This window comes from Zea mays, chromosome 1 (assembly GCF_902167145.1).
Source record: "Zea mays cultivar B73 chromosome 1, Zm-B73-REFERENCE-NAM-5.0, whole genome shotgun sequence".
Taxonomy (NCBI): Eukaryota; Viridiplantae; Streptophyta; class Magnoliopsida; order Poales; family Poaceae; genus Zea; species Zea mays.
The window spans coordinates 49,031,163-49,101,631 of NC_050096.1; the positions used below are offsets into that span (position 1 = coordinate 49,031,163).

The following is a 70,469-nucleotide window of genomic DNA, read 5'->3' on the forward strand; positions in this document are numbered from 1 at the left end:
TGAATATCTGTTTGCTGTCTTCTGTTATTATTATGTCAATCCAATTGATACATATAATTGCTAAATAAATTGTTTCTTATTTGCAGGACGACATGTCACACTTTAGGAAAAAATTGGCTGCTATATTACTATCCTCAGATATAAACAAGAGAAAGGGGTGTCCGTTATACAAGTATGACAAAGAAGTCGATGCTGGATGCTCCTCTGATGTTCAGATATTAGATAGTCCCACAAATCCTAAGAAGAGGAAACTACCTTGTGTATCTGAAGAAAACAAAGTATTGATGGAAGATGGTGATGGCCCCATCACTCAAGCAGACTTAGAAAGGTGGTTTGTTCATGATTGGGATAAAAGAACTCCTATAAAAATCCCGACCGATGAGTGCACTAATGAGTTTTTACTGAGTGGCCTTTCCACAAAGGATATGCCAGTGACCAAAGCCGATTTAATAGATGTTCTATGTGATTACATCATGACAATCCAAGATGATACGACATTAGAGTAAGTGCTCATTGTTTTATCTATTTTATATGTACCAACTACGTAAAGTTTTGATATATACTTTTGTCATGTTGCATTACAGGATGACATGGGTGCGAAGTTTCAACCCTTTTAAGATAGAAATATCTGTCAAAGACCTGCAAAACGTATTAAGGGTAAATCTAGATATGACTCTAAAATGTTTTGACATGGCTGTTCGATTGTTGGCCATTAAAGAGTCACATATGTCGAAAGATGAAATGATAAAGGATAAAAAACATTATATGGACATGCGCTTCTGGGTAAGTTTGTTTCCAATCAATAATGTAGTAATATATTGTATCTATACATATAATCCTAATGTGGACATGTATATATATTTATCTAGAGAATGGTTGGTTTTGGTAAACTTGCAAAGTACCATCAGGATCCTACAACAGAAGAGTTAGCCAAAACACTCGACTGTTGGCCTTCATTGAACTATTATATCACTGGTTGTAAATATGTAAGTATGTGTTCATTTCGAATGTATTTATAAAAGGCACTTCGTTGCAATCCTAATGACTGGTATTTTGTAGGTTCTTATGCCATGGAAATTCAACGGATGCTACGCACTTTTCATAATCGATCATGGTAAAAAGCACGTAACTTTTATGGACTTTACACCCACTGAAGATTGGTGTAAACACATGCCATACAAGAGGTTTGCAGAAGCAATTATCATGGCCTCTAAGAAATATAAGATTGCCTACAATAAGAAACGTTCTGGATGGGCACATGATATTTTTAAGTGGGAACATACAATTCGGTCTGGTCTTCCATTGGACTTAAAAGGGTATTTTCTTAATACCATATTCTCAACAGTTTAAATTTTTTCTATGATAACCATTGTATATAATATAGTTGGCCAAACATTATTCTGTAGGGTTAATACAAGCTACTTCGTTCTACAAGCTATGGTCATGTGGGGGAGTGGTAGACGAATGGAATTTAATAGGGTGAGTGGAGTACGTTTGGTTCATGTTTAAACATACATTTCAGTTACATAATATAAATTTGACGTATTGTTCTCTTATGTCTTTGTGTGTAGGATACAAAGATTCTTCGAAGGAACTTTGTAATTGATCTATTAAGTTACGAGGAGAATTCATGCCGCTATGCTATCCCTCCAAACATACAACAACGACTTATCAGTATCGCTAAAAAAGATTAGATTAATGTACGGTTGTCGACATATTTGACTATTATTAGAAATTGTAAGACAAGTTGATTCCTGCAATACCGATGGTGCATCAACAATATGCGTGTAGAACTACATATTTTCCATGTCTTCTTTTTCTCGTGTATTATTTTTCAAGTCCGAAGAACATCTGCCATGATATACACTTTCTTGTGCAGACCACTTTTTTGTGTGCTTGCAATTGCAACTATATTGCCTTTTCGTCCTGTGGAGAGGTTAGTCCACCTAATGTTTTCAGGTCCCAGTGAATGCACAGGCAGTGGCTTTGTTTTCTTTCCTAAACATTATAACACATTTGTAACCTTTTTCTATAATATTATAACACATTTGTACATGAGTTATTGTGATATTTTATCTTCCCGTTGCAACGCACGGGCATCCACCTAGTAAGAAAATAGGAAGGCAACGCGGATCAGGGATCACGCTCAACACGTGGCGGCAGCGAAGAGAACGGTGCGACCATTTCTCTTCTCTTCTCTTCCCTGGACTTGTCTCTCTCTTTATTCCTCCCTCACTTCCGGCCTTCCCCTTTTCCTCCGGTCGACGCGAGGGAGCGGGAGGTTGGCCTCTAGGCAGGGTGGCGGGCGAAGATGTTGGACATACAGAAGCGGCGCGTGCGGCTGCTGCTCTTCATCACGGCCGTCCTCGCGCTCAGCATCACCGGTTAGTTTTCCGGTGGCAGAATCCTTTCCTTCCTGTGCAATTTCACGTGTTAGTTTCCGACGGAGATCTGTAGGTACTGTTTTTTCCAGCCTCTACTGTTGGGGAATGATTTTTTTCTTTGTGAAACGCAAATTTGACTGGTCCTTGTTGTGAGTAGTGATGCGTTTAAGCTAAACCTAGGGATAATTTCTTCTGCCAGAGTTTGACTGGTTTAGATTGATCATATCGATGGTGGGACTTAGATTCCCTTTTGCTAAGTTTTTCGCTGCCGTACTTGTAATTGTGGGGCTGCTATTCTGCAAAGAAGTCCTGTGTAGAGTTGTTCAGAAAGGCATAAATTTGTCAGAAAGATCTGACTATGTTTGCTCATAATACATTTTTGCTGCAATTTATCAGAATTACTTAAATTCGGAAGCTTACTAGTTACTACAAGTGTCAACAGCTCAGTGTCGGTTTGAATATCTGTTAGCATTGGCTAGTGTGCGCTAATAAGATGGCAAACACAAGGTATCTGCCTAGTAATACAAGCAGTTGGTCACCTCATCCAGGTAGTAGCAATGCAAGCAATTACTCAAAAGGCCTCATGCAAGTCCCAGGCCTTAGGTTTGAACTCGCCGTGGGAGCGAAGGCTAGAATTGGGGTTAAAAAGGGCAGCGGTGCCACTGTTTATGGATAGGGCAGGGATTCAAGGAATTTTTTCCTGGCCTACATAAGAAGTCTAACTTCTATCTTATCTTAAGCAGAATGGCCGGGGGCTGTCTTACCCTTGTTGGTCGAGTTTTTTTACAGGATTTTCTTTGGTGATGTTCCATCCTGTGCAGGAGCACAGCTTCAAATGCTTTTGTCATAGGCTAAGAATCAGTTGGGAAAATAGCTGTGCTCAGGTTTTGGGCTTCTCCAGAGACTAAGCTATTTTCAGCCGCAACAAAAGTTCAGAGGACCATTTCATTGCTGTATTCAGTTGCTCTAAACAGCAAATTTAATAGATGGATTTGAGACCTCAGGACTACAGCAGATCTGAGACATATCACCTCTATAAGTTTATAGCAACAGATGATATAATTTTTATATGTCTAGGATAAATATAAAATCAGAAAACAACAAGAACTATGAAAGTGCAGAAGTTGTAGGCTGTAGCTATAGGAGAAAGTATGAAACACCCCACTAGCTTTGCTATTGATTATTCTTCAGGACTAGGGCCAACTGCCGCCTGTTCAAATAGGGGTTCCATACCGAAATAACTAGGCGGCTTATAAGTTCTGTAGAAAACCAGTTTTACAAGTTTTCCTAATATCAGCTTCTTACTCAGCATTGTGCACTTTACATTGACTAGCCTTAAGTATGGATTCACAAGCAAACATTTCGTATGCATATGCGAAACAACACAACCAGAAGTCTTAGTATTTGTGGTAGCATAGGTACACTTCACTGAAGAACTAGGAGTGAGTGACAATGCATTGTGTTTCAACTGGGTCAGCAATGACTGATAATTTGCTAGATTGTAAATTTTGTTGGATATTTTCTCTCTCGAATGCGCAGGATTGTTGGATATGACAAATGGTTAATTGCACAAGTTTACCAATTTGCTTTTATGTGGTCTCAAGTTTTAACAAGTGGGTCTATTTAAAGGGGTACCCTAATCAAAGACAACTCTTGCTTAGTAGCCACCGTTGAATATAAAAGATTGATAATTCAAATATTCAATATTGAAAGCCATTATTGATTGATATTGGTTCCTTTTTCAGTCCCCAAATTAACTGCTTCTAGATATCCATGATTTCAGATTAAAGCAAACCTTATTATATCCTTGGAATGACCCCCATTTGCTTCTACTTTACAGCTGAGAAGTTCAGGGAACTTGTTGGAAAGGAGGCTGCATCAAAGAGTGGTCAATTCACATTCATGAACTGCTTTGACATGGGCTCTGGCAGCCTTGCGTGCACTGCAAAGGAGGGTGTCAAGTTGTACGTCAACAACATCCGAAGTGCACACTTGGAAATGGTGCGGCAACGAGCCATGGAGAAAGCTTTAGCTGATGCTGTGACGGAAGGCCTAACACCTAGTGAAGCAGCCAAACAAGCTCAGAAGATTAGTGCAAAAGCGACTAAACTTGCTGCTCGTCAAGCCAAAAGGATATTGGGACCAATAATTTCTTGTGGTTGGGACTTCTTCGAAGCAATGTACTTTGGTGGAAGCATGACGGAAGGTTTTCTCCGGGGCACTGGCACCTTGTTTGGAACTTATATGGGTGGTTTCCATGGTGAGGAGCGCTTTGGGAAGCTGGGATATCTTGCAGGAAGCCATCTAGGAAGCTGGGGTGGAGGAAGAATTGGATTGATGATTTATGATATCATAAGCGGCCTGAAATTTATGTTCCAGTCTATCCAACCTGAGTATGAATCATCTTCATATGCTGAAGATGGTCCAGAATACGCAGAAAGTTACACAAACCAAGAGGACTCAACATACTATGAAACATCAGAGGAAAAGCAGGAAGAATCAAAATGGTTTGGTTTGTTCTGAAACTGCGAACCGAATTGTTCTGTCTTGTACTTAGGGGCGAAGCTAGGTAGTAGCTGGAGTGTTGCACCCCCTGAAAATGTGAAAACAGTGCTTTCCACTGAAATTTCACCATATATGTATCCACAAGGCAAGTGTACTCACTAATTTGCTCTAGCTTCGCCACAGTTATACTGGAGCAGGGGAACAGTTAGCTGTTTTATTATACCTTTCTGAATGTTTAGCTTCATTTTGTATGCTTACATAGGTTAGGTATGATTCTTCTCTGTAATTCTTGTTTTGGCTACTGTGTACATAAAACATATGGATCAACTCTGGAGATTGGGCAGGCAGAATGCACCATAAATAACAGCAACAGTGAACACTTACGGAAAGTTATGACGAGTATCTTGTTTAAAAAATGCTGGGGAGGCGGTCTCTAATGTTTGATTCGTTCTTTGTCTGCCAATAGTTTTTTTGACAACTTGATGCTACGTATATTGTATCGTATATGCAACTTGACATATGGTCAGCTTTTCGGTTACTGAAGACTGTTCTGAAGGGTATGTTAACTGAAGTTCTTGGCTTGTGCAAATTTTGCCCCCATAAGGTGCAATTTGTACCTGATACATTGATCAAATTTGAAAGATTTCATGTACCCGTGGCCCTGAAATCTTCACGTCGCTGGGAGCATGAACGGGCACTTGGGATTTTGCAGGACGAGAATAAACCGGTGAATGACCAACCGATCATTCGGTCGCTGCTCATACCGGTGCTCGGCACATCCTTTGCCAGTAAAGGCATCGCACTACCTGGGAGGCTGGGAGAAACGGGGTGCCCGCTCTGCCGCTCATTCATAAAGGCACAGACCATAGATGATGATGACTCAGGACAGTGCCAAAGGTACCAAAGTAAAAGGTACCTGGAACTACGAGAGAGAAAACAAAAAACATGTGTTCAGATGATAATTGACCTTAATATAAGAAGCGCAGAAAATAGACATATTTCAAAACGGGTACCTTTTTTGTGGTGCTTAACAAGACACCATATTGAAATGCAAGATTTACATGACACGTATGATATTTTTTTTATGCAAGTCACATATTTTCTTGCTGCAGAAATATCTTCCTGCCTCTCTTCACTGCCTGAACGCAAAGCAGCATCAGCAAGTCTAAAAGCTAATCCCCTACGCTATCTGTATATACAAGACGGAAGCGCGACCCCGAAAAAAAAATGTCCTCCATCTCCATCCTGCACAGATCCTGCCTCCGCCTAGGTCTGCTGCCGTTCTCACCACTGCGTGCTCGCGCCACCACTCTACGCCTTCCCCTTCCTCTTCCTCAGCCGCGGCGGCATCTCCACCTGCCCCGCCGGAGCGCCATGAGCTCTGCCGCGTCCAGGCTGTCGCACATCGCGGCTGCCACCGGCGGCGGGGGCGGCGCGGCCGGGGAGTCGAATGAGTCGCCGCCGGCCGCATCCGCCGCGACCCAGGAAGACGATGGTACGTCACGCTACCTCGGAGCGATCGTTGCGTTGAGCTGTTGATCGCAACGTGGCGTATCTGTGGGTTTTAGTGGATTGGTGGGTGGGTCGATGGTGGCGAGATTGGAGCTCTGGTTGACTTTATGCTCCGTGATTGGTCGATTTGGTAGACTAAGGAGGTGTTTGAATGCACTAGAGCTAATAGTTAGTAGCTAAAATTAGCCGGAGAGATCCAAACGCCCTAGCTAGTGCATTCAAAGTTCAAACACCCTCTAATGCATCTTACTGGTGAAGACCATGCACAAGTCGCTTTGTTTATCTTTTTACCACTAACCTAAGCTTGTGGTTTATGGTTAAGTTGTGTATGAAGCTTAACTTACTTTGCTTGGTCTCTATGCGGAGGGATCATATCTTTAGTTGCCAAGGTAAGGATGTGACTGGTTCTGTCTATTTCTAAACTGCAGCTGGCCTTAAGTCTTGTTTTACGGTTCTATCCTATAATTATTTTGTGAACCGAGTAACGTTCTAAGAATAGTGAACTTAACGGCTTAACCTGGGAGTGTCTTAACTAATTTTGGACGCTGATGTTTTTAATTGATAGAAACAATATTAGCTCTAACACAGTGGGGAGTTGAATGAAGCCACTTTTGGATCAGGGCCAGTGTGACAAATAACTGAAGTATTGTGTTGCTCATCATGAGAGCAAATAGTCTACTAGATTTTTCTCTCTCGAATGTGCAGTGCAGGTGAGCTGAATCATTGCATTAGAAAGAAGAGTACTTAAAAGCACACACCCAGCCACTGACACCATCAAGGCATCAACTTACACCACTGTCTCATGTCTATTTCCATGCACACCACAAAGAAAAACCAAAACGACAAACACTTATAATCCAATGGTCAGATGATGACCCAAAGCTGGATCTCATCTCTAGTGAGCTGCATGACCCACTTGATGCCAGGCAGGATGATGAGATACCATTAAAACACAATTATTTCGATGTTTTCCAAATTATTATCCAAGCACCAAGAGTGATCAAAGAATTTAGTCCAGCCTCCATAGAGCTCGTCACCATGTTAATCGTCTTGAGTCACCAATCGTCAAATTGTATAGTGGGCGGATCACTGGAAAATCTGGGAGGCCAAAATGTATAAGTAGCAATGGACATTGAGAAGATGCAAGAGGCCAAGATGCGGTGGATCATCTCACTTTTCTGATCACATAGCAGACAGCACTCCAGATGTGCCAACTCCTGTAGAGCTAAGCGATCTGCTGTACAGAATTGTTATGGGCTACTATTAACCAATGGAAGAACTGGCATTTCTTGGGGGTCCATGAATTCCATATCAATTTCCATGGCTCAAAGGGGATGTATCCTATGTAGGAATCCATGAAGTTGACTATGGGGGTGGTTACTGGTCACACCGCAGGTGAGGCGCAGAAATTAGCCGCCACAATCTGTGGCGAGAATAATACCCATTTGAAATGCAGTTTTTTGTGGTGGCCAATGATCAGTTGTCAATCAAACTTCTACGTGATTTTTTTGTGGCTCTCCACAACTGTGGCATGACTTTTGGTGGCTGGGAACCAAACTACCTCTTTGTCTAAAACTGTACATTCCCATAGCAATTTCTAATGGTGCTCATCCTGTACACCATGTTGTATCTCCACCTCAGCTGCTAGGTTCCATTGTTATGACCGATAACTCCTATGCGCGCCAGAAAATGGTCCACACAGACATTGGGTCAAAACTACACTCGACGCGAACAATACCCGTTTAGGAAATATAATTAATTTGTTAGGAAAGGAAAGTACAAATCTATAAGGATTTCTCATTAGAAAAGGAGTCCTCTTGGTCAGGGTGCCGTCCATGGAGTTTTAAGCATCCCTCTGGTTGAACCTTTTGTTTTATTTTTGTGGCGCATCTGTTTAGGCGCTATATTAGGGGTGTGTGGTGTTCTTGTACTCTAGTTGGGTCCATCCCGACTCTTATGTTTTTTTCTACCTTAAATAAAATGAAACTCAACTCTCCTGCGTAGTTCGAGAAAAAAATTCTATAAGGATCCCTTCTCTAGTTTGCTTGGAAACCAAGTCCTCTAGGGATCATGTAACTAGCAGTGTTATTAAAAGTACGTTAAACGACGTTTAAACTACGTTTAAACCCTAAACTACGTTAAACGACATTTAAATTATGTTAAACTACGTTCAAACGTCAAAACTCTAATTAGAGTTTGAAACCAATGTTTTCAGAACATTGGCATGAGATGGAGCCTCCCCACCCCTCCCCGCCCCTCCCCATCTCCCGCTCTCACGGCGTCTCCAACAGCCCTCTGCCGGTGTCCACTCCGGAGCCGGTGTCCACTCCAGCAGCAGCTCCCTCAGGTGGGGCGTCACTCTACCTTCCTCAGGCGGGACGTCCGAAGCTTCGGCGGTGGACTGACACCTCCCCTGCCTCGTCGTCGGGGGGGGGGGGGTCCTGTCAGGGAGGCCTTGGCACTCACTGCTCCTCATCACCTACCCAGGCTCCGACAACCTTTCTTGAGGCGGTTATCAAGGGACCCATCAAGGCAACCTGTCCCCCGGCGGTGCAGAAATTCCCGGAGGTTCACGGCTTAAAGCTAGAGGCTTTACGTCAGTCCTCTGCTCCAGAAGCTGAGCGCTGTCCTGCTACTCAATACAGCAGGGACGAAGAAGGGTGGCAGCTCGTGGAACGCAGGCGGTCTCGGCAGGTTGAGCGTGAGCCTCGTCGTAGGCCCCCTGTGGATCTCCGAGGCAAGTGCTATAAGTGCCTGTCGACCTCTCACTTCGTGGCGGCGTGCCGTAGACCCCCTCGCTGTTTTGGGTGCCTACATCTTGGCCATCGCGTGGCACAGTGTCCTACACACTTCAAGAAAGAGAAGAAGCCGCTCAAGGAGAGACTGGGTTCGCGGGCGCCTCGCACCTCGGTTTGGCAGCGTATTGCCATGGAAGACGGTGGCCAGGCCTTGGCTCCAACTCAGGCGAATCCAACTCAGTTGAATCCAACGAAGCTTCCGGTCTGGCGTCGTCTCTCCCCTCCAGTGTCTTCAGAGGTACCCCCTCCTCTGGCCATGGCGGATGGCAGTGACATACCCCATAAGAGAAAAAGGCGTCGCGGAAAAGGGGGTCGGGCAGACCCGCAAGTGAAGCATCCCTCAGGATCAGTTGGAGAAGACGACGTTCGTCCGGCAACGGCCACTCACAACATGGTTGCCAGGCCTTCTTGTGTATTGGATTTTTCCTCCGACATGGCACGAGAAGAGGCGGCGCTTCGCCGCGCTTTGTTTGTCACGATCATTGGTACAAGGCCAGAGGTGTTAGGCTCTGAAGTCATTGAAGAAGTGGCACGAAGTTTTGAGATCGAGGCAGATTCCATGTCCATTCATCAGACCTACCCGGAGGACTTCATCCTGATTCTTTCGGATGAGGATGCTGCAACAAAGGTGCTCAATGGAGGAAGAGTTCTTAGAGGGCCTCAGTTTCATATTCAGTTCAAGCGCTGGACAAGACTGGCTCATGCAACGGCAGCTGCATTGCCGTCGCTGGTCGACATCGAGATACAAGGGATTCCGTTGCACGCTTGGGGGCAGTCCACAGCTGAACAGCTACTTGGTAATTCCTGTTGGATCACAGATGTGCACCCGGATACTTCCCTGAAAAGAGATTTTTCATCCTTCAGGCTTCGGGCTTGGTGTTGCGAGTTAGAGAAGCTTCAATGTGCCATGAATCTGGTCATTGTTGAGCCAACGCCAGCGGATCATGTGAAACGGTGTTTATCCTACAGTATTGAAGTGACTGTCACCCCAGTCGAGAAGCCACTGTCAGATGGGACCCCTCCACCTCCTCCTCCTGGCAACGACAACAGGCATGAAGATGGCGATCGTCGCCGTCCTGAGGCTCCACCCCCTCGACGCCGACGAGAAGACCTTCGGGAGGGGACCCATCCACCAACGTCTGGGCCCTCTTGCTCCTGGGAATGACTGTGGTAGGGGCTCTGCCAATCACAGCACAAGCGTTGCACCCGAGGCGCCAAGATCTGCTGAGACAGAGACGGTTCAGGTCCCAAGGGCAACAAGATCCGAAGAGGCAGCGACGGTCCAGGTTCCTGCTTTGGACGATGAAGTCTTTTCAGCGCCCCTTCCTGTTCTTGAGTTGTCGGCTCTCTCGGGGGACGTGTTCCGGCCGGCGGCTGTTGGGGTAAAGAGCCATGGGGGTGAAGCCGAAGCAAAAAACTGTTTCCATCCCGAGGTTGCCTCGGGCCTCACGTCTGGGGCACGCGTACAGCCGCCCAACAGTAATGAGGCACTCCTGGCAGTTGAAGTGGTTGGGCCGCTGGAATGGGCCAGGCAAACCTTGCCCCAGCCGTCTGGGCCGCTGATGGTTCCTGGGCCGGTTTCGCCCCACTCCTGCGTAATAATCTGCTGGGCAGTTCTGTTTTGGATGGGCCGCTGGAATCTGGTGCGTTGGTTTGGCCCCAGCATACCTTTGCTGGGTCGCTGGAACTGAGCGTCCAAATTTCGCCCCCTCCAGAGCCTGCTTGGGCCCTCAGTTTAGTTGCAGCCCAGAATAAAAATTTAACTGGCCAGGGCAGTACGTCCCTAAAAGTTTATACTAGGAGGACAGCTGATAACAGGAGGCAAAAGTATGATTCTCAGGATTCCCCACTCATTCAAACCCTTCAGCCAAATCAAGCCTCTTCTCCTCAAGAACAGAATGGTATTGGAAATGCAGTCCAAGCTTTTGTTGACAAAGTAACCAGGAAGGTGGATGGTCTGCTCCCTCCACCACTCCCCCACAGAAGACGATCCAAGCAACTTCCATCTGACTTCATCCCACGCAGAAGCAGTCGCCTGGCAAAGCGAGATAATAAAACAAATGCTGCACGCAGACAGATTCAAGCTGACCTGATAAGAAGCCTGGATGTGCCTTGCGATGGAGAGTTGTTAAGTCCTAAAGCCCTTGAAGCTTATGGCAACTTGTTCAAAAACTCACTCTCTGAAGCTCATATCAAAGCACTGTCAGCCCTCTTTGGATGGACAGTCCCAGATGTTTTTGAACCTGTTAATGTGTTGTGTATCGCCGGGCAAGGCCCAGAAGACCTTGAGTAAGGTTGCTGTTCTAGCAGCACCTAGTGGTTTTATTTGGTTTTTCCGATGGATCCTTCAAAGGTTTTGTTTTGGAATGTAAGGGGTCTGAACAACAAGGCAAGAAGAGACTCAGTGCGTGTTGTGATTGATAACACTAAGCCTGATATTGTCTGTTTGCAAGAAACAAAGAAAGCATCCATTTCTCGGCATATGATTCTCTCTCTGTTAGGTTCTGATTTTGAAGAGTATGTTGTTTTTCCGGCGGCTGGTACGCGGGGGGGGGGGGGGAATTATTTTGGCTTGGAGGATTTCGGTCTGCAAGATGCTCCAAACTAGAATAGACAATTTTTCAGTCTCTGCTCAATTCCAGCAGCAGGATGGTGTGGCTTGGTGGTTTACGGGTGTTTATGGTCCCCAACTCGATGAGCATAAAATTCAATTTCTTAATGAGCTGCGCCTGATTCGATCACAGTGCCTCAGTTCGTGGATGATTGGTGGGGACTTCAACCTAATATATAGAGCTGAGGACAAGAGCAATGACAATCTTGATAGAGCTATGATGGGAAGGTTTAGGCGGCTGCTTAATGACTTGCTTCTAAAGGAACTGCCCCTTTCAGGTAGGAAGTTCACCTGGTCCAATGAACGGGCCTCACCTACTTTGGTTCGCCTGGATCGGATTTTCTGTACAGCAGATTGGGAGGACATGTTTCCAAATTGTCTCTTGCAGAGCTCTGCATCCCAGATTTCTGATCATTGTCCATTACTATTGGGGCTACATGATCTCGTCCAAGGAAAAAGAAGATTTCATTTTGAAAGTTTCTGGATCAGATTAGAGGGGTTCATGGAAGAGGTGGAAAACTCTTGGTCACAACCTCTGGAAGTCTGCTGCCCCTTGCAGCGGTTCCATGACAAGCTAAAAAGGCTTGCAAGGCACCTTCAAGCCTGGAGTCAGAAAAAAGTGGGCAACATTAAGCAGCAGATTCTGATGGCAAATGAGATCCTTCACAGGCTGGAAATCGCTCGTGACGTAAGGAATTTGTCTCCCTCTGAGGAATGGCTACGTCGCTCCCTTAAGCACCACTCTTTGGCTTTAGCCTCCTTGGAAAGAACTGTTGCCCAAGTAAGAAGTGGACTGCACTGGCTGAAAGAAGGAGATGCCAACACTGCCTATTTTCATCACCACGCCAGACACAGGAAAAAGGAAAACTTCATTGGAAAACTGATGGTCGATAACAGAGTAATTTCTGAGCAGCAGGAAAAGAAAGAGGTAATCTGGGATTTCTATATCAAGTTACTTGGGACAACAGCCCCCAGGGAGTAAACTTTAAATCTGGAAGAATTTCATTGTCCTGCCCTGGACCTTTCTGCTCTTGATCAAAATTTCTCTATGGAGGAGGTCTGGGCAGCAATTAAAACTCTCCCTGCTGACAAAGCTCCAGGGCCGGATGGATACACTGGAAAATTTTATAAAATATCTTGGCCAATCATCAAAGAGGATGTTATGGAGGCGTTAAATAGGGTGCTACAAGGTGATGTATACAAACTTCATCTCCTTAACTCAGCTTATGTGACTCTACTGCCCAAGAAAGCTGAAGCATTGGAAGTCAAAGATTTCAGGCCCATCAGTTTAATTCACAGCTTTGCAAAAATTGTTACAAAGATTCTGGCTAACAGATTGGCCTCCAGACTTCCTGAGATAGTGTCAGCAAATCAAAGCGCTTTTATAAAAGGAAGATGCATCCATGACAATTTCATTTTGGTCCAGCAGACGGCCAAGGCTATTCAGAAGCAGCGGGTTCCTAGAATTCTTCTGAAATTGGATATTGGTAAAGCCTTTGATTCGGTTTCGTGGCCTTTCCTTCTTGAGGTGTTAACGCACCTTGGTTTTGGTTCTGTATGGTGTAATATCATTTCCAAGATGCTCCTTTCTTCCTCAACTAGGGTGCTGGTTAATGGAGAGCCAGGGGAAATCATTCACCACCATAGGGGGCTAAGGCAGGGGGATCCTCTATCCCCAATGTTATTTATTATTGTTATGGATGTGCTGAATTCTCTTGTTTTAAGAGCCCAAGAATTTAGTCTTTTACAACCAGTGTTAAGAAGAGGAAATGGGCAACGTATCTCTCTATATGCTGACGATGTGGTGATGTTCTTGTAGCCAAGTAGAGAAGAACTCAGTGTGGTCAAAGAAATTCTGAGAATCTTTGGAGATGCTTCAGGACTTGTTACAAATGTGAGCAAATGCAGTATGACGCCCATTCATTGTGAGAACAAGACATGGTGGCTGCGCAGGAGTTTTTTCCTTGTACTGAGGTGGCTTTTCCATTCAAATACCTGGGTTTACCCCTTTCAGTCAAGAAACTCCCCAAAAATACTTTTCTAGAACTCATTGACAAGATAGCTGATAAACTAACCGGATGGAAATCTGCCCTCATTCACACAGCAGGCCGGTTGACCTTGGTTAAATCAGTGCTCACAGCCATTCCTATCCATCACCTTATAGTGCTTCAATGCCCTAAATGGGTGATCAAGGCTATTGACAAAATTCGGAGGGGCTTCTTGTGGAAAGGCAGAAAAGATATCAGAGGTGGTCACTGCTCTGTTGGTTGGGCAAGAGTTTGCAGACCACTTAGCATGGGTGGCCTGGGTATCCATAACCTTGAAGTTCTTGGATGGGCTTTAAATCTAAGATGGCTTTGGCTCAAAAAAACTCAACCAGAAAGGCCCTGGGCAGATTTCTTGTTCAAGGTTCATTCCAATGTCAAAGCTCTTTTCTCTGCCTCGGTCCACACTACTGTAGGTGATGGCTCTCGAACCCTGTTCTGGACTGATCGCTGGATTCATGGGCAATCAATATCTGCCCTTGCCCCCACTTTGGTCAGCCATATTACAGTGAGAATCAAGAAAAGCAGATCTGTGCAAGAAGCCTTGGTAAACAATAGATGGGTTAATGACATATCTGGCAGCCTGTCAGCCCAGATTATCATCGACTTCTTAGTAATTTGGGACCTAGTGCAAGGTTTTCAGTTACATCCGGGGATTCCTGATGTGCATAGATGGTCCCCGTCTGCATCTGGAGATTATTCCACTAAATCGGCATATGATCGTTTTATGGCTGGTTCAGTCTCTTTTGAGCCGGCTACTAGAATTTGGAAAAGTTGGGCCCCCCCAAGGTGTAAATTCTTCATTTGGCTGGCTTCTCTAAATCGTTGCTGGACAGCGAATAGATTAAGTAGACGAGGTCTTGAGCATCCTGTAAGGTGCCCCCTTTGTGACCAGCAGGAGGAAACAGTTCAGCATATCTTAGTGGCTTGTGTGTTTGCCAGAGACACTTGGTGGCAGACTTTGCACAAGGTAGGGCTGCATCGCCTGACTCCAGGATTGGCAACAACGACCTTCCAAGACTGGTGGAGAGAAGCTGAGTGCCAGGTGCCAAAAAACCAGAAAAGAGGATTTAATTCCTTAGTGATTCTGGTGGCTTGGTGGCTATGGAAGCATAGAAATGAATGTGTGTTTGATGGTGCATCCCCCAACATCAGCATCATCATGCAGCATATTCATGAGGATGCTGTTCGGTGGGGCTTGGCAGGGGCAAGAGATCTTAGGAGATTGTGGCCTTAGGTGCTGGTGTGGCTGGGGGTTGTTTGGATACCCACCCCCCTTTTTTTTACTTCTTCTTTTTTCTGTCTTGATCTATTTTTTGGCAGCTTGTACTGGGTCTATTTTAGACCTCTTTCTTCTTTTTCTTAATATATAAGATGCGCAGTTCTCCTGCGCGTTCGATAAAAAGAGTTTGAAACCACGTTTTAGTGTTTTGGGGTGCTAAACTGTTTAGGGTTCAGGGTTTCATGCGTTTTAGACCATTAGCTACTTTGGGGCCCAGTTTGTTAGTTACTTTTGGGGTCCAATCCGGCTCATGGGTGAAGTTTTGGTAAGCCACTAACCTCTCTGTTTTGGTATTTAACTTCATGTTATTGTCTAAAATTATGATATATTGGTATTTTTCCTATGTTGTTTAAGTTTAAACGTTTAAAAGTCAAAATTTTACCCATGAGCGTTTCACTGTTTTATCGTTTTAATAACCTTGGTAACTAGATGAAGTCAAGCAAGGCAAACAACTTGTCGGGTCTCACGGACTTCCCCTATGTGTTCTCTCTGACCCTCGTCGTTGTCGTGCAATCGCTCTACACCCAAGCCACCACGTCGCCTTCCCGGAGTTAGAAATTGCGATCTCGACCCCCAATCTGGCAATCTCACATCCATATGTACTTTGCAACCGGATAGGAACAAGGAGCCTATCAATCTGGTATCGGCGATGTTAGGTTTCAACGCTACTGCCAAGTTTGACGCCAAAACTTTATCTTTGTTAGCACAACAGGTTGTTCAGCCGACGCCGCAGGGAGTGCCACCATCCACTGACAAAGGCCCTTTTCTGAGGTCGCCTAGCAAACGACCAACCACAACCCGCATCAGGTCGCCGTCCTTTCGCGGCTGGCCACCGTGGGGAGCCATTATACGTCCTCATCGACAGGCGCTCGGCTCTACCCTAGGGCTTTCCCTGGCAGTGTACAACACAACAACACTTTTGACTTACTCATCCACCACCGTCCTTTCAATACGCAGCCCCCTTTTAGGTGTTGGAGTGTGTTGGGCAGGTGGCCTACCGCCTTAAGCTTCTAGCCGATGCCTGTCTCCATGATGTGTTCCACATAGTGCTGATCAAGCCGTTCTGCGTGGACCCTCCAATGACTCCGCCATAAGTGCCGCCCGTTCAAGATGGCTGATTGTTGCCTGCTCCAGAGTGTGTGTTGCGTGCCCAGTTACATCGTGGCACCTAGCATGTGCTCGTACAGTGGCAGGGCCTGACCACCGATGCTGCTGCTTGGGAGCCACTGCACGACTTCAAGTACCTACTCGGACGTTCACCTCGAGGATGAGCTGTTTGAAGAGATGGGGAGAGATGTTATGATCGACATCTTCTATGCGCGCCGGAAAACGAGCCACGCAGGTGTTGAGCCCAAACTACACTTGGTTGAACAGTACCCGTTTAGGAAATAGAATTAGTTTGTTAGGAAAGGAGAGTCAAAATCTATACGGATTTATTGTTAGGAAAGAAGAGTCCAAACCTATAAGGATTCCACCTCTAGTTTGTTTGGGAACCAAGTCCTGTAGGGACTATAAATCTAGGGGCCATATAACCAGATGAAGGCAAGCAAGGCAAACATCTTACCTGGCTTCAAGGGTTTTCCCTACATGTTCTCTCTCTCCCTCGTTCGCTGTCGTGCCACCACTATATACTCAAGCCACCATGGTGTCTTTCTGAAGTCAGGAATTCTGACCCCCAACCCCAATCTCACATTCCTACACACTTCGCAACCGCGATAAGCTCAAGGAGTCTATCACTCATATTTTAAGGTATCGCGACAATGGTATCACCAAGAGAGCTCTTTGGATGTCTTGTACCTAGGGATCAATCAATGCTTCACTGGCATCATGTCTATTTGCTCAACGCTTAGAAACGAGGGCAAACAGGAGCGCAGAATAGTCTACTCAATTGTCACTATATTTTCTCTTGCGAATCACATGGTTTCTTTTTTGAATGCTTTGTGAACATTATAGATGCTATATATTTCTTCTTGCGAGTCATATATAGACATATAATTTCTTTTTTGAATGCTATGTGAACATCATATTTGTTACTGGTTGAGCATGTTTTGTCCTGAATTTAATTCCACAGTACACTACAATATAGAAGTGAACAGCTGTTGTATTTGCATACCAATGCCATGCAGGTCTTTCATCTGGGGATATGGGCTACCGCCTTCCTCCAAAAGAAATACAGGACATTGTTGATGCACCACCACTTCCTGTCTTGTCATTCTCTCCAAACAAAGATAAAATTCTGTTTCTGAAGCGTCGAGCACTGCCACCACTATCAGACATTGCAAAGCCTGAGGAGAAGCTTGCTGGTCTAAGGATTGATGGAAATTCTAATACTAGGAGCCGAATGTAAGTAGCGCTTAAGATTTGGCCAAATTTTAGGCACTTCCCCCCTTTTTCCTTTCATTCATGACAAGTTTATAGCTACATTGCATAGCATGTCACTACTCACTACCATATATCTGATAGATCTAATTTGTAGGTCTTTCTACACTGGAATAAGTATCCATAAGCTGTTAGACGATGGGACTTTGGGCCCAGAGAAAGAGGTGCATGGATATCCAGTAGGTGCAAGGATTAATTTTGTCACCTGGTAATTTTTCTCTATTTCCCATTAAGTATTTTTTCGCTATTTCTTTTCATTTTTTACTTTGCTTTCCACCATTTCAAAAGTAATATTCTGTTTCTATTGTGGATTGCATAACGATATTATGCCCTGAACTGGGTGAATAGGTCACAAGACGGCCGTCATATATCCTTCAGTATTCGAGTCGATGAGGTGATCGGTTGTCTTTAAGACAGACAGCAGACAGTTTTTATGTATTTTTTTAATAATTGTTAAGATTTTTGATTTTTTACAATAGGAAGACAGCAAAAGTGGAAAGCTGAGAGTGTGGATTGCTGATGTGGAGTCTGGAGAAGCAAGGCCACTTTTTAAATCGCCTGAAATATACCTAAATGCTATTTTTGACAGGTGAAGATGAATCTCTATGCATGGTATATTTTCTAGTTATTGCTTGTAACTAACATTGTTTCTGCCGTTGTTGCAGCTTTGTATGGGTTAATGATTGTACACTGCTAGTCTGCACTATTCCTGCGACACGTGGAGATCCACCACATAAGCCATCAGTTCCATCTGGCCCGAAAATTCAATCTAATGAGTCAAAGAATGTAGTCCAAGCGAGAACTTTCCAAGATCTTCTGAAAGATGAATATGATGCAAAACTATTTGATTACTATGCAACCTCACAGCTTGTGTTGGCCTCTTTGGATGGAACAGTGAAGCCAATTGGCCCTCCAGCTATATATACATCTGTTGATCCATCACCGGATGATAAATACATAATGCTTTCTTCTATCCACCGCCCATATTCCTACATTGTACCTTGTGGGAGGTTTCCAAAGAAAGTTGAGTTGTGGACTGTAGATGGAAAGTTTATTAGGGAACTTTGTGATTTGCCCCTGGCTGAGGACATTCCAATTACGATGAGCAGTGTACGCAAGGGTAAGCGCTCAATTAATTGGAGGCCAGACAAACCTTCGATGCTGTACTGGTATGTAGAGCACCATTCTAAGCCTAACTTGCTAAAATTTGCATTGGTACTTTTTCTGTTTATTTAAAGATGAACTCCTCCTGCAACATCTACTGCGCCTCAAGCCCTCAACATAAGCTTACAAACCGATAATAGAAAAATATAGTTCACTTTAGTAGCTGTGTGGAAATAGAAAGACTTAAAGCCATCCAAGTTAGTTAAATCTCAATTTTAATGCTAGAAATGTAATACCGTACAGGAACATTGTAATGGGACTAGAATGACAATCCTCCTTTTATGTTTATTTATGGTTATGGTCTCAACTTGGATGATTTGAACTAAAATATTTTAGCGCCCATCCATTCAAACGTATCCTCATGGTTTACCTTCCAAATTAAACATTTTTTGAAACTTAAGCGCCAAATTTAGCGACCCAGAAACAAAACATCAATGCCAATGCTATCGATTTTTCTATAAAAGATCTTTTCCTTGTCCAAAATATGGGTAAGTGCCCATATTAGTATCGGATATGTTTATGTGCAAACAAAATATGTGTTCGTTAAAAATTGATAGAATCTACCATCTATGACTTTGAGATTGACTATCTTAAAGAAAATTGGTTTGATGGAACAGTTTATGTTCTTTTGTTGGTTCCACGAAGCCTGACCTAGTGACCTTACATCAAAGAATAGTGCCAGGTGTCACTAAGCAAAAAAGAATAGTTTCAATATAGTAAGTTCTATTTCTATAGCAGTATAATTTCAAACAGTAACATCTGCATTCTGCAGTAGTATAGTTGCATTTTCATAGCCCTTGATGGGACACTTCTTGATTGAAACTTGGGCACTCCTCTTCAGGGGTCTGAACTGCCGGTTGAAAGTGAAACATAATGGTAGTTTCATAGTTTGCCTATCAGCATATGAGATGAAAATGTTTGCTTTCTTGGTAACCATAACTTTTCCTTTATCCTTTTTACTTAGTTCTGACTATATTTGATTAGCTCCATATATTAACCAATTTCACATAAAACGGAGTTATGATAAATATGACTTGATGCCAATGCATGTTTTTCTTTTTGCAACATTCCAATTGTACCACTAGTCTCTCTGATTCCAAATTTAGACCGTTTTTAGATTTGTCCTAAGTCAACATATTTAGCTTTGACCACCAATAGCTAAAAATCTAAATAGATTTACAGCATAAGAGCATCTTTAAGTGTCTTTCTAAATTTCACTCTCTAAATTGTCATTTGGAGAGTCATTTGCATAAAAGTCGCTTTCTATATCTTTTCACTCTCCAATAGCTTTTCTATATCTTATTGTACTCTAGAGCTATTCTCGTTTTCTAACTTTGGCTAGCAAGAAATCCTGAATAGGAGATGGCTATATTTGGATAATCATTTAAAGAAGCTGTTGGAGGATATTTTTTTTACCAAAATCTCTATTCCTAGCAATTAGGAAGGATATAGACTCTCTTGGAGTTGCTTGAAGGTATGCCTCACCAAACATTCTGGGTCTCTTGAAAACAGTGGCTGATGAATGTAGTCTTTGGTGCATGGGTGCCTCTAATCTTCAGGAGCTTCTCATTAGGTCGCCCTACCCAGACCTGTAGGCTGTGGTTGGTAGGTTGCTACCCCCTTGGTCATGCTTTCATCTAGTTCCAGGAGAGCTTATTTCTTGTTTCTAGCTGGTGTGTGTGTTGTGTTTCTGGCTGGGGCTGTTTTACCCTCACCCCTTGACCTCTTTTTCTCTCTTAATGAAAGGACACACAGCTCTCCTGTATTGTTTGAGGAAAAAAAGGTTGATGCTACTAGATTCATCATGGCGATGCACAGTAGCTCAAGCCATGGTTTTGGGTGTCTGATATAAAAGGAGCACTGACTGTTCCTGTCCTAGGAGAGTATCTATTTATTTGGGAATTGATTGATGATCGAACCCTGCAACTAGGAGTAATGGACCAGCACTGTTGGATGCTTACATATTCAGGAACATACGGCAGTAAATCTGCATATAATGTCATCCTCATCCGGCTGCCTGCCCCGTTTGCCCCCTTCGCGATCAAGCTGGAGAATCCATCCAACAACTCCTTGTGTCCTGTGTCTGTGCTTGGCAGGTTTTGAGTGAGGTCCTTCAGAAGCTGGGGCTGATCCTCCTTGTGCCTCTGACCATCACCAAGTGTTTCTCACATTGGTGGTATCGGAACTTGCCTGGGGAAATCAGGAAAGGGCTAAACTCAGTCATCATTCTAGTGGCATGGGAAATATGGAAACACCAAAATGACTGTTTAATGGGGCAAGGACAAATGTCAGGACAACCTTAGAGGCAGTTCCTGATGAGTGTGTCTTCTGGTGCTCAGTCGGTGTGAAAGATCTTCAAGAAATTTGGTCAGGACGCTTAATGTGGCCATGTGATTTTTAGTCCTGGGTCACTGGTTGCCTTTTGTGTTTTTTGGTGCAGTTTCTTCCTTTGTTCTTGTGTGTGTTTGGATGTGTTTATGTGTAGTATGTGTTTGGGTGTGCCTTTTTGGTGGGAGAGTTTCTTACTTTCTTTACCACCCTTGTTCTGTTTTCCCCTCATCTCGTATTAATGAAATGATACACATATCTCCTGCGTGTTCGAGAATTCATGACAAGTAATTTCATAATATACAAGTATCTCTATCAGGTTATAAACCTATGCATTTTTTATAGCAACCTTCTTTTATCTCCTAGTGGAAGTAAGTGGGTTGCCTTGTACAGGATTTTGTTTGCCCCCTCCTTTGTCTATTTAATATAAGGATGCTCAGCTCTCTTCCATGTTCGAGGGAAAAAAGAATTCGCAAGTGAAAGTTTAGTCTTGTAGACCGTGTCAAACTGTCAATGTCCTAACTCTTGAATGACTTACATTAAGAATTAGAGGAGTGCTATTTTGTTTTGTTGTTTTTAGTGGTACTAACATATTTTAAAAAACATCCTTTGAAATCAATATAAAATCACTAATCGTCGGTCCAGTACAATTAAGCATACTCATGTTAGAATTGAATTGACATTTGTTTTTTCTTTTTTAATTTGATTAGAGATGCTCAAAGTATTGATACTGCCTCGATGAAGTGTGATATGGACTAACAGTTCATTCGGGTCTTTTTAATCATCAGATCTCTTATGCATAAACCATGTTATTAGGGTATCTGCTGTATCTTTAGATGCTCTATGATATTTGTGAAGAACATTTACTTGCGAATTAAGTATAACTTTCACTTATCAAAGCTGTAAGTGTTTCCATGAGCTACTCCTTTGTTCTAGCTCATCTTTACTTTATTCTTCTGATCAGGGTGGAGACACAAGATGGTGGAGATGCAAAAGTAGAAGTCTCCCCTCGTGACATAGTTTACATGGAAAATGCTGAGCCTATAAATGGTGAACACCCAGAGATTCTGCATAAACTTGACCTTCGCTATGCGTATGTCCCTCAAATTATCCATTAGCTACTTTAGATGGATCATTGAGCTTTTCTTCATTGCAGATGTTACAATATTTCTACTTTCTAGCATGAAACCTAAACAAATAAGAATACCAATAAAGTTTCAATTCTAAAAATAATAAGGACAGGCCTGGTGCAGTGGTGAAAAAGCTGTCTCACCGAGTCACCAGGTCTGGGTTCGAAGCAGCCTCTCTACATGGGGCAAGGCTTGCCTCCGTTTATCCGTTCCCTAGACCCCATAACGTGGGACCATATGGCACTGGGCCTGCCCCCCTATCTATCTAAAAACAACAAGGAGTCCAGTACTTCAAGTTGCTTGTGTCTCTGGTGCCTGGATGTAAACAAGATTGCATGTTCTTTACACTGTCCATTTGCTACACTTTGTTAAAAGCTAACTCTTCTGATCTTCTTGTCTTCTGGATTTTCATTCTGTCGGAACAGTGGCACCTCTTGGTGTGATGAATCTCTTGCTTTAGTGTATGAATCTTGGTTTAAAACTCGGAAAATCAGAACATGGGTGCTCTCTCCTGATAAAAAAGATGTCAGCCCACGCGTTTTATTCGACCGGTCTTCAGAAGATGTATACTCTGACCCTGGCTCACCAATGATGCGAAGAACTGTGATGGGAACATATGTCATCGCAAAGATCAAGAAAGAAGACGGAAATATTTATGTCTTGTTGAATGGGATGGGTGCCACACCAGAAGGAAATATTCCATTCCTCGATTTGTTTGATATGTATGTTTAGACCCACTAATCGATGTCTATATTTTTACTAGAATATAACAGTACCAATATATGACATGGGTAATGGGTTGATTGATGCAATTGCTTGTCCCTCCCTTTTTTTGCAGAAATACTGGGAGTAAAGAGCGTATATGGGAGAGCGACAGGGAAAAGTACTATGAAACTGTTGTTGCACTGATGTCAGACAAAACTGACGGGGAACTGCTCCTTGATCAGTTAAAGATACTTACGTCGAAAGAATCAAAAACAGAAAACACACAATATTACTTGCAGACTTGGCCAGAAAAGAATCAAGTTAAGATAACAAATTTCCCCCACCCATATCCTCAGCTTGCTTCATTGTATAAGGAAATGATAAGATACCAGCGAAAGGATGGAGTTCAACTTACAGCAAACTTATACCTGCCCCCAGGGTATGATTCATCAAAAGATGGACCTTTGCCATGTCTAGTTTGGTCCTACCCTGGTGAATTTAAAAGCAAAGATGCTGCTGGTCAAGTTCGTGGTTCCCCTAATGAATTTCCAGGGATTGGTGCTACATCTCCTCTTCTTTGGTTAGCTAGAGGGTATTTTCTCTTGTTACTCATTAATAATATAATATGCATACAACATGTGTTCCCATTACTGTGATTCAAATTGTGGAAGAACCCTCTGCACACCTTTCCTTTTAATAAAAAAGTTGAAGGGACTTTTTCCAATCCATCATATGCAAATATGTTTTTCTGGTGCATGCACACACACTCAATGCTATCATTTGCAGGTTTGTGATTCTGTCTGGTCCGACAATCCCAATTATCGGTGAAGGCGATGAAGAGGCCAATGACAGGTATATTGTCTACTTTTGATCTATTCTATACTCTTCTGCAGGACTGAATAATTTTGAACTATGCCATTACACCGTAGTATATTTACTATTTCAGTATTACAAACTATTGCAGATATGTGGAACAACTAGTAACGAGTGCAGAGGCTGCAGTTGAGGAAGTTGTCAAAAGAGGGGTAAGCCTTTTCTACCTTTTCATTCACAAATATGTTCACAAAATGTGTTTTTGCAATCACAGCCACTTTTATGAGTGCTATTTATGGTGCACTTTGTAAAGTTCATTCATATGTTGAGCCTCCAATTTTGCAAATATACTTAAAACATTCTTCTATCTTGAGCGATACCTTTTGAGAGTTGACATGATCCCTTTTCTTGTATTTCCTTAGGTGGCTCACCCTGATAAAATTGCTGTCGGTGGTCATTCATATGGTGCATTCATGACAGCTAATCTGCTGGCTCACGCTCCTCATCTTTTCTGCTGTGGAATCGCTCGCTCTGGAGCTTACAACAGGACTCTAACTCCATTTGGTTTTCAGGTACAGACAAATGCTGTTTCTATACATGGAATAGATTTTGAGTCTTTAGTAACAACCTGCTTTTTCTACAGAACGAGGATAGAACACTCTGGGAGGCAACAAACACATATGTCGAGATGAGCCCTTTCATGTCTGCAAACAAAATCAAGAAACCAATTTTACTTATCCATGGAGAGCAGGACAACAATTCTGGGACATTGACAATGCAGGTCAAGTCTTATGCTACAAGCCTGCTCATAGCCTATGAAATCTATCAATCTCTCTGGAAAAGTGTTTGAACTTTGTTGCTGCTTCCTACTGCATATGATGCTTGAATCTTAGCAAACAATAACAAGAGTAATATTCCATACACAAGTAGTCCAAGTGACCCAAACTTCTTCAGTGAGAGGTAGATTCGTAAGAAGTATAATCACGCATGCTACCAAGGACTACACTTTTAATTGTTGTACCAGGATAGCAATTTTAATTTTGCATATGTGATATTAGACCTGCTTGATTTGGAGTGTCTTTACCATTAAACTGACTTGTTTGCTTCTGGTTGTTTTATGCAAGTCTTCATTATTTTCTGTGGAAATATTCTCTATGTTCTCATGATTTGATTTTCTGCTTATTTTTGTTACTGGTTAGTGACTTTTACTAATCTGCGTTATTGATCTTATGGTTTGTCCTTTTTCTTTTTGCAGTCAGACCGATTCTTCAATGCCTTGAAAGGTCATGGTGCACTGTCTCGTTTGGTAATACTTCCTTTTGAGAGCCATGGGTACTCTGCCAGGGAGAGTATCATGCACGTCCTCTGGGAGACCGATAGGTGGTTGCAGAACTACTGTGTAAATGGTACTAGCAAGGTTGACTCAGTGTCAGAGGCTGACAGTAAAAACAAAACATTGTCAGCTAGTGGTGGCAGTGCAGCCCGTGAAGGTCTAAACCCTGAGGAACTCTCATCATTACCAAGATCGCTTCTGTGGTAAGTTTTTTCCTTGGTTGCTGCTTCTCAAGAAGAAAAAAGATACACTTGTTTGTTTGTTTGTCTGTTGGGTTAATTGGCGCTCCTGATATTGTCTTACGTAGTATTTGCGATACCTGCTTTAAAGCTCACTGTACAGACTGAAAAAAAAATCTCATCTGCTTAATTATCTTATATCAAAGTTCCCACACGGAGCAGGCTGCTTACAATGATGTCTTAAGTCGCTTACTGTGCAAATGCATGCAATCGCGTAGACAAATATCTATTGTGATGCATTTTAAAAATTAAGCATGTCAATACCAAATGATAATAAAACAAATGGTTTCAGTTTCGGTAACTTATTAGTTTTATTTTGTGCAGCTTATAGAGTCGTGTTTAATGGTTGAATTGTGCATCCATCTGCATGGACTTGTATACTTTTCTCAATTCTTCATAAGAAAAGATGATAACATACTTGATTTCGTACAGATCAACTTCAGTTGGTGTTCATGAAACATTCCCTGGACAGCAAGCCTAAAGGGAAAAAATAGTGTATCGTTGCACTTCTACCTTAACCGACTACCAGGGATGCCTTGATTGGCCTCATATTTGTTTCGATTGCTGCAGGTGATCATGTTACTGGCATGCAGGAGCCCCCTACCCCCCCCCCCCCCCCCCACCCCCACCCCACAAATATAAGAAAGGCCTAGTCTCTGGTGGCCACTGCACTCAGATATATTTGGGTCAATTTGTATTCTATTGGTAATGGCCAATGGAAGTCATTCTTGCGATTAATATCATGTACAGAAATATAGCCTTTTGCAGTTTTGATCCCAACTCTTGCACTTGGCAGCGAACTGATACGTTGGTTTTCTTTGACAGCAATCTAAAATAAAATAATAACTAATGAGATTATCATATGCTCCAATGTCTCGCATCGTCACATTTTACCTGTTACCATTATTTACTGCAGCTGTTGTACTGACATTCGTTGCCCATTTGAGAGGCGCGGGTTTGCCTGGATAGCTGGGTAGCTGGGTAGCTACCGGTAGCCTGGGTGGGCTTGGCCTGTTTACTGCAATACAGTGCGGGTCTGTTGGGTAGGTTGTATTGGGTTAGCTGAGTTTGGCTCGGTTTTTGTTTGGTTGCCCGCTTTAGCGTAACTTTTTCGTTTTTATATTTAAAATATTTGAAGTTTCATTTCATATCGCGGTTCTTAAAAGTACAAGTCTAGGTGCCTGTCGTCCTAGGAGGAGCGGCCGACACCTAGATGTAAAATTTATTTGAACTTTTTTTTTGCACCCGGGCCTTTTGGGATTTGTAGCTTCAGCTAGGGATACCAACGAGTATATACCCATCGAGTAGTATCATTTTATTTTATACATGTACTCGTCAATAAAAATTATACTTGTCAGGTTACTCATCTGCTCTTGTGGGTATAAAAACTTACTCGTTGGCTAATAAAAATTATACCTATACGGGTAATTTTACCTGTTGGCTAACCCGTACCTGTAAGGTCTCAAATTCTAATATTTGTATCACTTAGAATGTTAAATAAACACACAAATATAAGTTCAACTTAAACCATGAGATTACATAATAGTTAAACAAATAATAGTTGAGAAGGATTTTTTAGCTAAGATCTGCTTTATTATTGATAATAATAATATGACGTCGGTATATTTTACATATGGGTACATGAGTATGGATAGTATCCATCTATACCTGTATCTGTCTACCCAACAGGTAGAGATTCTTGACCATTAACATACCCGCGGATAGAGAAACCATCTCATACTCGTCTACATATCGGGTAAAATTCATCGGTTTTTGGGTTTCAGGTATCCATTGTCATCTCTATCTCTAGGAGACCCCGTATCTCATCTCCTATCACATCTCCTATTTTAAACCTTACTCTGTAAACAGTGTCATCTATAGTTTTTGCTTTCCTATATTTTATACTACCCCCTGAGACAATTTTAGGAGAGGTGGCAAGCCTCACTCTCATTCGGTCGGGGGGACAATAGGTACCTACCGCTTAGACGCTTAGGCTGTCTCTAGCACACTCCTATCATATTCTCTTTTAAATATTACTATGTAAATAGTGTCATTTAAGTTTCGCGTTCCCTATTTTACACTACCTACTGGAGACAATCTTAGTGGAGGGGTGGCAGGTCCCCCTTCCCTATATCTCTACTATTATATAAGACGTTAGTGTAGACGTCCACATTTTTTTGGTGCACGGTTCTGCCGTCGCCCGCTCTCCTCTCACTGTCTCGCCCTCGCCCCCGCCCCCGCTGTCCTATCTCGAGCATCCGATCTCTCGCCCGCCATTATGGAAGGAGAATCAACACATCGAGGGAAGGTCCGTGTGGTTCTTGAAGGTCCGACTCCGCTCTCCTCTCTGATGTCTCTCTCGCCCGCCATCTGCGCCAAGAATCACCGCCATCTCCGCGCTCCTCTCTGCAATCCACCGCCATCCATGGCAGCTCTATCCGCGCCCACAAATCGCGCACAGATTCATGGCAGCCGCGCCCTGCTCTCCTCTCTGCAGTCCGCCACGATTCTTGGCGCCCACACCTCTGCAGTCTGCCCTGCTCCGTGCTCCTCTCTGCAATCCACCGCCATCCATGGCAGCTCTGTCCGCGCCCACAAATCGCGCGCAGATTCATGGCAGTCGCCTTTCCGCTCGAGCACTCACGCAATCATCACCGCCGCCATCCATGGCAGCTCTGTCCGCGCCCACAAATCGCGCGCAGATTCATGCTTCCCGCTATCACATTCTCACTGACTGCCCCGGTCGCGCTTCCTTCTCCTGCAGCCATCAGAAAAGGGGGCAAAAAGGCCACCGAATTCTCCTCGCCCGGGCACAACCTCGCTCCAGAGTCCAGGCCAAACCAGCAGGTCGCCTTTCCGCTCGAGCACCCACGCAATCATCACCGTCGTCTTCCTGTCGCTCTTCTCTCCCCCTTCCATTCCTCGGCACCACGCCCTCGGGAACGTCGCATGCCCTCCGCACAAGGCGCCGCCTGTTCCCGGTGACCGCGGGGCCGAGATCGGCGCGCCATGGCCGCGCCCGAAGGCCTGGACCAGGACTGTGCATAGGACGCCGCCATTAAGCTCTTCGGCCGCAGCATCCCGGTTCTCCACTCCTCCGTCTTCGCCGCCACCGCCGTGGCCGCATCTGAGGTGAGCAGCAACAGTCTCAGTTCTCGGATTCATTCCCTGACGAGGGACGGGGATCTTTCATGGTCGACGGGTTCTCGCGGGGGAGCAGGATGGTCATTGTCGGCCATTTCTGAGGAAAAGGGAGAGGACGGGAAAGCGGAATCCGATACGCTTTTTCTTCCCCCTGCTTTTGCGCTGTCAAATGCGTGCTGGTGGATCATGGTTCCTGCTGGGATTCTGGTCGCTGTTGCTGCGAAAAGATTCTTCCTTTTGGAGCCCTGTTTGATTTCATACCTCATTAAAAAAAGCTGTGGGTTTATGTGTTTGCTCCTTCAGTGTTTGTACGGGAATTTTCTTCCAATACGTGTTTCTTCACCAAGTCACTCTCCGTATTTATGGCCGTATTTACGGTGAGATTTATGTTGGTTTATCCCTTACTCAGATTCTAATCATGTGAGCCTTCGGCCTGCCTATAATCGTTTCGTGCTGACTGCTTAGGGATTACTTCTGTTCATGCTTGATGTGATAGCTTGGAATCGAAATGTTCAATATGTACGATAAGAAGATTGGTTGCCTTTTCGTAGCGTCCACGTACGATTTTGTTTCCTTTTTTCTTTAGAAAGATACATTGCCTTTGTCTGTGGAGAAATCGCTGAGAATTTTCTTGTTTTCGTGGGGGTAATTAGTAATGCCATGGAAAAGCTAACGAACATTCAGGTTACATAAGTTAACAGACTATTAATCAGGTTCCTTGAGTTCCTTTGGATGTCTTTCTTTTTTAGAGGGGGGTCCTTGGCTACCTTTCAGTGTACTAAATATGAAAGCATGTTGTGTGTGTGTGACAAGGGACTTGTTGTTTCTGCTGTGCTTATGAACAGAAACAGAATCTTATTAATATTTACTCTTTGATGGTGGAGGAATCAGGGGTGGCCTTTTTGGTTTGCTAGAACACCCCTGTTGCACATGTACTATTTCATCCTTGACCACGCTGAGAAGAAACGAACCAACAAATGGGAAATAGGAACCAGAGGCAATACAGACAATTTAGGAGGTGGGATAAAAATAAAGGAAAAATACTTGTCCTTGTTCTTGTTCTTTTTTCAGATTGTAGAGCAGCTCTCCCTGTGTTTGTCACCTTGGAACACAGAATCCCTACTACTCTCCCCCCATAAGATGTATGAACTCCCTAAGCACAATCTATTGTGAATAATATAATACAAATGTTCTACCTTGACAACCATACAGATTTTGCATATTAAAGTTCTACCTGATGTGTCTGCCTAAACTATGTAAGCTTGTCTTTATTGGAATTATTCATACTTTGTAATCAGGCACTTTAATGTACTCTAGAGATGCAAGGAGAATGTTTTCAAGTGATTAGTGATGTTTGTCGATCTGTATCTATTTTTTACTCCCGTTGCAACGTACGGGCATGGACCTAGTATATATATATAGTTATAGTATTAGAAGCCCTAGGCTCTCAACTACTAGAGAAAGCCCCAGTCTAATATCTTTAGTTCAGTCGTGCCACCACAAGCCATTTAACCCATCCGCAAACCGGCGCCCACGTCCCATCTTTGGTCCAGTAAATTCACCTTTCTACCCCGATCAATTCACACCATGTCGACCACAACCCTAACCCTATCCCTTTCGACGGTTCCACTTGCACCCTACCCCAACCCCATCCATCGTAACCCGCCGCCGCCGCGATAGATGCCAATCCTGCCGCCGCATCCAACCCCGCCCGACGTGGACGCCAGAGAGGTGCACGACTGCCGCAACTCGTGGCACTCAGTGTGGTGGTCGTCCAAGCTCGTCCTCTAGCTCAGCCTCAACGCCTTCAGCTTCCTCGTGCCGTCGCCGCTCGCCTAGATCTACGATGCAATGGTGAGTGGCTCTGTGAGGAGGCACACAAGCTCACATTGACGGCAGCAAGAACGGTGTCGCCTCCTTGGTGGCAGCCACCGCGTCCACGACGACGACGGATGCTGGCGTCGCCTGCTTCGACCTGTTGCCTCTCGTCGTCCTCTCCCCTGGCTGTATTTGCCCCGTCCCCGGTATATCCGCCGCCGCCGAGCAGGCCGAGCTCTGAAGCACTGTCGTCCGCGGCCATCACCACCCCACCCAGGTCCATTGTAACCCAGCCTCTCGCCCACGCTAATCACCCGTAATTTCTGCCCCTGCTTCCACTCCCTTACTGCCGGTCCTTTTTTCCTCTTAGCAGGAGGTGAGGAAAGGGGCAGGAAGCATGCATACCCGATCGACGGCCTCTTCGTTTTGGTGTATTAATTATTTGTTGTGGTAGCTAATTCGTTCTGCCGATGCTGATGTTTGTGCTTGACCAGGGTGGGCTGAACAAGTTCCATGGCCAGCATGCGCTCAGGGAGCGAGCGAGGAAGCTCGACCAGGGCATCCTGATTATAAGGTTTCTTTCTTCTGAAACATTGCTTTGTTTTCTTGTTTGATCATACACAAGGATGTTATGTTAGTTATGTAGACCAGTGGACGATCCAGGATTCAATACCTGACTACCTGTGGAACCAAGCACATTAGTTTTAAATGAATTAACACAAATATTACATGATTAGCATATATATAATTGTGTATTCTGTGAACCCCCTAGGCTTTACATGGATCCACTGCGACCTCTCTGTGTATGTCCATGTGTTTGTTTGTATGTTTTTGGGGTGGGGCATTGGAGGGAGGGGTTCCATAAATAACAAATAGAGAGTAGAGGATTGGTATGTATGGATGAAACATATATGCCAACAAGTTCAGGAATGTTCTTCCTAATCCTTTCCTATTAGCTTGTTGTGGTTGATTACCTTTCGAAGCATTAAACATCCTTAAACAACAGTTTGGCAGATGGATCCTACTCCCTTATGTGTTTGCACCTTGAATTGACGTGGTTCATTGGGTTGCCTTTTTGGCTGAAAGGCAGGGTACTGTTGAATGATGTATCAACTTTACCGTTAATATGTTTATTGGATGAGTACTTATATTGGACTAATAAAAGTGGCTGGTAGGTAGTTAAAGTAAACAGCTGCATGTTTCTATTGAGTTTGCCTATTTGCATAGGATTATATATTTCTTTTGCAAAACCGTTATTCTAGTTTTCTTCATCCGCTGGTTTATTATACACTTGGGTTGATCTTGCAGGTTTGACATGCCTTTTAACATTTGGTTTTGTGATACACTGCCCATGTATCCAGAAGGCAAACTAGATTCTGATGTATGCATATTAAAATTGCCGATATCAAATAAATCGTCCATGAGTTGTCCTAGAGTTTCCAGTGTTAAGGATATGCATTGAATCAATTTTCTATGTTTTTCAGAATGATGGACAAGGTACACCACCACAACAATAGGATTTTTTTACACCCTGGTTATCTTGTTTTAATTCATCCTTTCTGCGCTCCAATTATTTTGGTGAATCTTAGCATAGAATTTGACCTTCTATTATTTTGTATGTTTGGTTAGCATGGGATGTATTTATGAACATTGATATCGTTTTTTATGCTTACTGACAGAATGCATATGGTCTGCAAATGGAGAATTTGCTATTGCTCAATGAAGTGGCGGCATGCTCCAAAATCCTAGTGAGACCTCTGCACCTTTGGTCAGATCCCAGGCCTAGGATGTCCATGTTGTGTGTATGTACCAACAGCTAAAATGTAAACACGACATTATCATAGTTGAGTACATGAATAATTATCTATTATATCTTATTGCAAAATTTGAAACAGTTCTTCTGTAGATGGTTACCTTGCATCTTACGCTACAATTAGCTCAGATCACTTCTTGTTGTATCTTACACCAATTTACGAAATTTCTTGATGCGTTTTATGACAACCTCGTGCGCTGAGAGATACATTCAGTCTACATTCGTTATTATAAAACAGATGGACGATTTACGGTAAAATTCGTACTCATTTATGTTGTTTTGGTTCACGATTTACGCTTAAATCTGTCCGAGCCAGAACTCGCGCTCAATCGGCTGCACGCGATTTTCACGCCGTAATTCGGGCCTCATTTGCTGTTACGAAACATATATACGATTTACGCTAAATTGTGTACTTATTTATGTTGTTTTAGCTCATGTTTTACGCTAAAATCTATTCGATCCAAATCCCGCGCACGATCGGACGCACGCGATTATTACGACGTAATTTGGGATCCAATTGCGGTTACGAAACATATATACGATTTACGCTAAATTTCGTACCCATTTACGCTGTTTTGGTTCATGTTTTACGTTAAAATCTGTCCGAGTCAGAACCCGATCACGATGGGACGCGCAAGATTTTTACGCCGCAATTTTCGGGCCGCATTCGCCGTTTCAAAACAGATCTATGATTTACGTTAAAATTCGTAATCATTTACGCTGTTTTTGTTCACGTTTTACGCTAAAATATGTCCGAGTAAGAACCCGTGCCCGATGGGACGCATGCTGGTACGAGACGTGACTATACCTGGCTGGGGCTTCCTGGTACTAATGGAAGCCCAGGGCTTCCATTACTTCGTCCCTATATATATATATAATATATAATATATAGATGTAGTATTTAGAGCCCTGGGCTCTATTTAACTACAGGAAGCCTCGACCAGGTGTGCAGACCGCACCGGACCCTTTTTGGCTTATTGTACCTACCTGTGCTTACGCTAAATCATAATACGAGTTATGCTGATGTGTGTATCAGTTTATGCAAATATAGTCTGCGCAAATTACGTGAATCGGGCCCACGATCCTGCCCACGCGCTCACGATTATCCAGTCCCACGCCGTCACTATAAAAACACCCCCACGCTGCCAGGGATTAGGTTTTAGCGGCGGCGACGGTTCCCTCGGGCGTGCGAGCACGCGCCCGTGAGCAGGAGAGCCCCGGCCGCCGCGGCGCTCTCCAGCCGGCGGATTGGCGGACGTGGAGGGGGCGCGAGGAGGAGCCTCAGCGTCCGCGGCGGTACAGCTTCAGGAGGCACCGGTCGGGCGCGGCGGAGTGGGCGGCGGTGGTGTTGTTCATGGTGCTGGCGGTCGTGGTGCTGCTGGGGGTCGTGGCCGTCCTTGTGGTGGTGCTGCTGCTGCAGCCCCGCGCGCCGTACGTGGCGGTGCGGGCGGCGAGCCTGTACGCGCTGGTGTACGGGCAGATGGGGGCGCTGGACGACGTGCAGGTCACGGTCCTACCCGTTCTGCGTGCCCGCCAGGGGCATCCTCCCGCTGGCGTACGTGGGGCGCGCGCAGGGCGCCCCGCTGGGCGACGCCGGCAGCGCCGCCATGGAGGCCGCGCTCTGCGACGGCGTGGTGCCGTTCCGGGTGGAGGGGGAGGCCCGGACGCGATGGAAGGTCGCGGGGATCGTCGGCGTCGACCAGTGGATGCGCCTGGCGTGCCAGCTCCGCTTCTTCTAGCCCAACGGCACCGTGCTCCCCTTCAGATGCAGCTCCAAGTCCAAGCTCTTGTTCTTCTGACCGCCGTGCCCTCTGTATTGTCTAGTGGCTACTCTTCTGACCTCAGTTCCATGGCCGGGCGTGAGCGTGACGGATCAAGATTCAGGAACAACAAATGGCTTCATCGTTTTCTTTCTTGTCTTGGGTTCGTTCAGTTATTAATTCACCCCCATGTCGCATGTATAGGTCGGCAAAAAAAAGATTTTGTCTTTGGGTTCTTTCTTATTGCATTTTACGCTTCCACTAAAAAGCAAGTACCACATTCGTCGTTTTGAAACAGATCATTGATTTACGCTAAAATTCGTATCCATTTACGCTGTTTCGGACCACGTCTTACGCTTAAATCCACCTGGCCTAGAACCCGAGCACGATCGGAGCGCGATTTTCACGCCATAATTTAGGCCACATTCGTGGTTACGAAATAGATTGATGATGTACGATAAAATTTGTACCCATTTACGCTGTTTGGTTCACGTTTTACGCTGAAATTTGACCAAGCCAAAATCCGTGCATGATCGAACGTGATCAATTTTCACGCCATAATTTTCGGACTCCATTCGCTGTTACAAAACAGATATATGATTTACGCTAAATTTCGTACTCATTTACGCTGTTTTAGCTCACGTTTTACGCTGGAATCCGCCCGAGCAGAACCCGCGAACTGCGGCTGTAAATTAAAATTTATTTCCTTCTACTAATGCTCTCAAACTGTAACTGTCCCTTTATTTACGCGATTATGCAACACGTTGTCACACCCGGTTTTAGAAGGCAACCGAATGCGAACTATGTACGTGCCAGGATCAGAACTCACGTACACAGCGATTACATAAATGAACATCATCACACAATGCTCGAATAATAACTTAAAAGAGTACTTATTACATCATAGAGTCATAGACATCCACATAGTCATTGTCTTAACAGGTAAATCAAAGTGCTAAACGAAACACAGTAAAGATAAAGCCTCCACAGGCAGCTGACTGGGGGTTGCCGCCAACCCACACCTAGAATTCATCGTAGTCTTGGAACTCCTGGAAGTCTCCTTCCACGGCTTCGCCTTCTCCCGAGTAGTGGTTACAATGCGGACAACCTGGTGTTTTGTGGTAAAGCAAGGATGAGTACACATCAACGTACTCAGCAAATGTCCCATTTGGCTGAGGTGGACTAGCTTTATGTGGGGTTAGGCTCCAGCAGTTGCTTTTAGTTGGTCAAGTATTTATCATTAGTAGAAGCCAGATTTTAGCATTAACCAATCCGTAAACCATTTCCTCATCGAGGAACATCATCATCATAGTCGAACCAGAACCATATCATAACCATTGTATCTCGAACCATCTGTATCTCTAATCAAAGAGGATCCCAAGGCTGCTCTTAACCGTGAGCACGGCTGATATACCAGTTTCACTACCCTCTGCAGAGGTTGCACACTTTACCCATGAGTCATGATTCCCTTTCTACCCGGGGAGAGCTAATCCCCATTGACCACTACCTAGGTGGTCCGGCAGGGCATCACTACGTAGCTTTTACAAAGATTCCCTAGAGATCGTAGCTGCCCGTTAGGTTTCTCCAGTTTGATAAACACAGTACCCCTCCCCGCAGGAGAGTGACTAACAAAGAGCAAAACGAAAGAACCTCGGCACTCAGCCTCGGCAGAGCAAGCACTGTGCCTGGACCCCATTGACGGCACGACGGCTAAGCAACTACACCTCTAGTTCATCCAATTAATCAGCTAAGGGCATCCCATTTCACCCTCATGGTTGCACTGTTATCCCGGGTGGTCTCTCAACGAACCAGTCCTTACAGAGAGGTACTCAGGAAACAGCCTGAGCCCCCTAGAGTATCACAAGATCATCAACATCATCAGGATAACAGTATCATAAATAGTCACATCATGTTCATTGATTATGTTAAAGCAATAGCAAAGTGCTAACCATAATAGCCCATAAGGTCATCAAGGACAAAGTAAAGTGTAAAGCTAGTCAATCCTTAGGTTTCAAGTGAGTAATGCGGGGTAGTAAGTTATAAATGAATAGGACATAGTGGGACAGAGGACACTTGCCTTCACCAAACTGCTGATCAGGGACTTCCTCTGCAACTGCCTCGGGAAACACAGACTGCTCGTTGTCTACGCAAAGCAATCATTCACACTATGCACTTGGGAAAATAACAAACAGAAAACAATATACCAAACATATGCAGTAGAGAGGGGCCACAAGTTCATAACAAGAAAGGGATAGGCACTCTAAAGTTCCCTAGGTCTGGGGGTAGAGGACTACACAAAGTGATTTACTATCTACTAATCAGATCTAAGTCAGGGGTGGGATTAAATAATTATCTGGTTTAAGTTCCTAAACTTAAGTGTTTAAGTCCATAAACTTAAGTAATCCAACTATTATTAAAGTCTACTCATTTCCAATTATCTTAAATAAGGTTTCAATAGTCTTAATCCTATCCTAGTGATTAGCTATTAATTAATACATGGAAACAGCAGGGAAACATTGCATAAACAGATAGATAATAATATTATGAACATTTTGCAATTTGAAGCACCTAATTTGGAGTTCATATGACAAAGTTATGAATTTTACAAGTTTAGGGGTTAAAATTATACCCTAAGGACTTATTTTGAATTAAATAAAAGGTCCGAGGACCTAACTGCGAGAAACCAGGGATGGCAGGCGCAATTTCCAGAAAACAGGGGGGCTCTTTAAGAAAATGCGCGGGCGAAGGGGTATCGGGCGCCTACAGCCGTTGGATCTCAGATCGGCGGCTAGGATTAGATCCTGCGGGCGGGCGCGCGGGCGCGCGGCGGCGGGAGCGGCTGACAGGCGGGGCCGGGCGGACAGCGCGGGCGCGGGCGACTGGCAAGCGGGACCGGGCGGACAGCGCGGGCGCGGGCGACTGGCAAGCGGGACCGGGCGAGCAGAGCGCGCGGGCGGACTGACGGGCGGGGCCGGGCGGACAGCGCGAGCGCGCGGGCGAGCTGACAAGTGGGGCCTAGCGGGCAGAGAGACAGGGTGAGGGGGGCAGTGGGCCTGGGCCGCTGGATCGCTGGCGGACGGCCAGGATTAGGTCCGGGCGAGTTGAATCAGGGCCGCCCGATCTGGGCTGAACGGCGGAGATCGGATGGGCGGCCTGGGTCTTCCCTACGGCTAGCTGGGGCGGCGGCGCTCGTCCCCGCGGCGGAGGGCTCGCCGGAGACGAGGGGCACGGGCGACTGGCGGGGCTCTGGGGCAATCCGAGTGGTCGGGGAGGTCGGGGAGGGCACGGGGACTCCATTGGTGGGGTTTGGGTCGGGGCAGAGGCACCGGAGGGGGGCGGTTCACGGCGGGGCGGCTCGGCGGCGGGGCTACTCTACTCCGGCGAGCAATCAAACGCAACAGAGAGCAAAACAAGGGGCGATAGGGGCGGGAGAGGTCCGTTACCTCAAGGCGGGCTCCGGGGACTCCTCGGCGGCGACGGAGACGCGACGGGGACCCGGGTCGACGGTGGCGGCTGCACGGCGGACGACGGGTGAGCACGGGCAGAGAGAAATAGGGAGAGGGAGAGGGAATTGGGGCGCGTTCCGAGTTGCGGGCGTCGGGGCGGAGCTCACCGGGGCTAAGGGCACGGCGGAGCTCCAACGGCGACGAAGAACCGAGCTCGGGACGGCGGGGTTATGGCGGCGGTGCTCTGCGTGCGCGCAGCGAGGGGGGGAGAGAGGGTCTACTGGGCGCAAATGGGGGGAGAGGGTGAGGGCGAGTGGGCTCGGGGCACAAGTGGCCGAGGGCGAGGTGGGGCGAGTTCCACGCGCGACGTGGGCGCGGGGGAGGTGGGCGCGAGCAGCTCGGCGGCGGTTACGCGGGGACGACGGGGCTGACAGCCCGGGCCCGCGACGCAGAGAGAGAGAAGAAAGCGGGTGCGGGCGCGAGAGAAGCGGGGCTGACGGGTTGGGCCCACGGGCAGAGAGAGAGCGAGGGAGCGGGCGCGCGCGGGGAAGGCGGGCGCCGACAGGTAGGGCCGGACGAGCAGTGAGAGAGGGAGGCGGGTGCGCGGAAGGCGGGCGCGCCGACAGGCCGGGCCCGCTGCGCAGAGAGAGAAGGGGGGGAAGAGAGGCGCGCGCGGGGTGGGCCGACTGGGCCGAAAGGCCGAGGAGGGCGGGTAAGTGGGCTGTTTTGCCTTTTCCTTTTATTCTGAATTGTTTTTCCCTTTTCTTTTATTTATTCTATTTGATTCAAATTCAAATGAGCCCCAAATTCAAATTAGACCTTTTGAGAATTATGCACCAAACAAAAGTGAAATCTAGGGTTCAACATGATGCAACAATTCATACTCCCTTAGGGTTTAACATAATAGACTATTATTACAAGTAAAATAAGCACTTAGCTCCTATAGAAATGAGAGAGAAAAGAATTAGGAAGGATGAGAAAAGGAAGTAACACCTGAATTTGTGAATATGAGCAAAGAAATTTTATACCCCCAAATTCAGGGTGTTACAAACCTATCCCCCTTAAAAGAATCTCGCCCCGAGATTCAAGGTTGGTCAGCAAAGAGTTCAGGGTATTTGGCCTTCAGGTCATCTTCTCGTTCCCAGGTTGCTTCTTCCTCAGAGTGGTGACCCCATCTGACTTTGCACATTCTGATGGTATTCCTCCGGGTGACTCTGTCTGCAAACTCCAGAATCTGCGTTGGCTTCTCTATGTATGTCAGATCTTCCTGGACTTCCAAACCTTCCACTGGCAACTGTTCTTCTGGTACTCGCAGACACTTCTTCAATTGTGACACATGGAACACATTGTGCACTGCTGACAAACTCTCTGGTAGGTCGAGCTGGTAGGCCACTTCTCCACGCTTGGCTTGAATCTGATATGGTCCGACGTACCGGGGTGCTAGCTTGCCTTTGACTCCGAACCTTCTGACTCCCTTGATAGGTGACACCTTCAGATAGACGTAGTCTCCCACTTCAAAACTCAGTTCCCTTCTCCTTCTGTCCGCATAGCTTCGCTGCCTTGACTGGGCTGTCTTCAGGTTCTCCCGAACCATTCTGATATTCTCTTCGGCTTCAAGCAAGATGTCGGGGCCAAACACCTGTCTCTCTCCAGGCTGGTCCCAGTGCAGCGGAGTCCTACAACTCCGCCCATAGAGTGCCTGAAACGGTGACATCTTCAAGCTGACCTGGTAACTATTGTTGTAGGAGAATTCTGCATAAGGTAACCTTTTGTCCCATCCTGACTTGTCTTGCAACGCACAGGCTCTCAACATATCTTCTAGGATCTGGTTAGTTCTTTCAGTCTGACCGTTTGTCTGCGGGTGATAAGCTGAGCTGAAGTTCAAATGGGTGCCCAAAGCTTCTTGTAGCTGCTGCCAAAAATGAGATGTGAACTGCGTTCCTCGATCTGACACTATCTTCTTCGGCACACCATGAAGGCAGACTATTCGTGACATGTATAACTCAGCTAACGTTGCTCCGGTGTATGTCGTCTTCACAGGTATGAAGTGGGCCACCTTTGTTAAGCGGTCCACAACCACCCAGATGGAATCGTAGCCGGCCCGGGTACGAGGTAGGCCAACTATGAAATCCATCCCGATCTCATCCCACTTCCACTGAGGAATCCGCAATGGCTGCAACAATCCGGCAGGCCTCTGATGCTCCGCTTTGGTTCTCTGACAGCTATCACAGATGGCGACATATTCTGCGATCTCCCTTTTCATACCATACCACCAAAACCTCCTTTTTAAGTCCTGGTACATCTTCTCACTCCCTGGGTGTATGGAGTAGGCTGTCTCATGAGCTTCCTTGAGGATCAGTTCCCGAATAGGTTTGAGGTCGGGAACACACAATCGGTCCTTGAACCAGATTACTCCCTCTTCATCCTCTCGAAAGTCTTTGCCTCTTCCTTCTAGGATCAGCTGCCGAATCTTGTTGATGTTTTCATCATCCTTTTGCCCTTCTTTGATCTCCCGCTCTAGGGTGGGCTCTAATTCCACTGTCACTCCTTGCGTACTATTCAGGAAACCGAGGCTCAGTCTGTCAAACTCCTTGGCTAACTCATACGGCATTGGGTGCGAGGCCAACATATTGACTTGACTTTTCCTGCTCAAAGCATCTGCAACAACATTGGCTTTGCCCGGATGGTAATGTATCTCCAACTCATAGTCTTTGATCAATTCCAACCATCTTCGCTGCCTCATGTTTAACTCTGACTGGGTGAATATGTACTTCAGACTTTTATGATCCGTGTAGATGTCGCACTTCTGCCCATACAGGTAATGTCTCCAGGTCTTTAAGGCATGAACCACTGCTGCCAACTCCAGGTCATGTGTGGGATAATTCTTCTCATGGATCTTCAGCTGTCGAGATGAGTATGCTACAACTCTCCCTTCTTGCATCAGTACACATCCCAATCCGGTGTACGAAGCGTCGCAATACACTGAGAATGACTTGTGAACATCAGGCAGGACTAGCACAGGAGCTGTAGTCAATCTATTCTTCAGTTCTTCAAATGCTTCCTGACACTTTTGGGTCCACTTAAACTCAACTTTCTTCGCTAGCAACGCTGTCATTGGTCTAGCAATCTTCGAGAAACCTTCAATGAAACGCCTATAATATCCGGCCATTCCAATAAAGCTCTTGATCCCACGAACGTCCTTCGGTGCTTTCCAGTTCAGGATATCTGCTACTTTCTTTGGATCCACTGCTAACCCATCTTGATTTATGATGTGACCCAGAAATAAGACTTCATGAATCCAGAACTCGCATTTGCCCAGCTTGGCATACAACTGATGCTCTCGAAGTCTTTGCAATACCATCTTCAAATGCTCTACATGATCTTCCTCACTTTGAGAGTATATGAGAATGTCATCGATGAACACTACCACAAACTTGTCCAGATAATCCATGAACACACTGTTCATCAGGTACATAAAGAAGGCTGGCGCATTTGTCAAACCAAAGGACATAACTGTGAACTCATATAACCCATACTTGGTGATGAATGCTGTCTTCGGTATATCCGAGGGTCGGATTCTAAGTTGATGATAACCAGATCTCAGATCTATCTTCGAGAATACGCTGGCACCTCTGAGCTGGTCGAACAAATCTTCTATCCTTGGCAGGGGGTACTTGTTCTTGACAGTGACTTCATTCAAGGCTCTGTAGTCTATGCACATCCTTTTGGTACCATCTTTCTTCTCTACAAACAACACTGGAGCGGCCCAAGGCGAGGTGCTTGGCCTGATGTAACCCTTCTCTAGCATCTCATCTATCTGCTTCTTGAGTTCCACCAATTCTGGTCCAGACACTCGATAGGCTCTCTTTGAAATGGGGGCGGTACCAGGGATAAGCTCTATGGCAAATTCAACCTTTCTCTCGGGTGGCATGCCCGTTAGCTCCTCGGGAAACACATCCGGAAAGTCCGACACAACCTTGATAGTCTCGAGCGGGTTGGGCTCCCTACTATCAACTGAAATCTGATGACAGACTCCCTCTTCTGACTTAGGCATCCTTAGCTCGGCCACTTCCTCTTCTCCTGACGGGGATTTCAATGTTATGGTCCTCTTGTCACAACTAACATTTGCTTCATACTTCATCAACCAGTTCATCCCTAGTATGACATCTATCCCAGGGGTGCCTATTACTATTAAGTCACTGGGGAATCCTATCCCCCTTATTTCCACCATTATGTTTGAACATATTTTATCTGTTTGCACCTTGCCACCAACCGAATTAATCCTCATGGGTGGCATCATTGCCTCTACTGAGATGCTATGCAATTCTACCCATGTTGCAGTGACAAAAGAATGAGTTGCACCAGTATCAAATAACACTTTCGCGGGATGAGATTCGACTGAAAACATACCTACTGCCACATCTGGTGCATCCTGGATTGCTTCGGCCTCCAAGTGGTTCACCTTTCCGCGGTTGTATGCTTGGTTACGATTGCCTGCTGCCGGCTGCAGTACACCTTGCTTTGCTGAAGCATTGGGGTTGGTCTGCTGCTGCGCCATCTTCTTTGGGCACTGCATCGCCCAGTGGCCTTGTTCTCCACAGTGGAAACATCCTCTGCCTCCTCCTTGTGCTGGGGCTGCTTGGTTGCTCTGATTCGCTGCTGGGGCAGGAAGGCGAGGTGCCTGGTTGTTCTGCTTCTGATACTGATTACCTCCCTGCTGGCTGTGCTGACGATACTGCTGCTGCTGCTGTGGGTACTGCCTCTGAAACTGCTGTTGATGCGGACGCTGATTCTGATTCTGATATCCCTGTGGGTGACCAGGTCTGCCTTGTTGAGATGAACTGCCTGAGAAACGTGGACGGCTGATGCCTCCGGACTGGGGTCCACTCATCTTGCGCTTCCGATCTTCCATATCCTTACGCTTCTTCTCAGTCATGACTGCCCTATCAATCAGGTGCTGGAAGGTGGGGAAGGTGTGATTCATCAGCTGGTAATGCAGGGGATCCACCAAACCTCTCATGAACCTGTACTGCCTCTTGGCATCAGTGTTGACATCCTCGGGTGCATAACGAGACAGCTGCAGAAACTTGTCTCTGTACTCACTAACAGACAGGGGTCCCTGCTTCAGAGCCAGAAACTCCTCCTTCTTTACGATCATCAGTCCCTCTGGCACATGGTACCGACGGAAACTCTCGCTGAATTCCTCCCAGGTGATGGCTTCGGGGTCAGCATGGGTGGCGAGGTAGGACTCCCACCAGGACTGGGCTGCTCCCCTCAGCTGGCGGGGACCATACAGAACCTTCTCCCTGTCGTCACATTGGGCGGTGCGCAGCTCCCTTTCCACTGCGCGCAGCCAGTCTTCTGCATCCATGGGGTCAGCAGAATGGGCGAAGGTAGGAGGGTGCCCTCTCATGAACTCACCACGCCTATCCCGTGGCATCTGGGGCATCTGCACTTGCAATTGGGGTTGAGGTTGCTGTTGAGCCTGCTGCATGGCTGCCAGAGTCTGCCCAATGGCCTGCACTGCCTGGGTCTGCATCAAGAACATCTGCTCCACTGACATCGGGGGTGGTGGGGGAGGCTGCCTCTGATTTTCCTCCTGTTGGTCATGCTGCTCCAGCTGAGCACGCCTGTTGCATCGGCGCCTGTTGTCAGACATCTGTGGAAGACATTCACACATCAGCATTGATCTCACAATCTTCCAGCATAAGAAAAGAGAATACAGAATTCTTCATGACACTGAGTGAACAAAAGAGCTTCACTGATCCTTATTATGATTCAACACAGCTTCTCAGATAAGAAAGGAAAGTAAGAGTAAATGGCTTCCCAACTAAACAACTGACTTCATTAATATTACTAGCTAAGCCAAACTGCAGGGGAAACCCACAGGTTGGCAACAGTCATTACAAAGATTCAAATCCAGCACAAGTTCACCATAACAAGCAATAAAGCAACTGATAAGCAAACTAAACTAAATGGAAGCAACTGATAAGCAAACTAAACTGACTACCTAAGACTGAGACATCTGACTTAAGAATTATTACAAACTCCGACGCTAGCGATCTAAGGATCCAGATCTATCCTGGTCTTACAGACAGGGGAACCATAAGTGTGGTGACCACGTGGCGGGGAGCGGTATGGGTGCTGAGTCCCAACAGGTGCGGGAGAACCACCCTCCTGGTGATGGCGCTCTGCCAGCTCAGCACGCAACTCCGCAATCTCCGTTCGAGCCCTGCTTAGCTCGTCCAGAGAGTGGTCCAGCTCAGTGTTAAGCACTGCGACTAGGTTGACTGTGCTGCTCAACCTAGGGTTACCCTCACCAACAGGTGAGACAACCACACTCTCTGTGCTGCCAGTATGGCGGCGGGGGTAGTACCGAAGGTTAAGACCGTCGGCCACGCCACCGAACAAAGAACAGTACTGAGAGAGTGCACGTCGTGCTGCATCCTGCATAGCCGCCTCTGCAGTGTCCCTCTCGGAGATGGAATAGTGCTCCGAAACGGCCTCCGCACCCCGGAGGTCATCCTCCGGACGGCGAACTAGGCAGGTAGCCTCCCAGCGGTCCGGGTACCTCCCGCGACTGTGCTGGTAGACTACGCAACGATACTCGATCGACCAGGTGTGCCGGTCGAAAGCCTGGCGCAGCAAGGTGTCGAGTGCGTCGTGGAAGTGACAACCGCGAGCGGCGTCACGGGTGATGGGTCGGGCGACCCATCCTTCCGCCTCCTGCGGCTCAGAAGACTCCGTACTGTGGTCTGAGTCGTCGTCGTCGGGATCTCCTCCAGTGGCTCCTCCAGTAGCTCCTCCAACAGCCGGGACGTCCCGCGGTGGAACAAGGGGCGCCTCCAGCTGGGCAACAGAGGAACGGGGCCTCACGGTCTCCACCTCCTGCTGGGGTGAGGAGGAAGAGCCCTGCTGCTCTCCGTGCTGGCGCCGGCGTTCCTGCTCCTCACGCAGACGGTGGTGCAGCCTCTCCAGGTGACTCGACTGTCCGGACACGGTGCGGTGCAGAGGACGCTCCGCAAGTCGAGACGGCAGGAAAGGAATCACCGACTTACGTGCAGTGTGTCTAAGACGAGCCATCTACAAAGGACACCGTAAGCACAAGAGTAAGAGCAGAACTAATATGACAAGTGAATAAACCAAAGACAGAATAAGATAAAAATTTTAACAAGGTATAGTATAGATAGATAGTAAAACATAGGGTTGGTCGAGGTGACCGACTTTTGAAGTAACAACAGAGGTCAAGGTGAGAGGGAAGGTCAATAGTCCTTAGTACGACCAGTGCTACTCTAGGTCAGCGGTCCTACAGTCAGCACGGCTTTGATACCACTTATGTCACACCCGGTTTTAGAAGGCAACCGAATGCGAACTATGTACGTGCCAGGATCAGAACTCACGTACACAGCGATTACATAAATGAACATCATCACACAATGCTCGAATAATAACTTAAAAGAGTACTTATTACATCATAGAGTCATAGACATCCACATAGTCATTGTCTTAACAGGTAAATCAAAGTGCTAAACGAAACGCAGTAAAGATAAAGCCTCCACAGGCAGCTGACTGGGGGTTGCCGCCAACCCACACCTAGAATTCATCGTAGTCTTGGAACTCCTGGAAGTCTCCTTCCACGGCTTCGCCTTCTCCCGAGTAGTGGTTACAATGCGGACAACCTGGTGTTTTGTGGTAAAGCAAGGATGAGTACACATCAACGTACTCAGCAAATGTCCCGTTTGGCTGAGGTGGACTAGCTTTATATGGGGTTAGGCTCCAGCAGTTGCTTTTAGTTGGTCAAGTATTTATCATTAGTAGAAGCCAGATTTTAGCATTAACCAATCCGTAAACCATTTCCTCATCGAGGAACATCATCATCATAGTCGAACCAGAACCATATCATAACCATTGTATCTCGAACCATCTGTATCTCTAATCAAAGAGGATCCCAAGGCTGCTCTTAACCGTGAGCACGGCTGATATACCAGTTTCACTACCCTCTGCAGAGGTTGCACACTTTACCCATGAGTCATGATTCCCTTTCTACCCGGGGAGAGCTAATCCCCATTGACCACTACCTAGGTGGTCCGGCAGGGCATCACTACGTAGCTTTTACAAAGATTCCCTAGAGATCGTAGCTGCCCGTTAGGTTTCTCCAGTTTGATAAACACAGTACCCCTCCCCGCAGGAGAGTGACTAACAAAGAGCAAAACGAAAGAACCTCGACACTCAGCCTCGGCAGAGCAAGCACTGTGCCTGGACCCCATTGACGGCACGACGGCTAAGCAACTACACCTCTAGTTCATCCAATTAATCAGCTAAGGGCATCCCATTTCACCCTCATGGTTGCACTGTTATCCCGAGTGGTCTCTCAACGAACCAGTCCTTACGGAGAGGTACTCAGGAAACAGCCTGAGCCCCCTAGAGTATCACAAGATCATCAACATCATCAGGATAACAGTATCATAAATAGTCACATCATGTTCATTGATTATGTTAAAGCAATAGCAAAGTGCTAACCATAATAGCCCATAAGGTCACCAAGGACAAAGTAAAGTGTAAAGCTAGTCAATCCTTAGGTTTCAAGTGAGTAATGCGGGGTAGTAAGTTATAAATGAATAGGACATAGTGGGACAGAGGACACTTGCCTTCACCAAACTGCTGATCAGGGACTTCCTCTGCAACTGCCTCGGGAAACACAGACTGCTCGTTGTCTACGCAAAGCAATCATTCACACTATGCACTTGGGAAAATAACAAACAGAAAACAATATACCAAACATATGCAGTAGAGAGGGGCCACAAGTTCATAACAAGAAAGGGATAGGCACTCTAAAGTTCCCTAGGTCTGGGGGTAGAGGACTACACAAAGTGATTTACTATCTACTAATCAGATCTAAGTCAGGGGTGGGATTAAATAATTATCTGGTTTAAGTTCCTAAACTTAAGTGTTTAAGTCCATAAACTTAAGTAATCCAACTATTATTAAAGTCTACTCATTTCCAATTATCTTAAATAAGGTTTCAATAGTCTTAATCCTATCCTAGTGATTAGCTATTAATTAATACATGGAAACAGCAGGGAAACATTGCATAAACAGATAGATAATAATATTATGAACATTTTGCAATTTGAAGCACCTAATTTGGAGTTCATATGACAAAGTTATGAATTTTACAAGTTTAGGGGTTAAAATTATACCCTAAGGACTTATTTTGAATTAAATAAAAGGTCCGAGGACCTAACTGCGAGAAACCAGGGATGGCGGGCGCAATTTCCAGAAAACAGGGGGGCTCTTTAAGAAAATGCGCGGGCGAAGGGGTATCGGGCGCCTACAGCCGTTGGATCTCAGATCGGCGGCTAGGATTAGATCCTGCGGGCGGGCGCGCGGGCGCGCGGCGGCGGGAGCGGCTGACAGGCGGGGCCGGGCGGACAGCGCGGGCGCGGGCGACTGGCAAGCGGGACCGGGCGGACAGCGCGGGCGCGGGCGACTGGCAAGCGGGACCGGGCGAGCAGAGCGCGCGGGCGGACTGACGGGCGGGGCCGGGCGGACAGCGCGGGCGCGCGGGCGAGCTGACAAGTGGGGCCTAGCGGGCAGAGAGACGGGGTGAGGGGGGCAGTGGGCCTGGGCCGCTGGATCGCTGGCGGACGGCCAGGATTAGGTCCGGGCGAGTTGAATCAGGGCCGCCCGATCTGGGCTGAACGGCGGAGATCGGATGGGCGGCCTGGGTCTTCCCTACGGCTAGCTGGGGCGGCGGCGCTCGTCCCCGCGGCGGAGGGCTCGCCGGAGACGAGGGGCACGGGCGACTGGCGGGGCTCTGGGGCAATCCGAGTGGTCGGGGAGGTCGGGGAGGGCACGGGGACTCCATTGGTGGGGTTTGGGTCGGGGCAGAGGCACCGGAGGGGGGCGGTTCACGGCGGGGCGGCTCGGCGGCGGGGCTACTCTACTCCGGCGAGCAATCAAACGCAACAGAGAGCAAAACAAGGGGCGATAGGGGCGGGAGAGGTCCGTTACCTCAAGGCGGGCTCCGGGGACTCCTCGGCGGCGACGGAGACGCGACGGGGACCCGGGTCGACGGTGGCGGCTGCACGGCGGACGACGGGTGAGCGCGGGCAGAGAGAAATAGGGAGGGGGAGAGGGAATTGGGGCGCGTTCCGAGTTGCGGGCGTCGGGGCGGAGCTCACCGGGGCTAAGGGCGCGGCGGAGCTCCAACGGCGACGAAGAACCGAGCTCGGGACGACGGGGTTATGGCGGCGGTGCTCTGCGTGCGCGCAGCGAGGGGGGGAGAGAGGGTCTACTGGGCGCAAATGGGGGGAGAGGGTGAGGGCGAGTGGGCTCGGGGCACAAGTGGCCGAGGGCGAGGTGGGGCGAGTTCAACGCGCGACGTGGGCGCGGGGGAGGTGGGCGCGAGCAGCTCGGCGGCGGTTACGCGGGGACGACGGGGCTGACAGCCCGGGCCCGCGACGCAGAGAGAGAGAAGAAAGCGGGTGCGGGCGCGAGAGAAGCGGGGCTGACGGGTTGGGCCCACGGGCAGAGAGAGAGCGAGGGAGCGGGCGCGCGCGGGGAAGGCGGGCGCCGACAGGTAGGGCCGGACGAGCAGTGAGAGAGGGAGGCGGGTGCGCGGAAGGCGGGCGCGCCGACAGGCCGGGCCCGCTGCGCAGAGAGAGAAGGGGGGGAAGAGAGGCGCGCGCGGGGTGGGCCGACTGGGCCGAAAGGCCGAGGAGGGCGGGTAAGTGGGCTGTTTTGCCTTTTCCTTTTATTCTGAATTGTTTTTCCCTTTTCTTTTATTTATTCTATTTGATTCAAATTCAAATGAGCCCCAAATTCAAATTAGACCTTTTGAGAATTATGCACCAAACAAAAGTGAAATCTAGGGTTCAACATGATGCAACAATTCATACTCCCTTAGGGTTTAACATAATAGACTATTATTACAAGTAAAATAAGCACTTAGCTCCTATAGAAATGAGAGAGAAAAGAATTAGGAAGGATGAGAAAAGGAAGTAACACCTGAATTTGTGAATATGAGCAAAGAAATTTTATACCCCCAAATTCAGGGTGTTACACACGTCTTTCCTTATATCAAACCGGTCAAGATTTATATAATGCATGGTTTATGCTATCATGTTACACATCGTTATGCAGTCGTAAACGGTTTATTTATGCATCGTTATGCAGTTGTTAACCGCCGCCAATATCACAGATACAAACGTGGACGAGCGGCTGTAAATGAGAATTTGTTTCCTCCCGTAACTGTGCCTTTATTTAGGCGAACATGGGGCACGTCTTTCCTTATCTCAAACCGGTGGATATTTAAATGTTGCATGGTTTACGCTATCATGTTACACAGCGTTATGCAGTCGTAAGCGGTGTACACATGGTAATATTCGTTCCCGTGATTCGTGGTCCAAAAGATTCCTTCTATGCATGATTTATGCACATTTCTACATATATTTATGCATGCATATATTGCCTATCACGTCTCATCCAGGATTCATGGCTATCATATGCATGGCTGACGCATGCTGGCGTACAGTGGGCCGACCGTGACCTGATTAGCGTCCTGGCTGGGGCTTCCCCCACTAACGGAAGCCCAGGGCTTCCATTACCTCTTCCCTATATATGTATATATATTTATTTTTTTATAAAATATCTAAATTACGCTGGAAATTATGCTGGTATAGTACATAGAGTATATAACACAAAAACATGTGTGTTTTGTTGATTAGGTGGGCGTGAACGTGTGTTTGGAGCCGACAACCACAATTCAAATATCTATTTAAGCTTATATTTACCATTCAAACGTGTGTGTCATAGGCCCGTCAGATCGTGGAATGGCATGCAGAAAGCGGAGTAGATGATTTTGAAGTTGGTTTTTTTTTTCTGATGTGTCATTTTAAAAGTCTATTTAACCTGCTAACACATTAAAGATTGATTGTACGAGTTTCTTAACTATAAAATATGATATTGTAGCCCTTAAAACATCTAATCACTATCAGAACAGAGTTCTTTGCCGAGTGCTGCAACCTCGATAACACTCGACAAATGCTTTTCCGAGTGTGGCACTCGACTAAGAGGACTCGGTAAACTGTACATCGACAACAACCTCTTTGCTGAGTACTTTATATTGGGCCAGCTGGCACTCGACAAAGAAAAGTCGTCGTGACAACGCCAAGTGACAGTGACGGGGACTTTGCCGAGTGTGTTCACTGGCATTCGGCAAAGAAGCTCCCTTTGCCGACTGTATGCTGGATCGACACTCAGCAAAGAGAGCTCCAGTGTCTCCCCACACCAACCTTTGTGACGAGAGTCGCAAGCTAGCACTTTGCAAAGGGAGCTCTAGTGGCCCCTTTTCCAGTCACTGTGCTGAGTGCGCTGGCCAACATTTGGCAGGACGGAGCCGTTACCAAGTGCTAGGGCCATAACACTCGACAAAGAAGCTTTACCGGTTCCTAGGTGTGCATTCTTTGCCAAGTGTTGTGGTCACTGTACTCGGCAAAAGCACTCTTTGCCGATTGTTACACTCGTCAAAGTGACCAGAGACCCCCTTTTTATTTGTTTTTATTATTCCATCCAAACGAACAAAACATATATCACATAATCATCACATATACATCAGAGTTCATAGAATCATCACATACATCATTAGAGACCACATATATCACAAAGACCACAAATCTCACAAGTTTTTCACAAACATCACTAAATTCATACCAAGTATTACCAACATCAACAAGTTCCACAAACATAAGTATCACAAGTTTCACACATATCACCACTAAGTGATGGAAGATCAAAGTGGATGGTTGGACTGGTTCGATGAAGGGATGGACGAACCATGAGGGTTATTTGATGCCACCGATTGATTCTGCAAAGAGAAGAGATTGCATGTGTGAGATCATATGAATATATGTCATACATGACTAAAATTTTGATACTCATAGGAGTAGAGAACTGAGCAGAGTCAGCTGGAGGGAACAGTAGAGGTGGTGGAACAAAACCCGATGCGCCGCCAAGGCTCTGCATTTACTGAAACATCTCCACCATCCTCTGCTGATGGACCAAGCGATCCATCTGCTCGGTCATCATCCTCGCCTCCAACTCCTCACATTGTCTCCTCTCTTCTTCTAGCCGAGTCTGTAATATTTTACCCTAATGTTATGATAATGCAAGACACTCGGCGAATACCTGCTTTGCTGAGCGTCTGCTAATGACACTCGACAAAGACATAACTTTGTCGAGTAACCTTTTCCGACACTTGGCATAGTTAACAGCCGTCAACTATAGACGGTTGCTAATAGCCCTTTGCCGAGTGCCATGTTGTGCCAAGAGCCCGACGCTCGGCAAATCCTCCTTTGCCGAGCGTGTTTGTATGCCGAATGTTGTGCACTCAGTGATGGCGAGTGCTGTTGTTCGCCGAGAGTGGCACTCGGCAAATCTCTAAGCGCTCAGCAAGGAACATGTTTCCAGTAGTGAATAATGTTGAAATGACCTAACATATGATGATTTTATTAAGGGTTGAGAGGTTAAGTAGCATGATCTACAACTTTGTAATTAATATTTTTTATTTAATACTCACTCATTACCAAAATAGTATTCTTTTTAGCTCTTGAATTTTATGTCTATGTTCAAATGAATAATGATGAATCTAGATAATATATAAAATACATACATCAAATATTGTATGAATCCATTAATTATCTTAAACGAATTTTAATTTTTGACAGAGGTAGTATATTTTAGAGGCTCAAACATACGTTTTAAGTTACCACCTCATTGTTTTCCAATTAACCTCGAGTGTTGACATAGGGAATGTTTGTTTGGGATTATAATATGCCAAGATTATATAATCCAACAAAATTTGAACTAACACATAGTTTAAAATTTGTTGGTAATAATCTGGGCAGATTATAATGCCAAACAAACACTCCCATATTCTATACAATACACTTCAAAATCTTTTCATTTGATATCTGTCGGTGTTTCGAGACAGGGGGTCCCTAAGCCGACGAGTGAGTGTGCTGCGTGCCCCAGCCCAGATGGGTCGAGCGCGTGGGCGAGCGCGAAGGGGGGAGAGGCGAGGCGGCCGGAGCCGAGCGTGAGAGAGGTGGAAGTCCCGCGGCCTTCGTGTTCGTCCCGCGCCCAGGTCAGGTGCGCTTGCAGTAGGGGGGTTACAAGCGTCCACGCGGGTGAGGGAAGCGAGCGGCCCCAAGAGAGCGCCTGTCCCGTCCTCGGTCCCGCGCGGCCAACCTTTTCTGAGAAGGCCCTGGTCCTTCCTTTTATAGTCGTAAGGAGAGGATCCAGGTGTACAATGGGGATGTAGCAGAGTGCTACGTGTCTAGCGGAGGGAGAGCTAGCGCCCTAGGTACATGCCAATGTGGCGGCCGGAGAGATCTGGGCACCCTGCTGGCGTGATGTCGTGGCTGTTGTAGGTGCGGCGGAGCCTGATGGAGGGACAGCTATTGGAGCGGTCGAGTCCCTGCTGACGTTGTCCTGTTTCCGTAAGAGAGCTAGGGGCCGCCGTCGTCATAGAGCTTGTGGAGCGCCATCATTGCCCCTCTGGCGGTGCTGGCCGGATGAGACGCCGGTCTTGTTCTCCGTGACCCGAGTCGATTCGGGGTGGGATGATGATGGCGCCTCCTGTTGACGTGGCGGTCCGTGCCCTAGGCAGGGCGACGTGGGGTTTCCTCCGAAGCCGAGGTTGAGTCTGCCTTCTGTTGCCGTGGCCGAGCCCGAGCCAAGGGGTCGGTCGAGGCGGAAGTCGTTCGGCCGAGGCCAGGGCGGAGTCCGAGCCCTGGGGTCGGGCGAGGCGGAGTTTCGTCGTCTTCCGGGTCTTAGCCCGAGTCCGAGCCCTGGGGTCGGGCGGAGCGGAGTTCGCCGTCTTCCGGGTCTTAGCCCGAGTCCGAGCCCTGGGGTCGGGCGGAGCGGAGTTCGCCGTCTTCCGGGTCTTAGCCCGAGTCCGAGCCCTGGGGTCGGGCGGAGCGGAGTTCGCCGTCTTCCGGGTCTTAGCCCGAGTCCGAGCCCTGGGGTCGGGCGGAGCGGAGTTCGCCGTCTTCCGGGTCTTAGCCCGAGTCCGAGCCCTGGGGTCGGGCGGAGCGGAGTTCGCCGTCTTCCGGGTCTTAGCCCGAGTCCGAGCCCTGGGGTCGGGCGGAGCGGAGTTCGCCGTCTTCCGGGTCTTAGCCCGAGTCCGAGCCCTGGGGTCGGGCGGAGCGGAGTTCGCCGTCTTCTGGGTCTTAGCCCGAGTCCGAGCCCTGGGGTCGGGCGGAGCGGAGTTCGCCGTGGTGCCTTTGTCGAGGCCTGACTGCCTGTCAGACTTACTCTGTCGAGTGGCGCTGCAGTCGGAGTGGCGCAGGCGGCGCTGTCCTTCTGTCAGACTGGCCAGTGGAGCGGTGGAGTGACGGCGGTCACCTCGGCTCTGCCGGAGGCGCGTGTCAGGATAGAGGTGTCAGGCCTCCTGTGCGTTAAATGCCCCTGCAATTTGGTCAGTCGGTGTGGTGATTTAGTCAAGGTTGCTTCTGAGCGAAGCCAAGGCCTTGGGCGAGCCGGTGATGTGTCCGCCATAAAAAGGGGGCCTCGGGCGAGACGGAAGTCTCTCGAGGTCGGCTGCCTTCGGCCGAGGCTAGGCTCGGGTGAAGCGTGATCGAGTCACTCGTGTGGACTGATCCCTGACTTAATCATGCCCATCAGGCCTTTGCAGCTTTATGCTGATGGGGGTTACCAGCTAAGAATTAGGCGTCTTGAGGGTACCCCTAATTATGGTCCCCGACAGTAGCCCCCGAGCCTCGAAGGGAGTGTTAGCACTCGCTTGGAGGCTTTTGTCGCACTTTTTTGCAAGGGGACCAGCCTTTCTCGGTTGCATTTCGTTCCGGTGGGTGCGCGCGAGCGCACCCGCCGGGTGTAGCCCCCGAGGCCTCGGAGGAGTGGTTACACTCCTTCGAGGTCTTAATACTTTGGCTGGTCTGGTCATTCCCTCATGCGAACTGGCCGTAGCCCGGGTGCACGGTCGGGGCCCAAGCTCTCGGGCTGGTATGTTGACGCTGTCAACGATTTGGCCGGAGCCGGTTTTTGCGAGAGCAGCCCCCGAGCCTCTGCACAGGGCGAGAGGACGATCAGGGACAGACTCGGCTTTTTACATACGCCCCTACGTCGCCTTTCCGCAAGGAGGAGGGGGGAGTGCGCCATGTTACCCTCGATGGGCACCGAACATGGTGTCTCCGGTGAGCTGCAAGCGGGTAATCCGAGTGGACGTCCGTGCCCCGTTCGTTGGGGGTCGGCTAGGGGCCCAGAGGCACGCCCAAAAGTACCTGCGGGTGATTTGCCGGACCCGGTCCCCTGGCGACGGGGTCCGAGGGCTCGATGCCTCCCTCCGATGGGATTCCGTTACAAGATCGTTCCCACTGGTCTCGGAAATGTCCTAGGGTACCTCGGGAGCGCAGCCCGAGCCTCGGTTATGTATCGAACGTACCCCTGGTCATCCCTCGCTCGGTGTCTGAGGCGACTGTGAACCCTTCGGGGGCCAGCCTTCGAACCCCTGATCAGTAATGGGCGCGGAGCCCGAGTAGCCTGAGGCAGCCATGGAGCCCTTCGGGGGGCTGGCCTTCGAACCCCTGACCAGTAGTGGGTGTCGGGCCCACGCGATCTGAGGCGACTGTTGAACCCTCGGGGGGCCAGCCTTCGAACCCCTGATCAGTAATGGGGGGCTCGGAGCCCGGTTCCTTCGCGGAGAAGGATCCCTTTCGGGGTATCCCCCTTTCCCGGTCCCTGTTGCAAGAGATAGAGAAAGAGGAAAACGGAAAAGGATACGAAATCGGACGACGTGGCGTACCTTTTCTGACGCGGTTATTACGGCGAAGGTGAAGCGTCGCGCGCTTCTCCCGCCAGAGGCGCCGCGTGTCCTGCCGTGGAGTTAATGCGACAGGGCGAGTGGTCGGCGGGGCGGCCGTTACGCGCGTGCGATCCGTTCGAGGAACGGGTCACGGGTGCACCGTCTTCACGCCGTGAGAGGAGGCTCCCTTGCTGTCTCAGGATGGGACGTGAGCCTGGCTGACGACGTGGCTGCTGTGCCCGCCCGCGTGCCACCGCTATTACTGCTGGCCCACTTTCGGTCGCTTTGACCGATGCGCCAGTCTGGCGCTGTTGGGTCGCCTCGAGTCGTGGCACAGGCTTCGCAACCGAAGAGGCGCGATGGTGGCACAAGTGGCGGTGCGGTTGCTTGCATGCAGCAACTGGCGTGCCGGTTGCTCGACGCGTGGGCCTGGGTTCCAGGCTGGCGTGTCGGAAGTCGGAGAAGCGCGTCCATCTGGCGCGGTTGCATGCCGCCTGCATGGCTGCCCGCCCCTTCCGCCCGTTGGTCTGGGCGAAAATGGGGGGTCGCCTGTAACCGCTGGACGGTCGTGCGCACCATGCGCGGCGGTTTGGCTTCTTCTGCCCTGAGCCGGCTTGCAAGACGTGCGGGACCCAGCCCCCGAGTCGCAGGGGAGGGCCTTGGAGCGTGTTGGAGAAGACTCGGCCCGCGGCGCTTGGGGGCGCACGTAGGGGGAGTTGCCTTTAAAAAGGAGGGAGGCTCCCTTCGTAAGGCAACCATGTCTTCTTCCTCCCTTAAGCGTCGGGTCTTCCCGTCTTCCAAGCCCCCGGATGGGGGGTATCCGCCGCCTTTCCGCCTCCTCGTTGGAGGAACGCAACTCCATGGGAGCTGGTACCTCTCAGCCATCGTTCGGCTTCAAGGATTTTCATCAGCCGGCCCGGCCGTACCCCCATGCCGACGATCACCCAGGATGGTGACTGTCGGTTTCTGGGTGGGGAAGAGCAAGCCAGGCTGCGATCTTGGTCCCACCCTCAGCTTCAAGGATGTTCATCATCCCCGCTGGGGCGGGAGCCACGCTGAGCCGGCGCTCTACCTTCCGCGTGGGTCCGCGGGTCACCCTTTCCCGTGGCGCTTGGGGGTAGAGGCGTTCGCTGGCCCTGCGGACGGCGCGGACTTCGATAACGTGGGGCTGAACGACGGCGAGCGTCGTCACCTCCAGCGTGTCGGAGTCGTCGGCCGGGCTTCCGGCGGCCCCTCCTGCCGGAGGGCGGCCGCCGCATCGTGTGCACGGGAGGACCACCCAGGGTTCCGCGCGCCATTAGGGCGGCGTTCGTGTTCTGGGGTGGTCCTGCTTTTGCACTGGGACGGCGCCCTTGCACAGAGGCCGGCGCCCCACTCATCTGGGAGGATTTGAGTGGGGATCTGCCGGGGGGCTGGTGTCCCCTGCCATCGGCGCTGATGCGGAGGCGGCTCGAGAAGTCCTCGTCACCGACGGGATCACTGCCATCACCGGCGCCTCGGGCTACCGCGCCGGTGTGCTTGTCCTCGCCCCTCGAGCGTCGGCGAGGGCGAGGGCAAGATCGCAGCAGCGCCGACCCACTGTTGCCGTAGTCAGGACGGGCGGCGGTGAGCCGGCCATCGGCCTTCTGTGGTTCCGCAGGCCTTCCCCATGGAGTGGGGTCGTTCGTACCTGCGGAGGGGGGAACCGGAGTTCCGTTGGTAGTGGCATCTCGTATGCCAGTGGTCCTCGTTCATTGTGGCTGTCGAGGCCTGAACGTGTATGTAACTTCGGCACTGAGCCGTGTTTTTTCCTCATTTTCGAGCACTAGGTCTCGCCTGTTTGATTATCTGAACCGCTTTACCAAACATGAATTGCCCCGTGTCAAGGTGACGGGTGAGGTATCCGTATCCCGGAGGCGTAGGAATCCCTCGGCCCGTTCGGCCTTGTTATGTGAGGCTCCTCTAGCTTAGTTGAAGAGACCCCTCGGTCGCCCTTCGGTGGATCGAGGCCGGGGGTAGCGATATCAGTATGAACAGAGGCGGAGTTGGCTCGAGAATGGGAACCTGGTTGGCCGGAGCCTAGCCGTGTTGTCCGTCAGCGGGGCCGACGCCAAAGTCGATCAGTCGAGGCCTCGGATCGGGCTGGCGCCCTTGGGAGCCGGTTGACCGAGGCCCCAGGGGTAACCGGTTGAGCCGCCTGCTCGGGCCGGATTCCCGGAGGAGCCCCTGGACCGCGGCGCCGCCCGAGGCTGGGTCGGGCTTTGCTGAAGACGTCGTCGATGCCGAGGGTGCTACAGCTCCCTTCGGCGTGAAGACCCGAGCCTGCAAGATCCGACCATCTTGTAGCGTGTGCTTCCTGCGGCCGCCGAGGCCAGAAGAAAGCACCCTCGCTGCACTTGCGAAGCTGCGCCTTTTTTTCCTCCTGTTTCGAGCATCTGGACTTCGTCGATAACAGGGATGTTTGTGTGAGCAAGAGCTGCATTTCGCGGAAGGGACGAGTGAGGTATCCGTATCCCAGGGGCGTGGGAATCCCTCGGCTCGGTCGGCCTTGCCGCTTACGCGTACTTTCACCCGTCCATGAGGCCCTGTCCCCGACTTAGTCGAGAAAGCTTGAAGGACTGTTTCGGCAGGAGACCTTCCGAACGTGATGACTCGTTCGGTCCACGGAGTCGCTTTATCCGAGCGCAAGTTACTTATCGCAGAAGGGGACGAGTGAGGTATCCGTATCCCGGAGGCGTAGGAGTCCCTCGGCTCGGTCAGCCTTGGCTGCTTACGTGTACCTCGTCGTTTCCAGGATCCGCTTTCCGAAGTAGTCAAGAAGCACGAAAGAAATCCTGCTAAAAAGAGATCCTTTTTCGAGGAAAAATTCGACGCAGAGGGGGTCTCCCCCCTTTTAGCCCCCGAGGGAGGGTCGGGTTTTGCCGAGGCTAGGCCGACCCTTCCTTGACAACTAAACTTTGCGTAGGTGCGAGGTATATGAACAACTTGAAAACATCTTAAGGATAGAAGCGACGTAGCTGTTTGATGTTCCAAGCGTTGCCGTAGATCTCGCCTTGATTGCTGGCCAGCTTGTATGTTCCGGGCTTCAGAACTTTGGCGATGACGAATGGCCCTTCCCAGGGGGGCGTGAGCTTGTGCCTCCCTCGGGCGTCTTGTCGCAGCCGAAGCACCAGGTCGCCCACCTGGAGTTCTCGGGACCGGACCCCTCGGGCGTGGTAGCGTCGCAGGGACTGTTGGTACCGCGCCGAGTGTAGTAAGGCCCTGTCCCGAGCTTCCTCCAACTGGTCCAGCGATTCCTCTCAGCTGGCTTGGTTGCCTTGTTCGGTGTAGGCCCTCGCCCTTGGGGAGCCGTATTCCAGGTCAGTGGGCAAGATAGCTTCAGCCCCGTAGACCAGGAAAAACGGCGTGAAGCCCGTGGCACGACTCGGCGTCGTCCTTAGGCTCCAGACCACCGAGGGGAGTTCCTTCATCCATCGCCTACCGAACATGTTGAGGTTGTTGTAGATCCGAGGCTTGAGCCCTTGTAGAATCATGTCGTTGGCACGCTCTACCTGCCCATTCGACATGGGATGAGCCACGGCGGCCCAGTCCACCCGGATATGGTGATCTTCGCAAAAATCCAAGAATTTTTTGCCGGTGAACTGGGTGCCGTTGTCGGTGATGATGGAGTTCGGGACCCCGAAGCGATGGATGATGTTGGTGAAGAATGCCACCGCCTGCTCGGACCTGATGCTGTTCAGGGGTCGGACCTCGATCCACTTGGAGAATTTGTCGATGGCGACCAGCAGGTGCGTGTAGCCCCCGGGCGCCTTCTGCAAGGGACCGACGAGGTCCAGACCCCATACAGCGAAGGGCCAGGTGATGGGTATTGTCTGCAGAGCCTGAGCGGGCAGGTGTGTCCGCTTCGCATAGAATTGGCACCCTTCGCAGGTGCGGACAATTCTAGTGGCGTCAGCCACCGCCGTTGGCCAGTAGAAGCCTTGCCGGAAGGCATTTCCAACAAGGGCTCGGGGTGCTGCGTGGTGGCCGCAAGCCCCCGAGTGTACTTCTTGCAGCAGTTCCCGGCCTTCGGCGATGGGGATGCATCGCTGGAGGATGCCCGAGGGGCTGCGATGGTAGAGTTCCTCTTCGTCGCCCAGCAAGACGAATGACTTGGCGCGTCGCGCTACCCGCCGAGCCTCGACTTGGTCGAGGGGTAGCTCTCCTCGACGGAGATATTTGCAGGTATGGGGCCTGCCAATCTTGGTCTGGCGTGGCCCCGCTCTGCCCTTCCTCGACGTTCAACGCCCCGCCCTCGGGGGCCGAGGGTACCTCGGGCTGAGCCGAGGGTACCTCGGGCTGAGCCGAGGGTACCTCAGGCTCGGGCGCGTCGTCGAGCTTGACGGAGGGTTGATGTAGATCCCGGGAGAAGACGTCCGGGGGGACTGTCGTTCGCCCCGAGGCTATCTTGGCCAGCTCGTCTGCGGTTTCGTTGTAGCGCCGAGCGATGTGGTTGAGCTCGAGCCCGAAGAACTTGTCTTCCAGGCGCCGAACCTCGTCGCAGTAGGCCTCCATCTTCGGGTCGCGGCAGTGGGAGTTCTTCATGACTTGGTCGATGATGAGCCGCGAGTCACCGCGGGCGTCGAGGCGTCTGACCCCTAGCTCGATGGCGATCCGCAATCCGTTGACCAGAGCTTCGTACTCGGCCACATCGTTGGACGCCGGGAAGTGGAGGCGCAGCACGTAGCGCAAGTGCTTTCCGAGGGGCGAGATGAAGAGAAGGCCCGCACCGGCCCCCGTCTTCATCAGCGACCCGTCGAAAAACATGGTCCAGAGCTCCGGTTGGATCGGAGTCGTTGGTAGTTGGGTGTCGACCCATTCAGCCACGAAATCCGCCAACACTTGGGACTTGATGGCCTTCCGAGGGGCGAACGAGATCGTTTCGCCCATGATCTCCACTGCCCACTTTGCGATCCTGCCCGAGGCCTCTCGGCACTGGATGATCTCCCCCAGGGGGAAGGATGACACCACAGTTACCGGATGGGACTCGAAGTAGTGTCGTAGCTTCCGCCTCGTCAGGATCACAGCATACAGCAGCTTTTGAACTTGTGGGTAGCGGATCTTAGTCTCGGACAGCACTTCACTGATGAAGTAGACCGGCCTCTGAACGGGCAATGTATGCCCTTCCTCCTGCCTTTCGACCACAATCGCGGCGCTAACCACCTGAGTGGTCGCGGCGACGTAGACCAAGAGGGTTTCTCCGTCCGCCGGCGGCACCAAGACTGGCGCCTTTGTAAGGAGCGCCTTCAGGTTGCCGAGGGCTTCCTCGGCCTCAGGGGTCCAAACGAAACACTCGGCCTTCCTTAAGAGGCGGTACAGAGGCAGACCTCTTTCGCCGAGGCGTGAGATGAAGCGGCTCAGGGCCGCGAGGCATCCCATGACCCTCTGTACCCCTTTTAAGTCCTTGATGGGCCCCATGCTGGTGATGGCCGCAATCTTCTCCGGGTTGGCCTCGATGCCTCGCTCAGAGACGATGAACCCTAGGAGCATGCCTCGGGGCACCCCGAAGACACACTTCTCAGGATTAAGCTTGACTCCTTTCGCCTTGAGACACCGGAATGTCACTTCAAGGTCGGAGAGGAGGTTGGGAGCCTTCCGTGTCTTGACCATGATGTCATCGACGTAGGCCTCGACTGTGCGACCGATGTGTTCGCCGAACACATGGTTCATGCACCGCTGGTACGTCGCGCCTGCATTCCTCAGGCCGAACGGCATGGTGACGTAGCAGTACATGCCGAACGGCGTGATGAAAGAAGTCGCGAGCTGGTCGGACTCTTTCATCCGGATCTGGTGATACCCCGAGTAGGCATCGAGGAAGGACAGGGTTTCGCACCCAGCAGTGGAATCCACGATTTGGTCGATGCGAGGCAGAGGGTAGGGAACCTTCGGACATGCTTTGTTGAGACCAGTGTAGTCTACACACATCCGCCATTTCCCCCCTTTCTTCCTCACAAGCACAGGGTTGGCAAGCCATTCGGGATGGAATACCTCTTTGATGAACCCTGCCGCCATTAGCTTGTGGATCTCTTCGCCAATCGCTCTGCGCTTCTCCTCGTCGAATCGGCGCAGAGGCTGCCTGACGGGTCGGGCTCCGGCCCGAATATCCAGCGAGTGCTCGGCGACATCCCTCGGTATGCCGGGCATGTCCGAGGGACTCCACGCAAAGACGTCGGCGTTTGTGCGGAGAAAGTCGACGAGCACTGCTTCCTATTTGGGGTCGAGCCCGGAACCGATCCGGATCTGCTTGGTGGTGTCGCCGCTGGGGTCGAGGGGGACGGCCTTGACCGTCTCCGCTGGCTCGAAGTTGCCGGCATGGCGCTTCACGTCTGGGACCTCCTTGGAGAGGTTCTCCAGGTCGGCGATGAGGGCCTCGGACTCGGCGAGGGCCTCGGCGTACTCCACGCACTCCACGTCGCATTCGAACGCGTGTTTGTACGTGGGGCCGACGGTGATGACCCCATTGGGGCCCGGCATCTTGAGCTTCAGGTAGGTGTAGTTGGGGACGGCCATGAACTTCGCGTAGCATGGCCTCCCTAACACGGCGTGGTAGGTTCCTCGGAACCCGACCACTTCGAACGTCAGGGTCTCCCTTCGGAAGTTGGAGGGTGTCCCGAAGCAGACTGGGAGGTCGAGTCGCCCGAGGGGCTAGACGCGCTTCCCAGGAATGATCCCGTGGAAGGGCGCAGCACCTGCTCGGACGGAGGACGGATCGACGCGCAGAAGCTTGAGGGTCTCGGCGTAGATGATGTTGAGGCAGCTGCCCCCGTCCATCAGGACCTTGGTGAGCCTGACATCGCCGACAACGGGGTCGACGACGAGCGGGTATTTCCCCGGGCTCGGCACATGGTCGGGGTGGTCGGCCCGGTCGAAAGTGATGGGCTTGTCGGACCAGTCTAGGTAGACTGGCGCCGCCACCTTCACCGAGCAGACCTCCCGGCGCTCTTGCTTGCGATGCCGAGCCGAGGTATTCGCCGCATGCCCTCCATAGATCATGAAGCAGTCGCGGACCTCGGGGAACCCCCCTGCTGGGTGTTCTTTGTTCTTGTCGTCGTCGTGGGCCCTGCCACCCTCGGCGGGTGGCCCGGCCCTGTGGAAATGACGCCGAAGCATAACGCACTCCTCGAGGGTGTGCTTGACGGGCCCCTGATGGTAGGGGCACGACTCCTTGAGCATCTTGTCGAAGAGGTTTGCACCTCCGGGGGGCTTCCGAGGGTTCTTATACTCGGCGGCGGCGACAAGGTCCGCGTCTGCGGCGTCGCGTTTAGATTGCGACTTCTTCTTGCCTTTCTTCTTGGCGCCGCGCGGAGCAGACGCCTCGGGAGCTTCTTCCGACGGGCGGCCCTGGGACTGCTTGTCCTTTCGGAAGATAGCCTCGACCGCCTCCTGGCCGGAGGCGAACTTGGTGGCGATGTCCATCAGCTCGCTCGCCCTGGTGGGGGTTTTGCGACCCAGCTTGCTCACCAGGTCGCGGCAAGTGGTGCCGGCGAGGAACGCGCCGATGACATCCGAGTCGGTGATGTTGGGCAGCTCGGTGCGCTGCTTCGAGAATCGCCGGATGTAGTCCCGGAGCGACTCCCCCGGCTGTTGCCGGCAGCTCCGAAGGTCCCAGGAGTTCCCGGGGCGCACGTATGTGCCCTGGAAATTGCCAGCGAAGGCTTGGACCAAGTCGTCCCAGTTGGAAATCTGCCCTGGAGGCAGGTGCTCCAACCAGGCGCGAGCAGTGTCGGAGAGGAACAGGGGGAGGTTGCGGATGACGAGGTTGTCGTCGTCCGTTCCGCCCAGTTGGCAGGCAAGGCGGTAGTCCGCGAGCCACAGTTCCGGTCTCGTTTCCCCCGAGTACTTTGTGATAGTAGTCGGGGGTCGGAACCGGGTCGGGAATGGCGCCCGTCGGATGGCTCGACTGAAGGCCTGCGGACCGGGTGGTTCGGGCGAAGGACTCCGATCCTCCCCGCTGTCGTAGCGCCCCCCACGCCTGGGGTGGTAGCCTCGGCGCACCCTTTCGTCGAGGTGAGCCCGACGGTCGCGTCGATGGTGCTCGTTGCCGAGGTGGCCCGGGGCCGCAGGCGCGGTGTTGCGCGTGCGCCCGGTGTAGACCGAGGCCTCCCGCATGAATCGGGAAGTCGCGGCATGAGGTTCCGAGGGATATCCTTGCCTCCGGGATGCAGTGCTCTCGGCCCGCCGGGCCGCAGCGCCTTCCAGGAGATTCTTGAGTTCTCCCTGGATTCGCCGCCCCTCGGTGGTTGACGGCTCCGACATCGCGCGGATGAGCATCGCTGCGGTCGCCAGGTTCTGACCGACCCCGCTGGATGCGGGCGGCGGCCTGATCCTGACGTCGTTGGCGACGCGGTGCTGGAGACCTTGGTGCAGATGACGTATTTCTCCGGCCAGGGGTTGGCCCACCCATGCCTGTCCGGCGTCCCGACGGATCGGCTCAAGCGCCCCTGTTCCCTCGTTGAGCCTGGCCTGCGCCTCGCGGACTTGCTCGAGTTGTGGGTCGTAACCCCCCGCCGGAGCGGGGACCACAGCTAGCTCCCGTGGGATGTCGGCGCGAGGCGCCGGCCTAGGGAGATCACCATCCTCCGGCATGCCATGATGGTTGCCTTCGGTGGGATCCCCTAGCTCGATGTGGAAACATTCGCGGCTTGGGCCGCAGCTCTCGTCACCGAGGCTGCGGCTTCCGTCGGAACGGTCGGATAGACAGTAGTCACATGCGGTCATGAAGTCCCGCATGGCACTGGGGTTGCCATGTCCGGAGAAATCCCAACCGATGCTGGGATCGTCATCTTCCTCGGACCCAGAGGGCCCGTAGGTCGAGACGTCCGTCAGTTGGTCCCAAGGCGACCGCATACAGAACCTCAGTGGGGTTGCACTCGCCTCAATGAGAGCGCCCGCCAAAACGAGGTCGTTTGGCGGGTTGAGGCCGAGTCGAAATGACGCAAGATGGGAGTTAGTCGTTACCTTTTGGTCGACGTGGAGCGACGTAGTCACATCGGGGACTGGTTGCGCCGTCGTCTCTGGTTCGAGGGCGACGTCCTGCAGGCTTTCCGCGAGCGCGCCGGCGTCGTCTTCTTGCTCGGGGTCAGCGTGCCGCGGGGGGACGGCGCTTGCCTCCGTCTCGAACGCGAGGTCGACGTCCGGCGTGCCTTCCGTCGGGGCGTCGGGGGCGTCGATTCGCTCGACGGCCGACGAAGCATGGCCTCCCGTCTGGCCTTGACGGCCCCGCCTCCTCCTCCGTTGGCGGGGGAGAGAACGGAGCGAGCCCGAATGTTGCTCTTCCACCACGCGGGGTAGACGTCGTCGATTCCGCCGCCGGCGGGCGGGTTGTCGGCCGCCATTGTCGTAGTCGCGCGGCGGTGGAAGAAGTGTCATGTCGTAGCTGCTGTCGAAGGACATGAACTCAAGAGTCCCGAAACGAAGCACCGTCCCGGGCCGGAGAGGTTGCTGGAGACTGCCCATCTGGAGCTTGACGGGGAGCTGTTCGTCAGCACGCAGCGTGCCCCTACCTGGCGCGCCAACTGTCGGCGTTTCGAGACAGGGGGGTCCCTAAGCCGACGAGTGAGTGTGCTGCGTGCCCCAGCCCAGATGGGTCGAGCGCGTGGGCGAGCGCGAAGGGGGGAGAGGCGAGGCGGCCGGAGCCGAGCGTGAGAGAGGTGGAAGTCCCGCGGCCTTCGTGTTCGTCCCGCGCCCAGGTCAGGTGCGCTTGCAGTAGGGGGGTTACAAGCGTCCACGCGGGTGAGGGAAGCGAGCGGCCCCAAGAGAGCGCCTGTCCCGTCCTCGGTCCCGCGCGGCCAACCTTTTCTGAGAAGGCCCTGGTCCTTCCTTTTATAGTCGTAAGGAGAGGATCCAGGTGTACAATGGGGATGTAGTAGAGTGCTACGTGTCTAGCGGAGGGAGAGCTAGCGCCCTAGGTACATGCCAATGTGGCGGCCGGAGAGATCTGGGCACCCTGCTGGCGTGATGTCGTGGCTGTTGTAGGTGCGGCGGAGCCTGATGGAGGGACAGCTGTTGGAGCGGTCGAGTCCCTGCTGACGTTGTCCTGCTTCCGTAAGAGAGCTAGGGGCCGCCGTCGTCATAGAGCTTGTGGAGCGCCATCATTGCCCCTCTGGCGGTGCTGGCCGGATGAGACGCCGGTCTTGTTCTCCGTGACCCGAGTCGATTCGGGGTGGGATGATGATGGCGCCTCCTGTTGACGTGGCGGTCCGTGCCCTAGGCAGGGCGACGTGGGGTTTCCTCCGAAGCCGAGGTTGAGTCTGCCTTCTGTTGCCGTGGCCGAGCCCGAGCCAAGGGGTCGGTCGAGGCGGAAGTCGTTCGGCCGAGGCCAGGGCGGAGTCCGAGCCCTGGGGTCGGGCGAGGCGGAGTTTCGTCGTCTTCCGGGTCTTAGCCCGAGTCCGAGCCCTGGGGTCGGGCGGAGCGGAGTTCGCCGTCTTCCGGGTCTTAGCCCGAGTCCGAGCCCTGGGGTCGGGAGGAGCGGAGTTCGCCGTCTTCCGGGTCTTAGCCCGAGTCCGAGCCCTGGGGTCGGGCGGAGCGGAGTTCGCCGTCTTCCGGGTCTTAGCCCGAGTCCGAGCCCTGGGGTCGGGCGGAGCGGAGTTCGCCGTCTTCCGGGTCTTAGCCCGAGTCCGAGCCCTGGGGTCGGGCGGAGCGGAGTTCGCCGTCTTCTGGGTCTTAGCCCGAGTCCGAGCCCTAGGGTCGGGCGGAGCGGAGTTCGCCGTGGCGCCTTTGTCGAGGCCTGACTGCCTGTCAGACTTACTCTGTCGAGTGGCGCTGCAGTCGGAGTGGCGCAGGCGGCGCTGTCCTTCTGTCAGACTGGCCAGTGGAGCGGTGGAGTGACGGCGGTCACCTCGGCTCTGCCGGAGGCGCGTGTCAGGATAGAGGTGTCAGGCCTCCTATGCGTTAAATGCCCCTGCAATTTGGTCAGTCGGTGTGGTGATTTAGTCAAGGTTGCTTCTGAGCGAAGCCAAGGCCTTGGGCGAGCCGGTGATGTGTCCGCCATAAAAAGGGGGCCTCGGGCGAGACGGAAGTCTCTCGAGGTCGGCTGCCTTCGGCCGAGGCTAGGCTCGGGTGAAGCGTGATCGAGTCACTCGTGTGGACTGATCCCTGACTTAATCATGCCCATCAGGCCTTTGCAGCTTTATGCTGATGGGGGTTACCAGCTGAGAATTAGGCGTCTTGAGGGTATCCCTAATTATGGTCCCCGACAATATCGTTTATAGTCCCAGATATTGATTTTAATTTTCTGATTTTAATATTTACTTTTTTCAAACAAACTCTGATGTTGGCTTGGTATTCACCAAAATTGTAGCTCTCACGATAGTCTATAACTACGTAGTTGGTATATACTGATCATTTAGAGGTCTGGTTTTTTTGCTTTTGGAAAAGAATCAAAGAACTTGAATTTGTAAATTTAAAATAAATATTTAGTCATCTAAACTAGTTCAGATAAAAATATTAATATTGGTAGCTGTAACTTTGCTGTAGACCAAGCTAAATATTAATATTGGTAGCTGTAGCTTTGCAACATTAGAGGGAAAGAGAGGAGATTGGTTTGCTCTTCCCTTTATTATTGAGATAATAATGAGATTGAGGGAGAAGATCGGCATCTCAGGAGGAGATGGTGAGTTGCCTGACCAAGGTCATGAAGTGGACGTGGGCACGTGGCAAATCCACTCCAGGAACGGACCAAAAATAGGCTACCACTTTCAGGGCGCGACGTGGACGTATTGAAGATCTGGTGGTCACCGCGAAATGTACACATCAGAACGAGGCATGAAACTGGCCTTGGCCGTGGACGCGTGAAGCGCGCCATGCGCGTCCGACGTGGACGTAATGAGCTACTACTTCAGAGCCACATGTGTCCACGCTTCATCAGAAAGAAAACACCTGCACACGTCAACTGGAGCTGCCATCAGTTTAGTTTACATGCTGCATCGTCTGAAGGCCAGATCAGTGATGAGCGAAACATTCTATATATACCCTCAGTCCCTGTTCCAGTTCTCGTCAAGCTAGCAGCACGAGTTGTCGAACACTTGCCTGCTCTTGAGCTCAAGCTATCATCAGCTGCGTCTTGTGCACAGCAACAGCTTCCCAACCGCGCGCAACTGTACCAGCGAAACTACCAACTGCCATATGGAGGCCCAGAACGTGGAGGTTGCTGCCCTGGTGAAGAAGATCGCGGACCTCCACGCCGACATCACCAAGCTGCCGTCGCTGAGCCCGTCCCCCGACGTCAACGCGCTATTCACCAGCCTCGTCATGGCCTGCGTCCCGCCGAGCACTGTCGACGTGACCAAGCTCAGCCCGGACTCCCAGAGGATGCGGGAGGAGCTCATTCGCCTCTGCTCCGACGCCGAGGGCCACCTCGAGGCGCACTACGCCGACATGCTGGCCGCCTTCGACAACCCGCTCGACCATCTCGGCCGCTTCCCATACTTTAGCAACTACATCAACCTGAGCAAGCTGGAGTACGACCTCCTGGTCCGCTACATCCCGGGTCTCGCGCCTTCCCGCGTCGCCTTCGTCGGGTCAGGCCCCTTGCCGTTCAGCTCGCTCGTGCTCGCCGCCCGCCACCTGCCCAACACGACATTCGACAACTATGACCGGTGCGCTGCCGCCAACGACCGTGCGCGGAAGCTGGTCCGCGCGGACAAGGACCTGAACGCGCGCATGTCCTTCCACACGGTGGACGTAGCCAACCTGACGGATGACCTCGGCAAGTACGACGTCGTCTTCCTTGCCGCGCTCGTCGGCATGGCGGCCGAGGACAAGGCCAAGGTGGTCGTGCACCTTGGCAGGCACATGGCGGACGGAGCGGCTCTCGTCGTGCGGAGCGCGCACGGGGCTCGCGGGTTCCTATACCCGATCGTGGATCCCGAGGACATCCGTCGTGGCGGGTTTGACGTTCTGACGGTGTACCACCCGGACGATGAGGTGATCAACTCTGTCATCATCGCGCGCAAGATCGACGCCCATGCAAACACGGAGGTTTCTGCCCTGGTGCAGAAGATAACCGGCCTCCACGCCGCCATCAACAAGCTGCCATCGCTGAGCCCATCCCCCGACGTCGACGCGCTGTTCACCGAGCTCGTCATGGCCTGCGTCCCACCGAGCCCCGTCGACGTGACCAAGCTCGGCACGGACGCGCAGAGGATGCGGGAGGAGCTCATCCGCCTCTGCTCCGACGCCGAGGGCCACCTCGAGGCGCACTATGCCGACATGCTCGCCGCCTTCGACAACCCGCTCGACCATCTCGGCCGCTTCCCTTACTTCAACAACTACGTCAACCTGAGCAAGTTGGAGTACGACCTCCTGGTTCGCTATGTCCCGGGCATCGCACCTTCCAGAATCGCCTTCGTCGGGTCCGGACCCCTGCCGTTCAGCTCGCTCGTGCTCGCCTCCCGCCACCTGCCGAACGTGATGTTCGACAACTACGACCGGTGCGCCGCCGCCAACGACCGTGCACGGAAGCTGGTCCGCGCGGACGAGGGTCTGCGCAAGCGAATGTTCTTCCACACCGCCGACGTCGCCAACCTCACGGACGAGCTCCGCAAGTACGACGTGGTCTTCCTGGCCGCGCTCGTCGGCATGGCGGCCGAGGACAAGGCCAAGGTGGCTACGCACCTTGGCAGACACATGGCGGATGGAGCGGCTCTCATCGTGCGGAGCGCCCACGAGGCTCGAGGGTTCCTGTACCCGATCGTCGATCCCGAGGACATCCGTCGCAGCGGCTTCGACGTGCTTGCCGTGTACCACCCGGACGACGAAGTCATTAACTCCGTCATCGTCGCGCGCAAGATCAACGCCCACGTGAAGGGGCTTCAGGATGGACACGCGCATGCGCGCGGTGTGGTGCCGATAGTGAGCCCGCCATGCAAGTGCTGCAAGATGGAGGCGAACACGCTCCACCAAAAGAGGGAGGAGATGGCGACGGCGTAGGTGTCCATCTGATGCATGGAACTTTTGAGGACCCGCGCCACGTGGTAACAATAATTACGAATCGCTGTTTCAATCTCTCGTGTAACTGTTGTTGTCATGCCTTGTGTGTAAGTTTTTAATAATGACGTGATTTTCCTATGTGATGATATATGCAAGTTTTGCCACCACTTTTTATGTGACGTACATCGACGAGGATGTGCACAATGCACGTAAAAAGAATACTGTTTTAGAAAGGGTCGATCTAATGATTTATCTTCTCACTCATCTCAATTTTGTTTTATGGGAATCAGGTGGTTCATGCGAAGACCAAACTCGACCTCGATCAAAGTTTTACACGACCAGAATTAACCATGTTTGAACGACCAATTTTTTTTTAGATTTTAGCCCTTTTCGATGAACTATACTCGTTTTTGGACCCTTTGCTCGACGCCACAAGCTATGGCCAGAGCCGCCCTAGCAAACAATCAAAGAGCTATCGCCCACACTTCACCCTCATCAATACCACCATCCTCATTACAAAAAACAACACCCACACCACCCCCAGCCAGAATAGAACTATAACCAAAGCCCCCCAACACCCACAACTCTAATACCAAGAAAGATTACCACTCCAACCTCCATCACCCCCGAAACAAACCAGCAACCCCATCAACCCCCACCCCCACTCACAAAACAAGAAGATGACTAAACCAATCCACTCTTTAGAGGGGTCATCCACATGATCACTGGAGGGTTCAGTTCAGACTTCAAGTACAAACGTTAGAAGAAGGACCATTACCGGAGAGTCAACCACATTGCTATCATAGTATCTGTAACTCAGACGAAGTGGTCTCATGTCCCACTCACATTCAATGCAAGAGATGTCAATCGTCGTAGCGCCCCCCATGCAGACGCGCTAGTCATAAGCTGTAATGTAGTAGGCTGGGAGTTAGACAAAGTCCTCGTCGACAATGGGAGTCAGGCGGACATCATTTTCCTACATGCCTTCGATCGTATGGGCATCAACCACAGCTTACTCCATCCAGTTGACAATCCACTATATGGCTTCAAAGGAAAATGAATGTTCCCACTTAGCAAGATAGAACTACCTCTCTCCTTTGGCACAACCCACAATGCAAGGTCTGAGCAGGTCACCTTCGACATAGTCGATATGGTCTACCCATACAATGCCATAATGGGAAGGGGATTGTCGGCGTTTCGAGACCGGGGGGTCCCTGGGCCGACGAGTGAAATGTCGCCGCGTGCCCCAGCCTAGATGGGTCGGTGCGAGGCCGAGCGCGAAGGGGGGAAAAGGCAGCCGGAGACGGGCGTGAGAGAGGTGGAAATCCCGCGGCCTTCGTGTTTGTCCCGCGCCCAGGTCGGGTGCGCTTGCAGTAGGGGGTTACAAGCGTCCACGCGGGAGAGGGAGCTAGCGGCCTCACGCGAGCGCCTGTCCCGTCCTCTTCCCCGTGCGGCCAACCCTCTGTAAGAGGGCCCTGGTCCTTCCTCTTATAGGCGTAAGGAGAGGATCCAGGTGTACAATGGGGGTGTAGCAGAGTGCTAACGTGTCTAGCGGAGGAGAGCTAGCGCCCTAAGTACATGCCATCGTGGCAGCCGGAGAGGTTTTGGCACCCGGTTCGTGTGGTGTCGTGGCCGTCGGAGGAGCGCTGGAGCCTGGCGGAAGGACAGCTATCGGAGCTGTCGAGTCCTTGCTGACGTCCTCTTGCTTCCGTAAGGGGGCTGAGAGCCGCCGTCGTCACAGAGCGTGCCGGGCGCCATCATTGCTTATCTGGCGGAGCGAGCCAGATGGGACGCCGGTCTTGTTCCCCGTAGCCTGAGTCAGCTTGGGGTAGGGTAATGATGACGCCTCCTGTTGACGTGGTCGGTCCGCGCCCTAGGTTGGGCGATGTGGAGGCTCCTCCGAGGTCGAGGTCGAGTCTGTCTTTTGTGGCCGAGGTCGAGTCCGAGCCCCTGGGTCAGGCGAGGCGGAGACCGTCGGCTGAGGCCAGGGCTGAGTCCGAGCCCTGGGGTCGAGCGAAGCGGAGTTCGCCGTCTTCCGGGGCTTAGCCCGAGTCCGAGCCCTAGGTCGGGCGGAGCGGAGTTCGCCGTCTTTCGGGGCTTAGCCCGAGTCCGAGCCCTGGGTCGGGCGGAGCGGAGTTTGCCGTCTTCCGGGGCTGAGCCCGAGTCCGAGCCCTAGGTCGGGCGGAGCGGAGTTCGCCGTCTTTCGGGGCTTAGCCCGAGTCCGAGCCCTGGGTCGGGCGGAGCGGAGTTCATCGTCTTCCGGGGCTTAGCCCGAGTCCGAGCCCTGGGTCGGGCAGAGCGGAGTTCGCCGTCTTCCGGGGCTTAGCCCGAGTCCGAGCCCTGGGTCGGGCGGAGCGGAGTTCGCCGTCTTCCGGGGCTGAGCCCGAGTCCGAGCCCTAGGTCGGGCGAAGCGGAGTTTTCTATGGTGCCTGAGGCCGGGCCTGACTGCCTGTCAGCCTCACTCTGTCGAGTGGCGCAGCAGTCGGAG

General features: G+C 50.4%; 3 protein-coding genes and 1 long non-coding RNA gene across 18 annotated transcripts; all 4 read left to right on the top strand.

Annotated features, from left to right (window-relative positions):
• Positions 1-2,211: 2,211 nt before the first annotated feature.
• LOC100275347 (uncharacterized) lies at positions 2,212-5,278 on the top strand. Its single transcript, NM_001149442.3, has 2 exons — positions 2,212-2,384; positions 4,225-5,278. Exons 1-2 carry the CDS (start codon positions 2,312-2,314, stop codon positions 4,905-4,907), a joined length of 756 nt encoding a protein of 251 aa, NP_001142914.1. The 5' UTR covers positions 2,212-2,311; the 3' UTR covers positions 4,908-5,278.
• Positions 5,279-6,023: 745 nt separating this feature from the next.
• On the top strand, positions 6,024-26,092 carry LOC118473606 (probable glutamyl endopeptidase, chloroplastic). Of its 2 annotated transcripts, XM_035963511.1 has the most exons (15): positions 6,024-6,384; positions 17,264-17,480; positions 17,614-17,724; positions 17,865-17,910; positions 17,996-18,105; positions 18,182-18,685; positions 21,973-22,101; positions 22,564-22,860; positions 22,977-23,435; positions 23,630-23,695; positions 23,808-23,868; positions 24,079-24,228; positions 24,300-24,437; positions 24,912-25,192; positions 25,661-26,092. In XM_035963511.1, coding segments are annotated over exons 1-15 (2,838 nt in total). In that variant the 5' UTR covers positions 6,024-6,116; the 3' UTR covers positions 25,662-26,092. The 2 variants fall into 2 exon arrangements, with proteins under 2 accessions (XP_035819404.1, XP_035819403.1); XM_035963510.1 differs by lacking the exon at positions 25,661-26,092 and having other exon boundaries at positions 6,031-6,384; positions 24,912-25,196.
• A 3,806-nt stretch (positions 26,093-29,898) lies between these two features.
• Positions 29,899-32,168, top strand: LOC118473608 (uncharacterized). 14 transcript variants are annotated; one of them, XR_004853385.1, is made up of 5 exons: positions 29,899-30,467; positions 30,564-30,764; positions 31,499-31,571; positions 31,675-31,768; positions 31,870-32,168. It is a non-coding gene; the product is annotated as an uncharacterized lncRNA (long non-coding RNA). The 14 variants fall into 14 exon arrangements; XR_004853381.1 differs by having other exon boundaries at positions 29,899-30,764; XR_004853386.1 differs by having other exon boundaries at positions 31,499-31,687.
• A 33,755-nt stretch (positions 32,169-65,923) lies between these two features.
• Positions 65,924-68,155, top strand: LOC103634563 (nicotianamine synthase 2). Its single transcript, XM_008656706.3, has one exon. It carries the CDS (start codon positions 66,176-66,178, stop codon positions 67,979-67,981), a length of 1,806 nt encoding a protein of 601 aa, XP_008654928.1. The 5' UTR covers positions 65,924-66,175; the 3' UTR covers positions 67,982-68,155.
• The last annotated feature ends 2,314 nt before the right edge of the window (positions 68,156-70,469 follow it).

What these genes read in the sequence shown, in the direction of transcription:
- LOC100275347 (NM_001149442.3), top strand. Translation starts at nt 2,312, where the DNA reads ATGTTGGACATACAGAAGCGGCGCGTGCGGCTGCTGCTCTTCATCACG. An exon ending in CCTCGCGCTCAGCATCACCG is followed by an intron (nt 2,385 to 4,224) that starts GTTAGTTTTCCG and finishes TCTACTTTACAG; the next exon opens with CTGAGAAGTTCAGGGAACTT.
- LOC118473606 (XM_035963510.1), top strand. Translation starts at nt 6,117, where the DNA reads ATGTCCTCCATCTCCATCCTGCACAGATCCTGCCTCCGCCTAGGTCTG. An exon ending in CGCGACCCAGGAAGACGATG is followed by an intron (nt 6,385 to 17,263) that starts GTACGTCACGCT and finishes AATGCCATGCAG; the next exon opens with GTCTTTCATCTGGGGATATG. An exon ending in AAACCTTCGATGCTGTACTG is followed by an intron (nt 18,686 to 21,972) that starts GTATGTAGAGCA and finishes TCTTCTGATCAG; the next exon opens with GGTGGAGACACAAGATGGTG.
- LOC103634563 (XM_008656706.3), top strand. Translation starts at nt 66,176, where the DNA reads ATGGAGGCCCAGAACGTGGAGGTTGCTGCCCTGGTGAAGAAGATCGCG.